The sequence below is a fragment of the Bos mutus genome, chromosome 12 (assembly GCF_027580195.1).
Source record: "Bos mutus isolate GX-2022 chromosome 12, NWIPB_WYAK_1.1, whole genome shotgun sequence".
NCBI classification, from domain to species: domain Eukaryota; kingdom Metazoa; phylum Chordata; class Mammalia; order Artiodactyla; family Bovidae; genus Bos; species Bos mutus.
Genome location: NC_091628.1, coordinates 52,939,061 through 53,011,149, shown reverse-complemented (window position 1 = coordinate 53,011,149; position 72,089 = coordinate 52,939,061). Strand labels below are relative to the sequence as shown.

At 40.6% G+C, this 72,089-nt stretch overlaps 1 protein-coding gene across 1 annotated transcript; it reads left to right on the top strand.

The window, feature by feature from the left end:
* The first annotated feature begins 18,230 nt into the window (after positions 1 to 18,230).
* Positions 18,231 to 49,948, top strand: EDNRB (endothelin receptor type B). Its single transcript, XM_005902818.3, has 8 exons — positions 18,231 to 18,387; positions 19,186 to 19,717; positions 38,495 to 38,607; positions 38,717 to 38,921; positions 40,538 to 40,687; positions 44,712 to 44,845; positions 45,412 to 45,520; positions 47,436 to 49,948. The coding sequence occupies exons 2-8, from the start codon at positions 19,238 to 19,240 to the stop codon at positions 47,568 to 47,570; spliced, it is 1,326 nt and encodes a 441-aa protein (XP_005902880.1). The 5' UTR covers positions 18,231 to 18,387; positions 19,186 to 19,237; the 3' UTR covers positions 47,571 to 49,948.
* The last annotated feature ends 22,141 nt before the right edge of the window (positions 49,949 to 72,089 follow it).

Genomic DNA, 72,089 nt, shown 5'->3' with positions numbered 1-72,089 from the left:
GCTGTCACAGTAACTAAATGTGGGCTAAGTAAAATATATTCTAAATAACACATACATCTAAAACCCAAAAATGAGAGTCCTTCGTAAGTTTTCTATACTCATTACAACTCCAACATAAATATTATAAATAAATTGTTATCTACAATTTTCTTTTTTTTACATATATGGATGTATGTGCATGCATAATTCATAAAAATATTCTGGAACTATACATTCTGTACTGAAGCAGACTCTTCCACACAGTAATCTATCGTGAACATCTTTCCACATAGGTCTGCTTTATTCAGTCATCAGTGACTAAATTCCTTGTAGCTCAGCTAGTAAAGAATCCGCCTGCAATGCAGGAGACCTGGGTTCAATCCCTGGGTTGGGAAGATCCCCAGGAGAAGGGAAAAGCTACCCACTCCAATATTCTGGCCTGGAGAATTCCATAGATTATATAGACCATGGGATCACCAAGGGTCGGACACAACTGAGTGACTTTCAATTCCACATAGGTCTACTTTATTCAATCATCAATGACTAAATAGTATTTCCTATTAAGGATGTAATAAAATTATGTTGTAACCAATTTTTTAATGGTTACATGTTGATCGTTTCTAATTTTTCTCCACTGCAGTTTGCTTCAAAAAATTTGGGTCACATTAATCATAGTAGAATTTACATACATTTGAAAAGGAAAATTAGAAAATTCAAGTAATATTTTTTCAAAAGAAAAAAAGCCTAGTATTTCATGAAGGCATTTTTTTAGTTAAGTTTTAGAGACATTAGCCATATATTTCTGTTCTAAACTGTGATATACACCTAAGCATATTTGTTCAAAAGCTACCCTGTTTGTATGTATGAACATGACCCCTGAGTTCAGGGGACCTACGATCTTTGGCAGTTGTAGTGATGGTGGTGATGCTGACTTGGTGATGATGGTGATGGTGGTGGTGACCACTTGGTGGTGTTGGTGATGGTGGTAGTGATGATGGTGGTGGTTATGACTTGGTGGTGTTAGTGATGGTGGTGTGATGAAGTGGTGGTGATGGTCATCATGGCAGTGGCAGTATTAGAAGTAGAGAATTGTTGGATGCACTGAGGCAGATAAGCAAACAAGAAAACTCAATACAGTGTAATAAGTGCTGTGATAAGAAAGCCCTTAGAAGAACTAATCTACTTCAGCTTTAGGAAATCTTCCTCATAAAATATTTCTTATTAGCAAAGACAGGAAGGATGTAGGTTAGCCAGGCCATCTGAGTCAGCTGTCATTAATTGAAAAACTAATATCTGTTTCCAGTCCTCCTACTTATTAATTTGTACACACAAATTCATTCTTCAGTCCCGTTGACAGAGATAAGCACCTCCTCCCCACCTCCAGAAAAGAGATATGCTGATGCCTACCATCTTTAAGTTGGTTAATTTATTCATTTATCAATATTCACTGAAAATCTACCATGCGTCTGAGCACTGATAGGGCAATAGGAGAGCTGGGGTCTAGTACCTCTCCCACCAGTCAGCTACGGCTAGCTAGGCTGTCATATGATACAAACGTGGTCTCTTAGTGGTGCATGTATGCTCAGCTGCTAAGTTATGTCCAGTTCTTTGCAACCCCATGGACTATATCCCACCAGGCTCCTCTGTCTATGGGATTTCCCAGGCAAGAATATTGAAATGGGTAGCCATTTCCTTCTCCAGGGGATCATCCCAATCCAGGGATGGAATCCATGTCTCCTGCACTGGTAGGGGTACAACCCTACATAATCAAGACAGAGGAAGAAACTTCTATGGATCAGGAAGCTTCTCCAAGATTACTATTTATAAGCAGTTTGATTATAAGTTGTTGTCATTGTTGTTTGATATGACTTCTTACACAAAATTTGGGAAATTCCTCAATAAAATGAGGAAAGGCAGGTTTGGGGGGGCATGACTTTAAACATAAACTCTAATAAAACTGAGCCACTTCATCAAAGTCCTTACAATATTTGAAGTTTCATTTTATTTTAGTTTCAACTATCCATGTAAGTATTTTATATATTATATTAAAAAACAGAAATTTGGTTTATACAATGGCTTTAGGAAAACAGGCTGAAATTATCTTAGTCAACAACCTCGTGACATAGAGCAGCAATGATTTAGATGCCGCTTTTCAAAAACAGCATCTGGAAACTGAATTTCTATTTCTCTTTGGCTTGCAAAAATTGGTATTTTGCTGCTAAATATAGGCCTGTGTATAATACACACTTAGAGTTTGGGGCTCTACCTTATAAGGTAAAAATAGGTGTAGAAATGTCATAAAATAGATAGTGCTCCAAATTCCACTGGCACCAGTAACAAGACCCAGCTGTGCATGGTAAACTCCTCAAAGACTACACTTCAGGCACTGCAAGGGTTTAGCCAAGTCTCATTATTTCTGCAAACATCTCAGAACTGCTGAAAGTTCTATTTCAGCACATAACAGATGTATCAAAACACGCTGGACTTTTCTCAGTAGCTTTCTGTATGTACGTTTGAAAAGTTAGTATGTTACGAACTATCAAACTTTCTGACATGATTTTGGTCTCAAATCTGCACTGATGGATGGTTCATGTCCACCAACATGGAAATTTCTCCCCAAAACCATCTCTCCATCACAGTGCTATTGTATCCCAGAGCGCAAGCATCCAAACAGTGAAGAAATCATTTATGCTAATTTGTGGTGCCACGCCACAGATGTTTAATAATATTAAATATAAAATATTAATGTAGTTTGAAGTAAAAATTAGAACTGACACCACCATGAACCAGTTATTTATAGAGTCCTCTCCAAAAGTAGCTTACTTCTCACATGAAAGTACATTTTAAGAACTTACTGAAATAAACAAGGCATTTAAATCTATGCAGCTCTAACTTTGTAAGTGATGAAAAATCTACTGTCCATATAACTAATTCTCATGCTTTTCAGTTTTCTTGACTGGCTTTCAAGTGGTCATAAAGGCAATGGCTATGTATTTGAAGACCAATGAAACTGTCACCGAGATGGTCAGTCTTGCTCGTTTCTGGTCATCATATAATTGACGATCAAAAGAAAGCAATCCAGTGCAACAAACAGTGATGGCATAAACTCAGCTATCTATCAATCAATCATAATATACATCAATTCTATTAGAAACAAGCCCTCATCCAAAAGACTCCATCATGCAGTGTCCCCACCCTAATATTTACCCTCAAACAGAAAATTTATTATTAATAAAAATGATCTCTGATATTTCTAGATAGTCACTCTATCTGAAGTACTATTTTTTTTTTAAGTGTTTTTGTTGGCTTTTTTTTTTTTTTTTTCCACACTGGCCAGCATGCAGGATCTTCCCCCAGCCAGGGATGGACCCTGGGCCCCTTGCATTGGGAGTGCAGAGTCTTAACTACTGGACTACCAAGGAAGACCAGGCACTATTCTAAATGCTTCACAAACTGTAGAACTTAAATTTTACAATGAAGTCACTATTCTTACTCCCTTTTAACTCAGGAGATTCATGGGGGTAAAATGATTCACTTAAGTGTTCTCAGCTAAATAAATGACCAGGTTTCAGAGTGACCAAGGCGCATGTTCTTTTCTGCTTTTCAGACCACCTCTTTTCTAAGAGGCATAAGCCTCTCCTTTTTCTAGTCCAGAGGTTTAAAAGGAAGATTGTTATCAAGGAAGTATTGGAGGGGCTTCCCTGGTAGTTCAGTAGCTAAGACTTCATACTGTCAGTGGGGGCAGGCCCAATTTGATCCCTGATCAGGGAACTAGATCCCACAGACTGCAATTAAGACTTGGCACAGCCAAATAAATAAAGTATTGGAAAGTTTACCTGCCATGTACAGATCTATTTTTAGGTCCTTAAGAATTATCTAGGGGCTTCCCTGGTGGCTCAGTGGTAAAGAATCCTGCCTGCAATGCAAGAGACCTGGGTTTGATTTCTGGTTCGAGAAGATCTTCTGGAAAAGGGAATGGCAACCCACTTCAGTATTCTGGCCTGGAGAATTCCATGGACAGGGGAGCCTGGTGGTTTACACTCCATGGGTTGCAGAGAGTCGGGCACGATTGAGCGACTAAGCACAGCACAGCATATTTAGTAAAAGAAATTCACATACTCGTACAACCACTATTAAAAACAGCATAGATGTTCCTCAGAAAGCTAAAAATAGAGCTACCATATGATCCAGCAATTTCAGTTCTGGGTATATATACTCCAGGTAAGTATTCTTGCCTGGAGAATCCCATGCACAGAGGAGCCTAGTAAGCTACAGTCTATGGGGTCACACAGAATTGGACACAACTGAAGCAACTAAGCAGACTCAGATAGAAACATCCAATTCATATAAGAAATAAGACAGTTGCTATTTCGTTGTTTCAAAATAATGATAGATCTTAGCCAAAAATAATAGCAAAAAGCCACAGAAGAGGAAGTCTTCTAATGTACTTTTTAAAAAATAAAGGCCATCTAAAGAGAGCAGATGAGCTGCCCCAATGGCTCAGTGGTAAAGAATCCGCTTGCAATGCAGAAGACATGGTTCAGTCCCTAGGTGGGAAGATTCCCCTGGAGAAGGAAATGGCAACCCACTCCAGTATTCCTGCCTGGAGAATCCCATGGACGGAGAAGCCTGGTAGGCTGCAGTCCATGGGGTCGCACAGAGTCGGACACAACTGAAGCAACTTAGCAGTAGCAGCAGTAAAGAGAGCAGATGGGCTGCCCCAATGGCTCAGCGGTAAAGAATCCGCTTGCAATGCAGACATGGTTCAATCCCTAGTTGGGAAGATTCTCCTGGAGAAGGAAATAGTAACCCATTCCAGTATTCTTGCCTGGGAAATCCCATGGACAGAAGACACTGGCAGGCTACAGTCCATGGGGTTGCAAGAGTCAGACACAACTGAGTAACTAAAAACACCAACCAAAGAAAACAGAGGCTGTGTTATAAGAGCAAGCTGAAGCCAATATACATCACTAAGTATCAAAGAAGAGTCACACATACATGTAGATGAGAGGTACAATTTGTATGACCAGATCTAAGATATTTATCTTACCCTTTTCCCTTATGTATTAGTAACTGTTTAGGAAGACATAATCCTGTATATTTTGGTCTTCTCACTCATATACTCTGAGAATTTCTAATAACCAAAACAATTCCTGGTATTAGGCCCACATTACACTTGCTCAGGCAAAACAAACAATCCCTTTGCATGATTATTTCCACTGTCAGTCACTTCCAGAAATCTGTTGTAACAAGCAGCATCCTGACAAGTACAGGAAATGAATCACTCACCTTTTGACCCTCGTCAATGTCTGCACCTAAAATTTCAACCTGATACACGACTGAATACAACTGAAAATGCTTCAGCCATATTGCTTTGGTTCCTCTGCTGACAGCCTGAGCTCTAAGTAAATTTGATACTTAGAGAAATTGTTTTAACAATTGGAGATTGGACAATGATTGTTGCTAAATTACACATTAGAAATATTTTAAGAAATACTTAGGAAATTCTTCCTAAATAATTTGGTGAAAGCGTTACCAAGACCATGACATTTTACCTTCATCCCTCAAGCAAATACCGCTTTTCCCTAAAGGTAAGGATCACATTGTTCCCTGACTTGATCTTCTCTTGATTTCCAAGAAGCTGTATTATGTCTGGAATTCCAAAGGGAAAAGGCCATTTGTTTATCTCAGGCAAAGACATTTTCATTTATATATTTCAGATGGAATAACTTAAACATGTGTTTTTAGAACTACTTTTCAGCTGAATACACTGTTGATGCCTCCAGTGGTACACTTTTTTCCGGAAAAAACATTCCTTTTGAAAACAAATCTTAAAATATCTTGTACTCTAGATAATTTTATACCAAAAAACACTGTCATGAAAAAAATATATAAAATATTTGGTAGCAATACCAGCACAGAACCACCCTGTGGTAAGCAAAAGGGATGAAACATTCCTCAGAATATTTCTTGGTGGTAAAAGAGGACCACCAAAGATCAGATCACTTGGTTCTTGATATAAGACAGTGGTTAACACTGCAGCTTTAAAAATATGATGATATACTATCGTCATGGAAATTAAAATGGAGAAAGTCTTATCCAGGCTTCAGAAGCAAGAGAGTAGGCCTCTGACTTGTTCCTGACTGACCTGGACTCTGCTTGGATTCCGAGCCTGCCTGCAAGCACAGCAAGTCAGGCAACACTTGAGATAAGAAAGGGAGTGGGTCTTGGAATCTCTTTTAAGCCCCTGAGGACCAGGCCAGCCTCCCAGGGTCTAAGAAGTCTTATGACTCACAAGGTGAAACAAACTGTAACAGCATTGTAAAAGCTTGTAAAAGTTAAAACAGAGCTGAAGTTTTGCACAAAAACTGATGATGATGGTATCAGTTTGCAGCCTGGAATTATAAGCAGGAGCCCCCCACACTGCCATCTGAAGGCTTACCTGTAGGGTAGATGCATCGCCTGGAACCCTTTCACAACTGAGACTCCGGATTGCTATTAACAAGGGACTCACCAGTGCTGTTCAAGTCTGGATATAGATTGTTGGCCCAATTTGGTGATGTATACACTGTTCTCTCTATTGTTTCTACATCTTTTCTTTTAAATGACTGTATATTGAAATTGTCAAATAATTTTCTATAAAAAATTTAAATTGTTTACTTGTGAGTAACAGGAGATTTCTTTTGTTAACAAATTTCCTTCCAACCTAAAATGAAAGTAAAACTTTTGGCAAAACAGTTATAGTCATATGTAATATTATAATAAATCTACACATATATGTATACATAATAAAAGTAGCATCTTATTTACTGCCCAAATGATTATAAAATAAAAGATTAATTTAATTGTTTGTCTTCTTGCTTGCATATTTAAGATCCAATATACTTTTTTCTACAAATACTTGACTCCCTCACAAGATATGGATTATTTACTCTGAATATCTAGATAGATGGATGGATGGATAAAAGTAGAAGAAAAGCAACTGTGAAAATCTAAAGATGTTATAGCTCTTACTTAGGATAAATTTTATTTACAGCACTGCAGTGATGATAATCATTCACCTACTTTTTCAACTACCTTGAAATGGGAACAATATCATGGAAACATTTCTATGAAGTTCCTGATTGTTGATTTCACCTAAACTCCACAGCTGGCCTTTTACCAAATTGTCAAAAAGGGGAAATTTGTCTTAAATTTGTCTTGAGTACACCCACCCTTGCTAACCCTTGACCTGGTTTCTAGACACAGACTTCCCCAATCCTCACATTTCCCCAGATGGGTCTGTTAATATCCTTCTTGTACAATTTCAGGCCTGTCCAATTCCTACATAAATCCAGAGCAAGTTCTGAATGCAACAATACAGTTCTAGAGTCCAACCCTCAACCTACCTCAACTAGAGAATCTCTGAACTTACTGAGGCTCCCAGATCAAGGATGTGGAGGCTCAGAGCTCACATAGTGATCTTTGAATCTCTGACTTCTATGACCATGAACAGAGAACTAGGCAATTAAGAACAATCTTTCTTATGAATGAAATGGATGGACATAGAGATTATCCTACTAAGCAAAGCTGGAAAGAGAAAAAAAATAACATATGATATCATTTATATGTAGAATCTAACATTCGACACAAATGCACATATCTATGAAACAAACACAGATTTACAGATACAGAGAACAGATCTGTGGTTGCCAAGGGGAAAGGGGTCAGGGAGGGAAGGGCTGGGAGTTGGCAATTAGCAGATACAAACTATTATATTAACATATAGGATCAATAAACAGCAAGGTCCTACTGTATTCAGCACAGGGAACTGTATTCAATATCCTGTGATAAACCATTGATAAACAATCAATGCAAAAAATAGAGGAAAACAACAGAATGGGAAAGACTAGAGATCTCTTCAAGAAAATTAGAGATACCAAGGGAACATTTCGTGGACAGATGGGCTCGATAAAGGACAGAAATGGTATGGACCTAACAGAAGCAGAAGATATTAAGAAGAGGTGGCAAGAATACAGAGAAGAACTGTACAAAAAAGATCTTCACAACCCAGATAATCACGAAGGTGTGATCACGGACCTAGAGCCAGACATCCTGGAATGTGAAGTCAAGTGGGCCTTAGAAGGCATCAGTACGAACAAAGGTAGTGGAGGTGATGAATTCCAGTTGAGCTTTTTCAAATCCTGAAAGATGATGCTGTGAAAGTGCTGCACTCAATATGCCAGCAAATTTGGAAAACTCAGCAGTGGCCACAGGAATGGAAAAGGTCAGTTTTCATTCCAATCCCAAAGAAAGGCAATGCCAAAGAATGCTCAAACTACTGCACAATTGCACTCATCTCACACACTAGTAAAGTAATGCTCAAAATTCTCCAAGTCAGGCTTCAGCAATACGTAAACCATGAACTTCCAGTTGTTCAAGCTGGTTTTAGAAAAAGCAGAGGAACCAGAGACCAAATTGCCAACATCCGCTGGATCATGGAAAAAGCAAGAGAGTTCCAGAAAAACATCTATTTCTGCTTTATTGACTATGCAAAAGCCTTTGACTGTGTGGATCACAAGAAACTGTGGAAAATTCTGAAAGAGATGGAAATACCAGACCACCTGACCTGCCTCTTGAGAAATCTGTATGCAGGTCAGGAAGCAACAGTTAGAACTGGACATGGAACAACAGACTGGTTCCAAATAGGAAAAGGAGCACGTCAAGGCTGTCTATTGTCACCCTGCTTATTTAACTTATATGCAGAGTACATCATGAGAAATGCTGGACTGGAAGAAACACAAGCTGGAATCAAGATATCCGGGAGAAATATCAATAACCTCAGAAATGCAGATGATACCACCCTTATGGCAGAAAGTGAAGAGGAACTAAAAAGCCTCTTGATGAAGGTGGAAGAAGAGAGTGAAAAAGTTGGCTTAAAACTCAACATTCAGAAAACTAAGATCATGGCATCTGGTCCCAACACTTCATGGGAAATAGATGGGAAAACAGTGAAAAGTGTCAGACTTTATTTTTAGGGGCTCCAAAATCACTGCAGATGGTGACTGGAGCCATGAAATTAAAAGACGCTTACTTCTTGGAAGAAAAGTTATGACCAACCTAGATAGCATATTCAAAAGCAGAGACATTACTTTGCCATCAAAGGTCCGTCTAGTCAAGGCTATGGTTTTTCCAGTGGTCATGTATGGATGTGAGAGTTGGACTGTGAAGAAAGCTGAGCGCCGAAGAATTGATGTTTTTGAACTGTGGTGTTGGAAAAGACTCTTGAGAGTCCCTTGGACTGCAAGCAGATCCAACCAGTCCATTCTGAAGGAGATCAGCCCTGGGATTTCTTTGGAAAGAATGATGCTGAAGCTGAAACTCTAGTACTTGGCCACCTCATGCAAAGAGTTGACTCATTGGAAAAGACTCTGATGCTGGGAGGGATTGGGGGCAGGAGGAGAAGGGGACGACAGAGGGTGAGATGGCTGGATGGCATCACTGACTCGATGGACGTGAGTCTGAGTGAACTCTGGGAGCTGGTGATGGACAGGGAGGCCTGGCGTGCTGCGATTCATGGGGTCGCAAAGAGTCGGACACGACTGAGTGACTGAACTGACTGAACTGATAAACCATAATGAGAAAAAGGACAGTCTTTTTCATGAAGATGAGAAAAAATATGTATTAATCTTATATATACTGTGCATGTATGTGTATTGCTCGAAGTCAAAGATTTAGCAAGGTAATGAATTAATAGGCCAAATTCTCAGAGAAACGGTAAAACCAGAGAAGTTAAGCCTGTGATTTTGATACTGCTTTTGCCACCCCCAGGCATTGTAACAGTTCAGTTGTGGCAAGTGGCAGTTTCTTCCCAGCCTTGCAGAGCTAGGAGGACAAAAGCTGGAGTCCAGGACACACCCTGAGTGGGGGCCCGCATCCCCCATCTGGGGTTGCACTCAGAGGTGTTGCCTCTTAAGAGTAAGGATGGGAAATAAACAAGCTTTCATATGGACTGAAACTCAGCTTCAGGTGTGTGCCTGCAGCCCACATACAGGACACCAGGGGCTCTGACCCTCAGGAAAATTATGTTGGAAGTCCAGCATGTGTTTCCTGCTCATCAGTTTTGGCCCAAGTTGTTCTGATCACCAGTACCAGCCGGTGATTTCCTGCTTGCCTTCACAGGATTAGGTTTCAACATATGAATTCTGGAGGCGTGTGTTCATATCACATCTTCACTGCAATATTATTCACAATAGCCAAAAGGCAGAAGTGACCCAATGTCCATGGACAGATGAATGGTTACACAAAATGTGGTTTATACATACAATGGATTATTAAGGAATATTAATGGGCCTTAAAAGGAGAGGAAGTCCTGTCACCTGCTACAACATAGATGAAGCTTGAGGATTATGCTAAGTGAAGTGAGCCCATCACAGAAAGACAATTACAAGGGTATCTAAAGTTCTCAAATTCATAGAAACATTAGAACGGTTGTTACCAGAGCCTGGGAGGTAAGGGAAAAGGTACAGAGGTTCAGTTTTGCAAGATGAAAACTGGAGACCTGTAACAATTCCCAACACAGGTGAATTGTACACTTACAAATGATTAAGATGGTAAATTTCATGTTATGTGTTTTTTATCACAATACAAAAATAAACAATGTAGATTTTCAAAGGAGAAACCACTTGCCAGATTCCCTATTGCTATATCCTGTCTGCCTCCCTATCTAATTGCTCGGTCTGTACCCACTGCCTCTGCAGCGGCCCCTCAAATGACCACCAGCCCCTGAAGTAACTATGTCTTCTGTGCATTTCCTATGAGAGCATGTGGGCAATGTCAATAATTAATAGCTGATAAATCACTTTAGAATCCCTGTTTCCAAAGGTAACAATAACTGGTCCTCCTGCTGCTGCTGCTGCTGCTAAGTCGCTTCAGTCGTGCCCGACTGTGCGACCCCATGGACTGCAGCCTACAAGGCTTCTCTGTCCATGGGATTCTCCAGGCAAGGACACTGGAGTGGGTTGCCATTTCCTTCTCCAATGCATGAAAGTGGAAAGTGAAAGTGAAGTCGCTCAGTCATGACTGACTCTTAGCGACCCCATGGACTGCAGCCTACCAGGCTCCTCCATCCATGGGATTTTCCAGGCAACAGTACTGGAGTGGGGTGCCATTGCCTTCTCCCAACTGTTCCTCCTAGAAGGCCTGAAATAGAAGAGGCAATTCTCTGCTCATCCATCTCTAAGTCTTTGTTATTGTGGTTTAGTCGCTAAGTCGTGTCTTTGCAACCCCATGGACTATAGCCCACCAGGCTCCTCTGTCCATGGGATTTCACAGCAAGAATACTGGAGTGGGTTGTTATTTCCTTCTCCAGAGGATCTTCCCAACCCAGGGACTGAACCCGTGTCTCCTACCCTGCAGACAGATTTTTTACCACTGAACCACTGACCAAAACAGCCTTGTGAAATCAGGCACAGTTTTGAAAACCCCTGATAATGCATCACCTTAACAAAGGTGTCATAATTCTGAGCTATTCTTTCACTTTGGACTGGAGATCAAATTTTTCATCTTATGTAAGGTAAATGAACTTTCAGGAAATTCAGTTTCCCTTTACACTTGTAGTTCAAACTTTTCTATTCCTCCACTAATAGATCTCAACAGATAGGAAACTTTTTAAAGATGTCAGCAGCATTTGATCGAAAATATTTTCATTAATTAGCAAAATTAGCTAATAATTTTCATTATTAGCAAAAGTGAAATTAAAATACCTCATTGATCAAACGCAATTTTTTAAAAAGCCTGCTGTGGAAATTCTTTTTCTCGTCTCCTAGCACATTCTATTTTGTACTGCAAAGAACTCCTTTCTTCAAGAAAATAGCAATTCTCCTTTATTCAACAGTGAATTGTTAAATCCCCATGTTTCACTCTCTCTTTTCTTTCTAACTTCCTTTGACTAATATCTTTTTGAACATTCTTTTTGGGATATTAAAAGAATGGAAACGAGGAAATGTGAAAATTAAAGAAAATAGAGTTAGAAGAAATGATCTATAAATTCATCATAAATTATATCCCAATGAAATAACAGCCACCCAAAGGAGTTCCTGACACATGACGGGATTATTCTAATATCAAGAAATGGGAGTATTTTGTCCATGATTGAATGGACTAAGAATAATTTCCGTAAATGCTAAGTGTGCTCTGGCAAACCAAGAGAGTCCAGGTCGGACTGCTTGCTTAGAAGGGATTTCTAATACATTTTTAAGTTGTGCCAAGTAGTTCTTGTGAATAGTTTTAAGGATTTTGTAGACCAGCTTATACTCATTTTTTTTTTCTTTTACTGACACTGGTGTCCAAAAAGTACATCAAAGAAAGAAATATAAAAATTGCTTAAGCCATAAGCAAGAGAGCAAATCCTTTAATTAAGTCCTTTAATTAAAGTAGACTTTAGCCTGAGGTATTTGAACTATGCTGTTTTTCTCAGGAAATAAAGGAAGTGTGGCCTTGCTATTTTTCATATTTCCTCTAAGCAGATAACTAGTTATGTCTTATTTCTAGTTACTAAAAACCTATCAAACTTTCATGACTTTAGGGGTATTGTCAAGCAATTATCAATATAGTTTCAAACTTTAGAGTCTGTAAATTATAAGCACACCTCTAATGAATCATGTTTCAATCACAGAAACTGATAACGTGTGTAAAATAAGTTACTAGAGTAGAAATGATGTCTAAATAAAAAATTCCATAAGAATAATATCCAGATCCAAAATATTCAAATGTTGCTACTTTAAAAGAAGAATAAATGCATTTTCAAAAATCCCTGGTAAGTATGGGTCACAGGGAGCATGCATTTGCCAAAAGTCTTCCAACAGTGAAAACTGTGCACTTACTCCCTGTTCACTTGTGGTTGTTTGGTCACTAAGTCACGTCTGACTCTTTGCTGACCCCATGGACGATAGTCCTCCGGCTCCTCTATCCGTGGGTTTTCTTGGCAAGAATACTGGAGTGGGTTGCCATTTCCTCCCCCAGGGGATCTTCCTCACCCAGGGATCAAATCCATGTCTCCTGCATTGGCAGGCGGATTCTTTTACCACTGAGCCACCAGGGAAGCCTGTCCATTTAGCTTTATGTAAATTATACTTTCACTTTGAAAGCCTTGAAAAGGCATCCTTAGCCATAAGGCCCAAATAGCTACAGTCACTTAATATATGAGAAAAATTCAAAAATAGAAAGGCTCAGGCTGTTTGCTATTGATTTGTACAGTCACTTTAAATCTTCTATTTGCCCTTACTACTGATCATCAGATGTTCCTAGGGGAGATGTATGGAGAGCAGCTGAACCAACTCTTTCTGTTTTGCATACACTGTGTTCCCCAGCATTGATGGTTTAGAGAATGGCAGGTAGATTTCGAAAGGTATATTCATAGCAAGGGGATCACACTAAAGCATTAGCTTTTTCTTGTGACTGTAAGGGATTTCTTTTTTCTTTGTTCTCTTAACAGGAGAAAAGGTTTGCTTTGGGTGAGCTCCCTATTTCTCAAACATCTTTGAGAAAAGAATTCTGGAGTGCATTCAACCATGTCTTCAAGACTTTCTAGTTAAAGCATTTGAAAGGGATTGTGGGACATTGTTCTTCACCACCCTTTCTGTCTTTGGTGACTTTAGCCAATCTAGGATTTTGAAGTACTTCCTAGGGCACTTCAAAAAGTGTCTTCATAAAAGCAACTTTGTAAAAGAGTCCGTATTTACGAAGTCAAAAAAAGAAATTCCCTTCCTAAATGCTAACTGTGGAATTAGTTCAAACCCAAAAGTTTTCAGGAAAGAATTATTAAAACTTGATCCAACTTTTTTCTCCTATTTACAACTAAAAAGTGTTTACACAACACTTTAGCTACTGATGAATTTATAAATAATGTTTATCAATAAAGGCTTTTAAGTCATTAGGTGAAAAAAAAACCTTGTATCTGTAGTAATAGTGCCCAAGGCATGAGTAGCAGAGAAAGTACAAAGAAGAAAAATAAGGTCTGGCATAAGATCTCTCCTCACTTTTCTGCTTTTCAGGTCACTGAGCACACCCGCACACCCGTGCACACACACACACACACACACTCACACACTTACAGGATCAGTTAGCTTATCTGTCAAAGTGATGGATTAAAGTGAGACAGCTTTAAAAATCATCTAGTCCTTTCCCTCTATTTTACAAAAGAGGAAACTGAGACTCAACTTCTTGTGACTTGATTAGGGTCATTCATGAGGAGCAAGTCAGAAAACTTTCACATCATTACCTTTACCATTTTCAGTCAATTGAAGGTTAAACTTCAATTGAATATTCTGATGTCTAAAACACTGCTTTCCCAAATTAATTTAAAAAAATATGTGTAGAATCTATGGAGTTAATCGAAAGTATGGTCTGTATAACCAGATAGACTCAGATTCGAATCCTAGATTGAAATCGTAATCCCAACAACTAACCAACTACATGATCTTACATGCATTTCTATAGCTCAATTTCACTACCTATAAAATCATGAAAAACAAGTCCTAACCCAAAGACTATGATGAGGGAGTAAATAAGATCCTGTGGATGAGGTGCCTAGTACAGCCTGTAGTTCAGTTTCAGTTCAATCCCTCAGTCATGTCCGACTCTTTGCAAACCCATGAATCGCAGCAAGCCAGGCCTCCCTGTCCATCACCAACTCCCAGAGTTCACTCAGACTCGTGTCCATTGAGTCGATGATGCCATCCAGCCATCTCATCCTCTGCCGTCCCCTTCTCCTCCTGCCCCCAATCCCTCCCAGCATCAGAGTCTTTTCCAATGAGTCAACTCTTCATGTGAGGTGGCCAAAGTATTGGAGTTTCAGCTTTAGCATCAGTCCTTCCAAAGAAATCCCAGGGCTGATCTCCTTTAGAATGGACTAGTTGGATCTCCTTGCAGTCCAAGGGACTCTCAAGAGTCTTCTCCAACACCACACTTCAAAAGCATCAATTCTTCGGCGCTCAGCTTTCTTCACAGTCCAACTCTCACATCCATACATGACCACTGGAAAAACCATAGCCTTGACTAAGATGGACCTTTGTTGGCAAAGTAATGTCTCTACTTTTTAATATGCTATCTAGGTTGGTCATAACTTTCCTTCCAAGGAGTAAGCGTCTTTTAATTTCATGGCTCCAGTCACCATCTGCAGTGATTTTGGGGCCCAAAAAAATAAAGCCTGAAACTGTTTCCACTGTTTCCCCATCTATTTCCCATGAAGTGATGGGACCAGATGCCATGATCTTCGTTTTCTGAATGTTGAGCTTTAAGCCAACTTTTTCACTCTCCTCTTTCACCTTCATCAAGAGACTTTTTAATTCCTCTTCCTGTAGTGTATGTGTATTAGTCACTCAGTCATTTCTGACTCTTTGTGACCCCATGGGGTGTAGCCCACCAGGCTCCTCAGTCTATGGGTTGCCATTTCCTTCTCAAAGGTGTCTTCCCAACCCAGGGGTCAAACCCAGGTCTCCTGCATTGCAGAAAGACTGTTTACCATCTGAGTCACCAGGAAATCCCAGGTTACCTGGTCCTGGAGTAGGTAGCCAATATTGTATTTTAAGTTTCAGGTGAGGAATGTGTATATTTACCTTAATTTTTGGCTTTGACCCTGAGACTTATGACTACAATTGTTAAAATATAATTCAATTAAATAACTTAAAATGTAATTATCACATCTATAAAAATTATTTCTGGAGCTCAGCTTGTGGCAGGTATATTGTGGTGGTCCAGAAAGAACCTATCATTCTGTCCCTGTTCTGAAAAAGAAGTGAATACACATGAAATCAACCTTGAGCCATGAAAGCCTCAATGTGATCAAGTGCTCAGTTGTATTTAACAGTCTTAAAGTGCTAAGAGAAAAAAGGAGAGCGAGATCTTGGTGAGGCTTAGAATAGACATCCAGGATAGGGTGGCAGAAACATGACTGGAGATGGCAGTGAAGATGGGGGAGTGACTAGGAGGAAAAAGAAAGTAACCCCATCTGTAGGGCTCTATGTGCCTGCCATAGGGGAGACGGACAGGTCCAAAACTGAGCACTGCTGCTGCTGCTGCTAATATGCTTCAGTCATGTCCGACTCTGTGTGACCCCATAGACAGCAGCCCACCAGGCTCCCCCATCCCTGGGATTCTCCAGGCAAGAACACCGGAGTGGGTTGCCATTTCTTTCTCCAAACTGAGCACAGTATACTCCAAGTTCATCCATTTAATTTCTCATTCACATAACACTCTGTATTGTCACTTGACTCAGTTTTGAAGCAACTGAATGTTGACTTTGTTTTTTACCAAGACAGGAAGGATGAGTACTGGGCTCAAAATAGCCAGATCTGGAATTAGTACTCACAATTCTAGACCATATTTCTCATTCCTTTAGCATTACTTCTTAATCATGTTCTTTAGACCATATTTCACACTTAAAGTTCACCTTTTAAAATAGAAATTGATTTCTTACTTAGATTTTCCCAGAAAACTTTGTATCGAAGCCCCAAAATCCAAGATTCTGGTCCTACCTCTGCCATTAACCAGCTGTGAAGTTAAGAATGACCCACCTAGACACCAGGTGAATTGCTGCAAGAAGTGGCTCCTCCTGAGTCTGAAATTTCACAGATCCAACGGGGACTTAGCTGACTGGAGGACAGCAGAGTAACATCCAGTATACACTGTACAGCCTGAATTTCTGACTTCCGTTCTATACAATCTAGCTAAAACTGGCCAAAATTCTCAGCCAGTATTATTTCTTTCTACCTCTTAAAAACTGAGTTCAAGAATGGATAGGAAGAATTCACTTCATGGCTCTGCTGATAAATATCCTAAATCTGAATGTTAGCTCTCTGATTATTTTCATGCCCCCGATAGGTATCAGGTTCTGACAGTAAAAAAATCTGGAGATAGACTGACAATAGCACTTTAAGACACAGCAGGAAGAGAGAAGAGCCACCGCTAGAGAAAATGAGGGAGGAATTTTAATTCTCTCTCAGGGCAGTGATGAGGCTTAAGAAGAAAGGATCAAGCTCTTCCATGCTGGTGGGGGCCAGTGCAGACTTGACACTTAACAGGAAAACATCTGGACTCAGTGGGAGAAGAGAGTGGGATGATCTGAGAAAATAGCATTGAAACATATACATTATCATATGTAAAATAGTCAGTGGGAGTTTGATGTTGGAGAAGGAAATGGCAACCCACTCCAATATTCTTGCCTGAAGAATTCCATGGACAGAGGAGCCTGGTGGGCTGCTGTCCATGGGGTCACATAGAGTTGGACACAACTGAAGCGACATAGCATGCATGCATGCATTGCAGAAGGAAATGGCAACCCACTCCAGTATTCTTGCCTAGAGAATCCCAGGGACAGAGGAGCCTGGTGGGCGGCCGTCTATGGGGTTGAACAGAGTCAGACACAGCTGAAGCGACTTAGCAGCAGGAGCAGCAGGGAGTTTGATGTATGAAGCAGGGCACCCAAAGCCGGAATAGGGTGAGAAGGGAGGTGGGGGTGGGGGTTCAGGATGGAAGTGACACATGTATGCTTATGGCTGATTCATATTGATATATGGCAAAAATCATCACAATATTGTAAAGTAATTGTCCTTCAATTAAAATACATATATAATTTTCTTTAAAAGCCAAGAGCACCCTCCACCCCCAACTAATTGAAGTTTAGGTGTCACCGTGGGATGTTTAACTTTTGGGGCGGGGAAGGGAAGTCTTAACAGACATCGTGTGTACCTGTGCTCAGTCACTTCAGACTCTGTGCAACCCTATGGACTGTAGCCCGACAGGCTCCTCTGTCCATGGGCCTTCTTCAGGCAAGAATACTGGGGTGGGTTGCCATATCCTCCTCCAGGGAATCTTCCCGACCCAGGGATGCAACCCTAGTCTCTTGTCTCCTGCATTGGCAGGTGGGTTCTTTACCACTAGCACCACCTAGGAAGCGGGCATTAAACACATTTAATTCAGAGCCAGGTTCTAGTCTCGAGCCTCGAGGGCCAGGAGTTGTGTAAAAACTTGCCCTTGGCCGAGACTCATCTGAAGCGCTTTGAGCTATGACATGTCCACAGCCTTTCAGGACGCATCTCTGGCCTAGGACTGCCCAGTATGGCAACGGCCAGGTCCGACTGACGCTGTCCAGGCGTCGCCCCAGGGGAAAGGTTGCTGCGCGGTCGCTAGGGACGGGAGGAGTCTGGTGGTGATTGATGGGGAAGGGGCGAATGAATAAAAGTACTTGTCTTGGGACAGCAAGGATCCCGAGCAAACTGCGGAGGCCACACTGTCAGGCATTCCCTCGGCGTTTCGTCAGAGCCAGACCCTCCCGCTGCTGAAGGGAGGCGCGCTCTGCTCACGGGCAGCCGGGAACCCAGCCGAGCGCCGGGGGAAGGAGGTCCCTGCCTGGTGCGTCCGGACCAAGAGGTAACCGTTCTGCTTGGTGTTTAATTCAAATCTGTGATTGAACCTTATCCTGGGGCTTCAGTTTGGATTACTTCTTAGGTTTGTTTTTGTTTGTTTGTTTGTTTTTTAACCTGTAGCTACAGCAGATTAAAATGGGATTGGAGTGAAGGAGAGGGCTTGAGTGTCTGAAGTCACTCGGAGGGGATAGAAACTTCCGAGTTAATCCAGATAGAGACTCTTCCAATTAGACCAGGTGGAGATGTCCGGGAGATTTTCCGAGTCAGCCGGCTCAGTCCTGGGGTGTGTGTATGGGGGGTGGGGGCGGTGCCGAAGGAGCCGGGAAGGAAGGGGTCTGAAAGTCCAGACATGCGGCATCCGGGGTTGCTGTGGAGTCGAATGCAGAGACTGGCGATGCCCTTGATCTCTAACCTGCCTTGATTTGCCCCGTCCCCGCGCGCCCTTGGCCAGAACGAATACTGCTCCCTCTGCGCACACCAGGAGCTCAAAGCTTTGCTTTGGACACCCGTCCTATCCTCCCCGTCACACCCCTTCCAGGATACCCCGCCCCACTGCGAGTCATTTACCCCTCAGGGGACGCAGGGGAGGAAAAACCAGCCAAAGCTGGCTCTGGAGGGACGGTCTAGGGGCGCAGGCGAGTCCCACGCGCCAGAGTTCCCCACTCCCGCGCCAGCTCGACTTATTAATACTTTTGCGCACTGAGAGTGTGGGCGCTGCTGCGCTTCAGGATAGCAGCTTGCAGGGGCGTGGCTGGGAACGCTGACCCGGGTGTCCTGTCTTCCTTCCCTTGCTGGTCTCTAGACTCGGAAAGCGGAGGAGCGGCCACCCGACTCCCTCTGGAGCAGGCAGCAGCATGCAGCCGCTGCCCAGCTTGTGCGGACGCGCCCTGGTGGCGCTGATCCTTGCCTGCGGCGTGGCGGGGATCCAAGCAGAAGAGAGGGAATTCCCGCCAGCCGGGGCCACTCAGCCACTTCTGGGGACCGGAGAGATGATGGAGACCCCGACTGAGACCTCCTGGCCCGGGAGGTCCAACGCCAGCGACCCGCGATCGTCCGCAACACCGCAGATTCCTAGAGGGGGAAGGATGGCGGGAATCCCACCGCGCACCCCACCCCCGTGCGATGGACCCATAGAGATCAAGGAGACTTTCAAGTACATCAACACGGTGGTGTCCTGCCTAGTGTTCGTGCTGGGCATCATCGGAAACTCCACGCTACTGAGAATCATTTACAAGAACAAGTGCATGCGAAACGGTCCAAATATCTTGATAGCCAGCCTGGCTCTCGGAGACCTGCTGCACATTATCATTGATATCCCCATCAATACCTACAAGGTAAGGGGTGCCTGCTAGGATCGCGATGGGAGGGCGCACCCTTAGGCCCGGGAAGATGGGAAAGTCTTTGCAGGGAGGTTCCTCAAGAAGAGCCATCCCCCTCATCCTCCACCTCCACTCTCAGGCCCCACAACCCCGCTTCCCCCCGTACTTTCAATAATCATTGGAACCGAACACCCTTCCGGTTTCAGTAGCCCCCTGCTAAGCCTAGAAAAAGCATAGCCCCTAGCTACTGCTGCTGCTAAGTCGCTTCAGTCGTGCCCGACTCTGTGCGACCCCACAGACGGGAGCCCACCAGGCTCCACCACCCCTGGGATTCTCCAGGCAAGAACACTGGAGTGGGTTGCCATTTCCTTCTCCAATGCATGAAAGTGAAAAGTGAAAGTGAAGTCGCTCAGTCGTGTCCGACTCTTAGTGATTCCATGGACTGCAGCCTACCAGGCTCCTCTGTCCATGGGATTTTCCAGGCAAGAGTAGTGGAGTGGGTTACCATTGCCTTAGACCAGCAGCCTAAATATAACTTGGGAACTTGTTAGAAATGTATTTTAACAAGCCCTCCAGGTAGTTTGAAAGGTACTGGTCTTGAAGGACCTTGTCCCTAAATTCAACTCACAAAGGTATATTCTCTCTGCTCAGAGTTTGATGGACCATGGACTGGCAGATTGTTATCACCTGAAAGCTTGTTAGAGCTCCAGGTCCACCCCAGATTTATTAAATCAGAACCTGCATCTTACAATACCTATGTGATTCATATGCATACTAACCTTGGGAAGCGAATAGGTTTTTAGAAAACAAATGGCCTAAGAGAAAGATTCCCAGACAGGTGAGTGGGAAAACATATTCATCTGCTGTGCATGACTGTGTCGTATCTGGTCTTTACTGAATGCCTATGATGGGCCAAGCACCGGGATAAATGTGTTACTTTTCCTTCCTCCTTCTAACAACCTATGAGTAGATATGACTCCATTTTATCAATGATAGGATGCTCAAGGCTCTCACAAGAAATAAGTGATGGAGCTGAGGAAAATCAGGCCCAATCTGTCAGGTTCCAAAGTGCGAACTGCACCGCATCAATTACTTTGCAGACAAGACCAAGAACACTTAACTGCAGTCTGTCACAGTTTCAGTAGCTAACATCATTGTGTGATTACCACTGGCATCAGAGGAAATGGGCATGAAGAGCTAGGGCAGGACACAAACCCCCATATGATTTGACTCCCACTTGCTTTGAAACTCTGAACACATCCCAACATCTCTGGACCTCAGTGTCCTCAACTCTATAATAAGCTGCTGAGTGAGTGAAGTCGCTAAGTCGTGTCCGACTCTTTGCGACCCCATGGACTGTAGCCTACAAGGTTCCTCAGTCCATGGAATTTTCCAGGCAAGAGTACTGGAGTGGGTTGCCATTTCCTTCTCCAGGGGATCTTCCCCACCCAGGGATCGAACCCAAGTCTCCCGCATTGCAGGCAGACGCTTTACCATCTGATCCACCAGGGAACCCACCAACTGGAATTTTGTGGCGTTGAGAAAACAGCCTAAGGGAAAGAGATGGAATATTAAAAATGACTATGCAAATATGTAAAACTCTACATCCCCATCATAATCAGCAATAGAAAGTCACCCATAAACACAGAACCCAAAAGTGTTAGGAACTCAGAATGTACTTTGGGGATTTGCCTAAAGCTAGCTTTGGGCTCAGTACAAGATTGGGGGAGAAGGGGGAAGGCAGGTAGGGTTAGGAAAAGGTTGTGGGGAATTCTTAGAGTTTTGTGACAGGAGAAGTTACCAGATAGGATGCTTTTAGGTTGTCTTTTATGAATTTCTGGAAATCCTAATCCAAAAAATCAGACATTAAGGAATTCTAGAGATTTGTAAGATTTACAGATAGTATTTAGATTAGGAGCCAGGTCCTAGAAAGAAACACTCCCAGAAATGAGGGAGAAATAGATGAAATCCTAATTTCCTGCATGACTACCAGTTCTGATGAACTCTGAGGATTTCCTGGGAGAAGCACGGGCTGAAATGTGTCCCTTATATGCAGTCCCATCTCCATTAGAACCAAAACTAACCCATTTTAGGAGTCCTACAGACCAAGTCTTACTGTTCTAATGTGGCAGAGGCATTCCTCAAACCTGACTTAAGAAACTTTAGAGTACAAGGTGTTGTGAAAACCTTTAAAATAAGTGATTTACTGTTGTTCATTCGCTAAATTGTGTCCAACTCTTTGCCACCCCATGGACTGCAGCACACCAGGCTCCCCTGTCCTTTACCGTCTCCTGGAGTTTGTTCAAACTCATGTCCATTGAGTCAGTGATGCTCTCCAACTATCTCATCCTCTGTCACCTCCTTCTCCTCCTGCCCTCAATCTTTCCCAGCATTATAAGATCCTTCTGAAAAGGGAGATTGCATCTAGTTTTGTGAAAGATCTGTTAAGGAAGGTGCCAGGAAATCCCATGTGGTGAGCCCACTTAGATATCCTCCTAACTCCTAGGTCAGCTGGCAGGTGAAATCCTGTAGGGAAGGTAGGTTTGAGGGCACCAGATGTAAATCAGCTCTTCCAGGACCATCTTACTTTCTCTGCCTGGCCAAATTATTACATTCAATAAGCCAGAGACAAGCCTGTTCCCAAAGGGGCACACAGGTTTTCCCTCCCTTTCAAACTCTTTTATGATTTCCCTAGGAAGTTACATTCTTTTCCCTGAAACCATTAAGTCTGTTCAACCTATGTTTCTGTTTCTGAGTCATTACAAATCTGGCCCTGTAGTTATCCTTATTAGCTATGAACTAATCCATCACCTAGAATTAGGTCCTCTTGCTAGGTTTGCCGTCACTGAATCCTACATAGTGGTCTTTGGTTTATGTTTATAATATGCATAAATATGTGTCACTTGAGACATGATATAATAACAATGGTTACCATTATTATGCATGGTATACTTGGTTTTGTTCATTTCAATCACTACAAGAAAGCCTATGGAAGGAGTATTGTTATCACCCCTGTTTGATGGGGAAATTGCATTTTCAAGAGATGAAGAAGTAACTTGATGATGTCACACCACTAGAAAGTGATGAAACTTGGGTTTGAACCCAGGCCTCTGGCCCTAGAACCCCCCACCCTGCACAGATTGAGCTGCTCACAGCATGACCTCCTCCAACCTGGAATATTGTTAGGACCTCACTGGAGTATAATGGTGCAATTATGTGATGCACTACCTCACAGTAGGCTTCTTGGGAAGCATTTTCAGTTTTAATTTTGTCATCTGAAGATTTCTATCTCCTGAAATTCCCCTCAGATGATCTATAATGTATAACATTGATAATATCACTGTTTGTTATTCTAAAGTCTTTATTTACAAAAACATCTAATCCAGGACTAGTTAAAAGCCACTTATTTCTTTAAATAAGTGTGTCACTATATTAAAAAGTTTAAAAAATGCATTTAGAATTTCACAGTAGTTAAGTATTATACTTCACACAAAGGAACTTAAGTGAATTATGAGTATCATTTAAATTTAGCCTAAAGTGGGGTACTCTGGTGATTTCTAATTTTGTTTTTGTGGGATGTTACTAGTCTCTTGAAAACCCACTTAATTATCTATGTTATATGCTATATAAATTAATATATAAATAGATAATTTATGTATGAAAGAAAAAGTATTAGTCACTTGTCCAACTCTTTTGACCTCATGCCGACCAGTATGGAATTCTCCAGACAAGAATACTGGAGTAGGTAGCCCCTTTCCTTCTCCAGGGGATCTTTCCAACCTAGGGATCCAACCTGAGTCTCTCATGTTGCAGGTGGATTCTATACCATCTGCTGATGCTGCTGCTAAGTCGCTTCAGTTGTGTCTGACTCTGTGTGACCCCCATTGATGGCACCCCATCAGGCTTCCCCATCCCTGGGATTCTCCAGGCAAGAACACTGGAGTGGGTTGCAATTTCCTTCTCCAATGCATGAAAGTGAAAAATGAAAGGGAAGTCGCTCAGTCGTGTCCGACTCTTCACGACCCCATGGACTGCAGCCCATCAGGCTCCTCTGTCCATGGGATTTTCCAGGCAAGAGTACTGGAGTGGGGTGCCATTATCTGAGCATTATAATTAATACATAATATAATATACATTCACAATTTCTGAAGGTTCATATAATACTGCAAGTCATCTATTGGTTTACCCAGGGTATCGAAACTTCAACATGAATCTGTAACTTAATCTGGAGTTCAGTAATTCTAGAGTTCAATAAAGTTGACAAACCACAAAATGTCACAGATTTGGCTGAAAGCCGTGCTCCTTGATGCAGCTGTAGAAACGGGATGGGACTTTTCAGGGAGGGGCTGCTATGAGCGCTGACAAACCTCAGGGCATGTGTCTCTTCTGCCTCAACTCCTTCAAGGAACTGTTCTCTGGAAACTTCTAGACAGAGTCAGTCCTCTCACCAGGGCTCCTATGTCAGGGAGGAAATTCTGATTGACAGATGTTGTGGGAGACTCAGCATACTGAAGCTTAAAAGGGGCTTCAGATAGGCATGTAAGCATGCTGGAAATAAAAGCTGTGTCTCCTTCTCAGCAGCACACACTAGGGCTGTCATTGTATTACATAAGAGCATCTAGATGAAAATGAAATGCAAGCATCCAAAGAGGACCTTTAAAAATATATAAGTGTATGTGTATATGGGCTTCCCCAGTGGCTCAGCAGTAAAGAATCCTCCTGCCAATGCAGGAGACACAGGAGACGTGGGTTTGATCCCTGAATCAGTTGGAAGAAGGCATGGCAACCCACTCCAGTAATCTTGCTGGGAAAATCCCATGGACAGAGGAGCCTGCCAGGTTACCATCCCTGGGGTTGCAAAGAGTAGGACAGGGCTGAAGCGACTGAGCACACACACATGCACATATATGGTTATACATATTCATATGTAAATACATTAAATGTTATAAGAATGTGTAGATAAGTAGATAGGTGAATATCATTGGTCACAGTTCCTGGTAAAACTAACCAAGTAATAAATGTTACTAGAATGTGTGAGAGAGTGCGTGTGAATAAGAATGGAAATTGTCTTGTTTTTCAGCTTTTGCCATTATAAACTTGACTACAAATAACTTTTTTGTATGGCTTTGTACGCATGTGTGACTATAGTTGAAGGATAAATTTCTAGAATTAGAATTATTGAATCAAAGGATATGTGCCTTTGTAATTTTGATAGACATTGCTATACTGACCCCCAAAGTTATTGTTGTACTCTTAGTTTGAATCATGAGTTTGTGTAAGATGTTACAAAGCTATACAAAGATGTTATTTGTAGTCATGCTTATAATGGCAAAAGCTAAAATAAAAAAAAACAGTTTCCATTCTTATTCACACATACACTCATACACATTCTAATAACATTTATTACTTGGTTACATTGTACCAGGTACTGTAACCAGTGATATTCACCTCTCTACTTATCTACATATTTTTATAACATTTAATATATTCACATATTAATATATATACATATATACTTACATATTTTTAAACATCCTTTCTGGATGCTTGCATTTCATTTTTCATCTGGATGTTCTTATGCAATACAGTGACAACCCCAGTGTGTGTTGCTGAGAAGGAGAAATAAGCTTTTATTTCCAGCATTTCACATGATTATCTGAAACCTTTTTAGAGCTTCAGTTTGCTGAGTCTCCCACAACATCTGTTTATCAGTATTTCCTCCCTGACTCAGGAGCTCTGGTGAGAGCCCTGGTCAGAAGCCACCTTTATATGGGCTTCCCTGGTGGCTCAGATCCCCTGGAGAAGGGAAAGGCTACTCACTCCAGTATTCTGGCCTGGAGAATTCCCATGGACTGTATAGTCCATGGGGTCACAAAGAGTCGGACGTGACTGAGCAACTTTCACTTTCATATATATATGAAAAGTTAAAAGTGAAACTGCTAGCTGCTTAGACAAGTACAATTCTTTGCAACCCTATGGACTGCAGCCGGCCAGTCTCCTCTGTCCATGGGATTTTCCAGGCAAGAATACTGGAGTGAGTTGCCATTCCCTTCTCCAGGGGATCTTCCCAACCCAGGGATCGAACCCAGGTCTCCCACATTGCAGGCAGATTCTTTACCAGCTGAGCCACAAGGGAACCCTCATATATATATATATATATATATATATATATATATATTCACACATATACATACATATATACACACATATATATGTATCAATATCTATCTCTAAAATAGAACGTGAATCACTATGCCAGTATTTATATGGGCTATGTATGCACTGACCCACAGACTAGTGTTTTAAGTATCTCATGGGAGGGTGAATCTCTCCTTATTCACAAACTACTTATTGTGTCCTTCTTGTAAGACTAAAATGAATGAAATAATCTAGATGTTCTATAGAATCCTGGAGTAGCACCAATGTCAAAGTTGCATAGGAAGAGCTGAGTGTACTTATAGATGCTGTGAAGTTTTATGTGTTGTTAGTGATTGATTGATTAGTTGGTTTGCTTGGTTTGGATTAGCAGTGATATTTTTTAAAGCCTTGAATTGAAAATTTCTTCAACTTCTCTTAACATCTCAAGAAGTTAAAAATGCTTGAGCAAATATTGAACTTTTAAATTGTAACAAATTCATTCTCTTTGTGCTGTATTTACATGGATAACTGAGTTGATGTATATAGTTAACATAAATATAGTAAATAATAGAAATATAGTTTCCTCTATATATAAGCAAATAGCATTTAGTATCGTCCCAGTGGCCCTACTGGTAAAAAGCCTAAAGGTATGAGACGCAGTTTCAGTCCCCAGGTCGGGAAGATCCCTGGAGAAGGAAATGGCAAACTGCTCCAGTAGTCTTACCTGGGAAATTCCATGGACTTTTTTTTCCTAGTGGGCTACAGTCCATGGAGTTGCAAAGAGTCAGGCACAACAGAGCTCACACACACACACACAAATTGCATTTGAAAACAAATTTCCTTAAAAACTGATGACAGATATCTACATGGACATTATTTTGATAAGGATCCAAGTATAATCTTGTGGCGGTGGAGAGCTTTCTAAAAATTAAGCTGGTGGCCTGTTTCGAGTGCCTCTAGATGGTTTTATTGTTAAGACTTTGGAGGCCACTGTTGGAGGCAAAGAAGCTGCCTTCCTAGGTCTGAGAGGCAAAAACTACTGATCTTTAACATTTAACCACTTCAGGTGGAATACATGTAACATTAAAATGCTGGTATGTCAAAATGGGAATTGCTTCACTGAACCCTCAAATGAGTTTTGAGTGAAATGACCTTGTAGTGACTGTCAGATAGTCAGGCTTTCCTGCTTGGGACACAATCAAAGCTATATTTCAATCAAAAGCACCTTTCTCACTTTTCAATCTTAGACTACTTCTAGCACTTAACAAGTCTGTGTATGATTAACTAGTTTCGTAGTTAGAAGTAGAAGTGAACAGAACACCATCAAATTTTAACTTTTGAAGTTATACTTCTCTGATTAATAAATGGAAGTTTATGTGTATAGAGCAACACAAGAAGTAAAGGTATCATGGAGGTGGTGGTTGTCATTGTTTAGTTGCTGAGTCCTGTCTGACTCTTTTGCAACCCCCAGGACTGTAGGCCGCCAGGCTTCTCATTCCAGGAGATTTCCCAAGCAAGAATACTGGAGTGGGGTGCCATTTCCTTCTCCAGGGGATCTTCCCAACTCAGGGATTGAACCAGTGTGTCTTGCATTGGCAGGTGGATTCTTTACTGCTGATCCACCGGGGAAGCCCCTGCCATTGAGTAGGCGAGTCTAATTTTGCCCAAGATATCAATACTGTTGATATGTCCAGTTAAGTAACTGTGATATTTTAGTGACATTTTAGTAATATCTGGAGATATGTTAGGGTTCACCGGCAGCTTAGCCGTAAAGAATCTGCCTGCTAATGCAGGAGATACAAGTTTGATCCCTGGATCAGGAAGATCTTCTGGAGGTAGAAATGGCAACCCATGCTAGTATTCTTGCCTGGAAAATTCCATGTACAGAGGAGCCTGGCAGGCTATAGTCCATGAGATTGCAAAGAGTCAGACACAACTGAGCACAGAGATATGTTAGTAGAAGAAGCATTTTGTACCCAGAACAGAACCTAGATACTTCTGAGATTCCTTTATTTAAATTAAAAAAAAAAAATTTAAGGACCACCAATTAATCATATTTGAAGTAGTAACATTTTAAAAGTATTAATAAAGAGTAAGACTATTTGTTTTGAATAACCTTGAGTCAATTAATAAATATAACTAACACTCCAACACCCTGTAACAGTCAACCGCAGACAAATGCTTGTTGACAGACGTTCTACTCATATTTTTGTAACTGTCCAAATGAAAAAGAAGAGATTTTTGTTCTTTTTTCTATATATATGAGGCTATTGGCCATTGCAGAATAAGAGGTCAATGCTGCCGCTGCTAAGTCTCTTCAGTCATGTCTGACTCTGTGTGACCCCATAGACAGCAACCCATCAGGCTCCACCATCCCTGGGATTCTCCAGGCAAGAACACTGGAGCGGGTTGCCATTTCCTTCTCCAATGTATGAAAGTGAAAAGTGAATAGCAGATGTCAAATAACCCAGAAACGCAACACTTCCTAGTTCTGATTCATTGCTTCACATTTTGCCCATGGATGCCTGTGACAAAGTGATTGGCAAACCCTTGGCCATGGACAATGGAAGGTTTCCCAGGGTTAACTCTATGATTCTTCTTGTGTTTGCCTTTGATCTGTCACTCGGTCACTCCATAAATCTAAGGCTCTTAAAATGTCAGGGCAATGTCTCTTTCAACATGGTAAGGTTTATCTATCAAAGACTTTACATTTTTTTCTTTGCTTATTTTAAATGAATCGTTCAAGACTGAAGGTATTTCCATAGTTGTACAAGAGGATGATACAGCCAAGACCATGTTGTTTCGAAGCCAGGGAGCCAGGGTCTTCATTCTCTAAAGAAAACCAAATAAGGTTTTCACTGTGTAGCTAATATGCAATGATTGATGATCTTTAGAGAAACATGCCTAATGCTAATAAGTGACTAAGTGCTTTCAAGGATGTTGACAGATAGAGCCTGAGCTGAAATGCGATTCTAGATATAATTTATGATGTGAAGCATTTTCTTTGAGGACTTTGCAAAGTTAAGAAGAGGTTGGTTATGTCTAGGAGATAGCTGAGCATGGTATATGGATGTACCTTAGCCAGCAAATTCTCTAATTTTAGACTTTTTTTTTTCTTTCCAATGCTTTTATTTTAGAGATTTACTATTTGTCTTTCCTAAAAGATCCTCTGGTGAAATTGGTAAAGAAATAAGAAAATGGCCAAAATGGGGTGGTAGAAGAAAGAGAGAATGAGGATTGTTCTTGAGTCAGAAATTATTAGCAGGGACTTACTTCCCTGGGGGTCCAGTGGTTAAGACTTTGTCTTCTAGTGCAGAGGGTATGGGTTTGAGCCCTGGTCAGAGAGCTAAGATTTCACATTCCTCACAGCCAAAAAACCAAAGCATAAAACAGAAGCAATGTTGTAACAAATTCAATAAAGACCTTAAAAATGGTCCACATCAAAAAAAAAGAAAAAGAAATATGTCAGCAAAGTTGACTGAGGCATTTTGTCCCCAAGATTCCTTTCCAGACATACTCGTGCCTTCTCACCCTTGTGTTTCTACTTCTCTCCTCCTTAGCTTCATTTTACTTTTCAGAAAGGAGTAACCCAATTCTCTGGGTGTTAGGTTCTATATGTCGCCTTCCCCCTCATGCAATGTTTTAATTTATATTAAAGAGCTTTTGACTTCCATAGTAATCAAATGTTTTCTAAGCACAGATTATTCTGTAAACCATTCTCTGGATAGAATTAGGTTTAAGTAAGACATGAAATGACTTAAGATTTGTTGAATTTATTAAGTTTGAGAGTCACTTTCTGAGCCATGAGATCATCAGGTTATAATTCTTTTGTTTCTTCAGGTGTCACAGTTATCTTAGAAGATTCAGCTCAGAGAAGTGAATCTGACCATAAAGCTAGACTTGTGAATAGCATTTCTTAATGCTCTTAGTTGAATCTTTTCAACATATGTGACATGTCAATGAAAGCTTTTAAGCACAAATTGAGGATAAGTTTTCAGGTTCAGATCATAGAAGAGTAGCCATCCAGTTATTTACTGGCCTGTTACAGATGTGGAAATAAATTTCATTGTAACCTGAGAAGGGATATATATTTAAAGTGAAGTTAATTTACTCCTAAGACATATTTATTTTTTATCTTTTTATTCTGTCTCTTTGCTGCTCTTAGAGCTTTTGTTTCAGGAAACTTAACTCATTTTAATGGAGTCATTCATCTATTTCAGCCAGTCCTAGGAATCTTTTCAGAGCAGTGGAAAGCCCTTTCTTTGCTGGAGTGCACACAACAGATTCCTGGGACAGGGTCTCTGTCTAACACAACTCCAGGGGGTGCTGTTCATACTGTAGTCTATTTAAATGGCACCTTTGGCCTATTCTTTAAGTGATTAACTGCATTTTAATGGATGTAAGATGGAACTTGTAATTGATATTTGTCCCCAGGGCACAAGTACCATGTAAGTCAAGTAAATATTTTCTGTGCACTTTACCAGCAGCTTTAATTCTCACTGTATTTTTTAATTAAATTTATTTATTTTTAATTGAAGGATAGTTGCTTTACAATATTGTGTTGGTACCCACCAAACATTAACATGAATCAGCCATAGGTATACCTATGTCCCCTCCCTCTTGAACCTTCCTCCCACCTCCCTCCCCACCCCACCCTTCTAGGTTGTCACAGAGCTCCAGTTTGAATTAAAGAAAAAAAAAGAAAGGGAGATCAATCGGACATGGGAAATCCTTGAATGAGGATGTCTTATCTTATGAAAACGCCAGTTCAAATGCAGAAAAACTCTTATCTGCCACAGGAAACAGATAAAAGCAGAAGAATACACCCTTCCCCAAACTTGTGAAACACAGCCACTCCATTATTTCCTTCTTTTGACTCTGACTGTAAAAATATTTCTATAATATCAGTCATTTGAAAGAAATGTTCACAGCTCATCACCAGATGGAACAGACAGCAGTCTGGCAAAGTAACCCTGGTTGTCACTTGTAATGCGTTGCTCACCCACCTTCCTAAAAGCATCTCTGTGCTTTCCACATTCATCTCCACCATGCTTACAAATAACACACCGCATAGAATCCCAGCAGATAGTGAGAAATAGTGGGTTCTGTTTTATACCAGTCATTTCCGTGACACATTTGAGGAGGAGAGAGAGAGGGAAGGGAAGGAATTTTGCTTTCCACTTTTTCCTGTCTGCTTGGCAAGCGGAACTCCCAGAGAAGAGCCAACGCCTCATTTCTGGAGGCCCTGGCTTTATGTGTCAAGAAGACTTGATCTATCTGGTAGGGAGGAGGACCTGGACTAGACACTACAAAATCAGTCAATCAGTAGTAAGCACAGTTATCTCAATTCTCAGAAGAATTGTTTCAAATATGGGAACTGAAAAGCTCATGACAAGTCTTAATACAAGATGTCTGTCTTATGATCAAGTTCATTCACTCATCCATGAACTCATTCATTCATCATTAAGAGCCAACTCACTGGAAATGACCCTGATGCTGGGAAAGACTGAAGGCAGGAGGGTCTAGATTCCATTGGGTATTAAGAATGGTATGTATTAATAGGATTTTCTCCATTTAATTTGTCAAGAATGTAATTTTTAATTAAAAAAGAGAATTGGAAAATATAAATTTCCCCAGTTGGAAAGATTTTGTAGGACTCATTTAGCAATACCTTTAAAGAAAAGACATTGATTTTCTATTCACACTATTTATCCTTTTAGAAATTTTTTAAACTATGTAATATAAAAATATGTATATACTATAGTAGTATACAGTACATAGTATAAACTATGTACTATAAAAACAATTATACAATATGATATGAACTTTTGTAGTATTCTGTTGCCTTTTTTCTTTCTCAAACAGCTGTTTCAACATAAAGTTATGAAATCATGTGCATCTTTGAGTAGAAATCTTATAGTCAGTATGACCATGACTGTTTTCAATCCAGTGTTTATTTGTTTGTTTATTTGTATTTATTTATACAAAAGAAATGTGCTAGCAGAGCAGTAGAAGCTTTAGGGGAAAGAGGCAAGCCTGAGGACAGGCTATCATTTGTCAGATGGACACTGCATTGCTCCTAGGACCAATACTAACAAAGGCTCTTTCTCAAATGAGCCATCACCATTGCAAACCAGTGTCAGTAACGGGAATATTTTCTGACTGGCTCGCATTTGATAAATAGTAAGTAATATGTATTCAAACTTAATTTTAAACAGGACCCAAACATTTAAGTTAGGTGGCAGGGACCTAGAAACAATATTGATCCCTGACCTTTTTTTTTTTTTTTTGCAATCAGAGAGATTTGATTACATGCATAATTTGTCTTCAATACTCAGATTTTGCCCTTAAGTTATCTAACTGAATGACAAAAACTGCAAATAAGAAATATGAATGTATTATTGCTAGGTTTAAAGTTAGACTTGCTTCTTCTTGCAATAAAAGAGAATCAGTTTCCTCTACCAAAAGGAAAACTGAATCATTGAACTTCAGATTATAGGCACTGGGTGTCATTATTTTTGTCAAGAAATAGTGAAATAATTTCCAAGAATTATGAAAACCTCTAAGAACATTCTTTCACCAAATTTTAAAGTGGCATCTTGGTTGAGATTGATTTTTCTTTTAAGTTCACAGCTTTTCCTCCACTCAGGGCAAGAGATTAATGTCTTTGCATTCTTAATAAGCTCCAAGCCCTAAATTGCCAAGACATTCTGGATGGAGGCCATTTAGACAGAGATGAGCATCAACAGTACGCATGGTCTATGTCACAGGAGATCAGGCTTCTCAGTGTCTCCACAAAGCCTTCTGATGAGAGAAGCAGAGGTTGCCAAAGTCATCCTTCTGACTACAAAATAATAGAAATGGGCGATCAATCCCTCACCTTCTGTGGCCTCTCAGGACTGGCAGCATTCATGTCTGAATTGAAATCATGAAGGGTTTTTTGGCAGTCTCTTTTCCTTTGGAAGGGTAGATTAGAAAATTGTAATCTGTCGGTTGTGATTAAGTTTCTGACTATCTCTGTGTTGAACTTGAAGAGAATTGCTACAATTTTCAGTTTGTGTTTCCCTGTCCCCTGTGATAACTTGGGTCAGAGGTTGGACTGCAGGCCTCCCAGTGGTATGAAAAGCAATCATCCAATGTCCAGTCTGAGCCAAAAGCAATAATAACCTCAAAACAGAGCCTGGATTCAACGCAGAACTCATTTTCATTGGCCAGACATCTCTCTCTTCAGTGACCAGACACTCATTCATTTTGACTCATCTAATGACTGTACCCTGTGACACTCACATTTGCATATTTAGAGATTGTTCAAGACAATAAGATACTTGAAACGATCTGAATTTTTGGACATTAGATGAATAAAATAGCCAGGGAGTTATCTATTACTTACCTAAGTGAGCATGTGTGTGCGTGCTAAGTCACTTCAGTTGTGTCCAGCTCTTTGCCACCCTATGGACTATAGCCCTCCAGGCTCCTCTGTCCATGGGATTCTCCAGGCAAGAATACTGGAGTGGGTTGCCATGCCCTCTTCCAAGGGAACTTCCTGACCCAGGGATCGAACCCACAATATCATGTCTCCTGCAATGGCAAGTGGGTCCTTTACCACAAACGCCACACAGGAAGCCTCACATAAGTGAGTGACCAAGGACAGATATATTCCCTGGTAGCTCAATTGGTAAAGAATCCACCTGAAATTCAGGAGACCCCAGTTCAACTCCTGGGTCAGGAAGATCCGCTGGAGAAGGGATAGGCTACCCACTCCAGTATTCTTGGGCTACCCTGGTGGCTCAGCTGATAAAGAATCCACCTGCAGTGTGGGAGACCTGGGTTGTCCTGACTCAGGGTCTCTCAGGAGGGTCAAGTTATTGGTGGGGCTGCAGTCATGAGTAGGCTTGTCCAAGGCTGGACACTTGGAAAATCGGTGCCAGCTGTTTTCAGGTGGCCTCAGTTCCTTGCCATGTTGCCTCTTCACAGGGACCCTTGAGTCTCCTCCTTGACATGGCAACTCCCTCAAAGCAATGATCCAAGAGCGAGCAAGGAGGAACCCATAATGCCATCTATGAACTAGTCTCAGATGTCAGGCATCATCAGTCCCACCACATTCTATTCACTAAATGTGAATCATTAAGTACCCTCCCCCCTTCAAAGGGAGGGAAATGAGCTTCACCTTTTGAAGGGAGGACTGTCGAAGAATTTGTGGGCATGTTTAATACTGGAGTGGGTTTCCATGCCCTTCTCCAGGGGATCTTCCTGATCCAGGAATTGAACCCAAGTCTCCTGCATTACAGGTGGATTCTTTTACTGTCTGAGCCATCAGGGGAGCCCTAAAAAACCAACACAGCAAGTTAATAAACTTCTAAGTACCTCTAAGTCTTTTAACCTATTAAAATGCAGTTTATAGTAATTTACCTTATAGGATTGCTTTGGGCATTCAATGATATACCATAGGTAAATGGCTTAGAATAGTCCTTAACCCACTGTAAATGTCAGTTTTCCTTTTTCTTCCCCCTCTGATACATATAAAGACAGAATGATTAGAAAGAGTATCACCTAGATGCAGTAGTTTATACCAAATTGTGTCTGGAAGGATTCTTTCAACTGGTTGGAATCTTTTTATTATGTTTGCAAGGGTAATTGACAAGTCTTCTAAACCACCTCGAGCTTGTAGCTGGTTCAGATTTGTGGGATCCTGGGTCTTCTACATTTCTGTCAATGTCTTCACCATTCATACGATCAACTTCTTTGAGTTTTCTGGTTCCTCACATCTTATATCCAACCCATCAACAAGTCCTGCTAGCTCTGTTATCAAAATATATCCTGTCTGTAATCAATTCCTTTCAGTTGCAAGGCACCACAAGTTTCAGCCCATGATCTCTCATCAAATCCTCTTTTCTTGACTATTCTAGTCGTCTGTCATTGTCTATCTAGTCCATTCATAGTCTGCCATACCACTTTCTAGTCTATTTTGAGCACCCAGAGTGATCTTTTTATGTTTTTAGAATGAGAAGGGTTGTTTTTTTTTTTTTTTTTTAATTTGGACCACTTTGTTTCAAGACTTCGTAGAATTTGTTACAGTATTGCTTCTGTTATTTATGTTCTGGTTTTATTAGCCATAGACGTATGGAATCTTAGTTCCCTGACCAGGAATCAAACCTGCAACTCCTGCACTGAAAGGTGAAATCTTAACCACTGGATCACCAGGGAAATCCCTGGAGTGATTTTTTTTTTAACATAAATAAGATGATGCCATCTCCCTGTTCAAAATATTGCAATGGATTTCCTTAAAAAAAAAAAAAATCACACTCCTCCCTCTAACTACATCTAGACTGGTCTGGAACACTCCAGTCAGCTTTAAGAAACTTCTTTTCATCTCCTCTCACTAGGCTTATTTTGATCTCAGGACCTTTGTATTTGCTCTTTCCTCTGCCTAGAGTACAGTCTGCATGGCTTACTCTTTTATTTTAGTCAAATCCCTACTGAAGGTTGCCTCTTGTGAGAGAGACCTGACTGGTGGTACAGGGGTTAAGACTTTGCTTCCAATGCAGTGGGTGCAGGTTGGATCCCTGGTTGGGAAGCTAAGATCCCACATGCCTCATGGCCAAAAAAATCAAAGCATAAAGAAGAAACAATATTGTAACAAATGCAATAAAAACTTTAAAAATGGTCCACATCAAAACTATCTTTAAAACAAGAAAGCACCCCAAATTTCATTACAGTTTCTTGGTTCAGTTCTGTCGCTCAGTCGTGTCCGACTCTTTGTGACCCCATTAACTGCAGCATGCCAGGCCTCCCTGTCCATCACCAACTCCTGGAGTTCACTCAGACTCACGTCCATCGAGTCAGTGATGCCATCCAGCCATCTCATCCCCTTCTCTTCCTGCCCTCAATCTTTCCCAGCATCAGGGTCTTTGCTAATGAGTCAGCTCTTCGCATCAGCTGCCACAAATCCTGTGAACACCATATTAAGTATTTGTGTGTTCTTTCTCTGCCTCCCTCACTAGACTGTAAGCTTCATGAGAGCAGGGAGTTTGCCTTGTTCTCTAATGGGCCCCCATACTCCAAATGGTGTTGGCACATGGTGAGTATTGAATACATGTTTGTTGAATGAATAAATGAATAAGCAGAGTTATGAGCCAGCCCATTTTAATCCAGAGGTCACAAGTTAGAGGCTGGTCCGACACATAAAATTATTTTGTTAACATGATGTTATTATCTGTTAGTGTTTTTGTTTTCTCAAAAATTTGAATTAGTTGACAATTTTTATAAATTATGAGATTTTATATAAACATTTGGGGATAAAAATCAAGATATTTTGGTATTGGGGATTTCTTATCAACAATCACATCATGTTTATTAGCACAGGTTCCTTTTAGACAGGATTTAGCCCAGACCCCTCTGCCCTCTATTATTTCCTGACACCAGTAACTCTCTTGCACCTGGCTGCCTTCACTCTTGTGTGATCTGCCTGGCCATGCAGGCTTTCCGACCCTAGAAAAAGCATATTTGCTGTAAGTTTGCCAACATTTGTCTACATGTCGGTGTAATTTTTCACGTCTGCCTTAGAAGTGAAATTGGTCTCATGCTGGAGCTCCAAGTCATATTCATACTGAGACACACGTTTCAGGTTTGGGTGCCATTCTAGTTGCCAAACAGTTACCCAGCATGACTAACTCTACAAAGAAACATTACAAGTAGGAGAATGGAAAGACTTAATTATGTTTCAAACTAGTTTTCAACTTTGGAAGTTTATTCTTTAAAACATTAAAACACACATCAGTTCAGTTCAGTCGCTCAGTCGTGTTCAACTCTTTGCGACCCCATGAATCGCAGCACACCAGGCCTCCCTGTCCATCACCAACTCCCGGAGTTCACTCAGACTCACATCCATTGAGTCAGTGATGCCATCCAGCCATCTCATCCTTTGTCGTCCCCTTCTCCTCCTGCCCCCAATCCCTCCCAGCATCAGAGTCTTTTCCAATGAGTCAACTCTAAACACTCATAGGTAGATTTAAAACAGTTTCTTTTCAAACTGCGTAAACGTTTGACCCAGATGTTTACCTAATGTGATTCATTTACATTGTGTGTGGGGCATACCCAGTTGTCCTACAAAAGAAAATCATGAGTTTAACAGAAGATAGCTGCATAGTTAGTTTGAAATAGAAATGTATGTACAGTAGCAAGAACTAAGTCATTTTGCTCACTGAATAACCAGTGCCTATGTATTTTAGGGACTTGAATACTTAAGCATCTGCTGTGTGTCAGAAACTGTGCTAGGCAATTGCAGAAGTTGTATTCTGTCTGATAGGCTAGGGGCTGCAGACAGCAAAAACTTAACAAAACAAACAAGTATATTATACTATACACAGTAGGAGTTAATAAGTGCTGTAGGTGTAAAGGAAAGTGGAGTAGAAAGACGGAGATGGGGAGACCTGACCATTTCCTATCCTTAGCAGTGTGGTCATATTGAAAAGATGAGACTTGAATAAGAGCTAAGAGAAGTAAAGGTTTTAGCCAAGTGGATCTGTTGGGGGAAAGCCTTCTTGGAGAAGGACGGACTCAGGTGAAGTCTTAAGGAAAAGGGTGCCTTGTGTTGAACACATGCTGAACAGTGTGCTGACTGACAGTGCAGTTGGCCAGAGTGAAGAGTAAGTACACGAACACACACTCTGCTCTCCATAGGAGTCATCTGTGCTTAGTCGCTTAGTCGTGTCCAACTCTTTGCGACCCCATCGACTGTAGCCCACCAGGCTCCTCTGTCCATGGGGATTCTCCAGGCAAGAATACTGGAGTGGGTTGCCACTCTCTTCTCCAGGGGATCTTTCCAACCCAGGGACAGAACCCAGGTCTCCTGCATTGCAGGCAGATTCTTTCCCGTCTGCGCCACCAGGGAAGCCTAAGAATACCGGAGTGGGTAGCCTATCCCTCCGCCAGGGAACCTTCCCAACCCAGGAATTGAACCAGGATCTCCTGCATTGCGGGCAGATTCTTTACCAGCTGAGCTACCAGGGAAGCCCAGGGAGTCATGTAGTCTAAAGGAATACTTTTCACCTATTTTTGATTAATCTTTATTTTGATTTGGCCATCAACTGAGCATTGGAGACTTCATAAGAGTATGAGAGGCATTTTCAGCACTACAGGCTCAATTTAAAAAAAATTTTTTTTAACTGGAATATAATTGTTTTACAATGTTGTGTTAGTGTCTGCTGTGCAATGAAGCAAATCAGCAGTATGTGTACATATATCCTCTCTCTCTTGAGCCTCCCTCCCACTGCTCCCCATACCACCCCTCTAGATCATCACAGAGCACTAATCTGAGCTCCTGGTGCTATACAGCAGCTTCCCATTTTTGTAAGGAGAACTTAAGCAATTGGCCCCTGTTGGCCCTGCAGTAGAAGATACCTTGACCCTAAGCTCCTGTTCATGTGTAGCTAATTCTCCTGAATTGTCTGCCCTTTCATGATTGCCAGCCCACTCTCTTGTTCCAAATATCTAACAAATGCAGATGATTTTCAGAGGAGTCCATGAGAAAAAGAATAAGAACTGAAATTTGTTATTTCACTCCACAAGTTCATTTACCTCCACTAAGTAATACATACAGTTCAAGAGCACCCTGTGAACATCTCCCTAACAGAGCTCTGTGTCTCCTCAATGCAGCTGCTTGCCAAGGACTGGCCCTTTGGGGTTGAGATGTGTAAGCTGGTGCCTTTCATTCAGAAGGCCTCCGTGGGCATCACTGTGCTGAGTCTATGTGCTCTAAGTATTGACAGGTAAGAGCATGTATCTAAGCGACATATATCCTGACCACGATCCTCGTGGTTGCTACGTTACTTAGAAAGTAAACTGTAATTTGGCAATTGATTCTGTTTTGTTCTTCAGATATCGAGCTGTTGCTTCTTGGAGTCGGATTAAAGGAATCGGGGTTCCAAAATGGACAGCAGTAGAAATTGTTTTAATTTGGGTGGTCTCTGTGGTTCTGGCTGTCCCTGAGGCTGTGGGTTTTGATATAATTACCAGTGATCACATAGGAAATAAACTGAGAATCTGCTTGCTCCATCCCACTCAGAAAACAGCATTTATGCAGGTAAATTTTACTTTTTTTTTTTCCCTTTTCTGCTCTTGCCTTATAAATGTTTAGCTATTTTCCCCCAATCTCTTCTTCTTGGGAAATTATTGATTTATGACTATCCTTGGCATAAATTAAAAGTGTAGGTCCCAGGACCTCAGGGTTAACAGTGGGACTAATGACCCATGCTGCAAGAAGCTAGGTCATTACTTCTCCAAGAATTCCCTGATTCTCAGGAATACAGATAAGCCAAGTTGACATAAGAGAATCGATTGGAATTTATAGCTTTCCGACTCAAATTCACATAAGAACTGGCAGCTACAACGTATTTTGCATTAAGCAACACAGCAGTCATTGGAGGCAGTGTGTGGTTAAAGGAATGATCAAGGAGAAGTCCCTCGTATGGACAGACTGGTAGAAATCTATGTGACTCCATGAATCTTGGTATGAATGACAAGCTTGTCCTCTCTCTAAAGGGAAAGCTGCTATTGCAAAGAACTTCATCTTGTCTATTTATTTAAGAGTGTTTAATTAGGGAATGGGGAAAAATAGCAATGCTGGTCATCGGAAAATAGACCCTAAGTAAAAAAGGCTCTTCCCAACAGAAAGGGTGAGGAGAAGTTAATGCAAAGGGAGTGGGTCCAAATGTCACAAATAATTATTTTCTATTTTACACATAAGTTTATATAAGATTTTATGTATATGTGTATAGATCATGATAAACAAAAGACTAAAGAGGGGCTTTAATGGGAAACTGAAAATGAAAATGCCGTTTCCTTGTTTCTTATTAGTTGCAATAGAAAAAGTACTGCATGGGTGTGCGCTAAGTCGCAGTCGTGTCCCAATCTTTGCGACCCCATGGATCACCTCCACCAGGCACCTCTGTCCATGGGATCATCCAGGCAAGAATACTAGAGTGGGTTGCTGTGCTCTCCTCCAGGGGATTGTTGCACCCAGGGATCGAACCTGCATCTCTTATGTCTCTTGCATTGGCAAGCGGGTTCCTTACCATAAGACTACCTGGGAAGCCCAAAGTACTGCATAGATTCCATAACTTCTGTTCCAACAGAGACGTATCTGGAACAACAGTCTTTAAAAGGAAAAGGAAAAAAGAACGAGTAAGAGAGAAGTGATTTTATAAGCAATTTTGATTTTTAGTTGATAGCTTAGATGTATACATTCCTGAGCTAAATGATTACCATAGACCTCTTCCTACCTGCTTTCCCCAGAAACAAACTTGTTAAAAAGTGAGAAGTTCCCCAAAACACTAGAATATCTTTACACATCAAGATGTGGTATTTCACACAAGAAGTTCCTTTCACTTGTGTGAAGACAAAAATATTTGAGTTATCAATTTTGCCCAATTGCTTACATTTTTATATATAATTATAGCACACTGCCTTAGAGAATTGAAACACCTTTTAGGAAAAGTTTGTTTCATTTAATTTAATTTTTTGTTCAGCAGACAAAAAATTCTACATAGTAGAATAAAGATTCTACTGAAAGATTCTACATAGTATTTATAAAATGGATCTACTTTAGAAGATTATTCCTTGATGAGCATTTTTTAATATCTGATATGTAAGATTTTCTTACAGAGGAATATTAACTATAACATCCTTTCTTCCCCATAGTTTTACAAGACAGCTAAAGACTGGTGGCTATTTAGTTTCTATTTCTGCCTGCCACTGGCCATCACTGCATTGTTTTATACCCTGATGACTTGTGAAATGTTGAGAAAGAAGAGTGGTATGCAAATTGCCTTAAATGATCACTTAAAACAGGTAAGGAAATAGAAATATTTGCTGACTCATGATTATAATTCCAATTATGAATATGAAAATAATTGTAGTGATAATAAACTAAAAGTATCATATACTAGAGCATAATTCCTTTTTCTTAGTCTGATATTTTTAATATGGTTTATACTATCTACCTGGAGATACCCTACATAATCTAAAGGAATGTAAAAAGAGCCATCAATTTTTTAGATAAACCATTTTTTATTGGTGTATAATTGCTTGGCAGTGCTGTGTTTCTGCTGTGCAGTGAAGTGAATCAGCTGTATGTATACATAGATCCCCCCCTTCTTGGACCTCCCTCTCACCACCGCCCATCCCACTCAGCTAGCTCATCACAGAGCACTGAGCTGAGCTCTCTGTGTAATACTGCAGGTTCCCACTATCCATTTACACATGGTGGTACATTGATGTCAAGCCTAATCTCCCAGTTCATCCTACCCTCCTCTCCCCTGCTTGGTGTCCACACATCCTTTCTCTGTGTCTGTGTCTCTATTCCTGCCCTGCAAATAGGTTCATCTGTACCGTTTTTCTAGATTCCACATATCAGATCAGATCAGTCGCTCAGTCGTGTCTGACTCTTTGCCACCCCATGAATCGCAGCATGCCAGGCCTCCCTGTCCATCACCAACTCCCGGAGTTCACTCAGACTCACGTCCATCGAGTCAGTGATGCCATCCAGCCATCTCATCCTCTGTCGTCCCCTTCTCCTCCTGCCCCCAATCCCTCCCAGCATCAGAGTCTTTTCCAATGAGTCAACTCTTCGCATGAGGTGGCCAAAGTACTGGAGTTTCAGCTTTAGCATCATTCCTTCCAAAGAAATCCAAGGGCTGATCTCCTTCAGAATGGACTGGTTGGATCTCCTTGCAGTCCAAGGGACTCTAAAGAGTCTTCTCCAACACCACAGTTCAAAAGCATCAATTCTTCGGTGCTCAGCCTTCTTCACAGTCCAACTCTCACATCCATACATGACCACAGGAAAAACCACAGCCTTGACTAGATGGACCTTTGTTGGCCAAGTAATGTCTCTGCTTTTGAATATGCTATCTAGGTTGGTCATAACTTTCCTTCCAAGGAGTAAGCGTCTTTTAATTTCATGGCTGCAGTCACCATCTGCAGTGATTTTGGAGCCCAGAAAAATAAATTCTGACACTATTTCCACTGTTTCCCCATCTACTTCCCATGAGGTGATGGGACCGGATGCCATGATCTTTGTTTTCTGAGTGTAGAGCTTTAAGCCAACTTTTTCACTCTCCTCTTTCACTTTCATCAAGAGGCTTTTTAGTTCCTCTTCACTTTCTGCCATAAGGGTGCTGTCATCTGCATATCTGAGGTGATTGATATTTCTCCCGGATATCTTGATTCCAGCTTGTGTTTCTTCCAGTCCAGCGTTTTTCATGATGTACTCTGCATATAAGTTAAATAAGCAGGGTGACAATACACAGCCTTGACGAACTCCTTTTCCTATTTGGAACCAGTCTGTTGTTCCATGTCCAGTTCTAACTGTTGCTTCCTGATCTGCATACAAATTTCTCAAGAGGCAGATCAGGTGGTCTGGTATTCCCATGTCTTTCAGAATTTTCCACAGTTTATTGTGATCCACACAGTCAAAGGCTTTGGCACAGTCAATAAAGCAGAAATAGATGTTTTTCTGGAACTCTCTTGCTTTTTCCATGATCCAGCGGATGTTGGCAACTTGGTCTCTGGTTCCTCTGCCTTTTCTAAAACCAGCTTGAACATCAGAAGTTCATGGTTCACATATTGCTGAAGCCTGTCTTGGAGAATTTTGAGCATTACTTTACTAGCGTGTGAGATGAGTGCAATTGTGTGGTAGTTTGAGCATCCTTTGGCATTGCCTTTCTTGGGATTGGAATGAAAACTGACCTTTTCCAGTCCTGTGGCCACTGCTGAGTTTTCCAAATTTGCTGGCATATTGAGTGCAACACTTTCACAGCATCATCTTTCAGGATTTGAAATAGCTCAACTGGAATTCCATCACCTCCACTAGCTTTGTTCGTAGTGATGCTTTCTAAGGCCCACTTGACTTCACATTCTAGGATGTCTGGCTCTAGGTCAGTGGTCACACCATCGTGATTATCTGGGTCGTGAAGATCTTTTTTGTACAGTTCTTCTGTGTATTCTTGCCATCTCTTCTTAATATCTTCTGCTTCTGTTAGGTCCATACCATTTCTGTCCTTTATTGAGCCCAACTTTGCATGAAATGTTCCTTTGGTATCTCTGATTTTCTTGAAGAGATCCCTAGTCTTTCCCATTCTGTTGTTTTCCTCTATTTCTTTGCATTGATCACTGAAGAAGGCTTTCTTATCTCTTCTTGCTATTCTTTGGAACTCTGCATTCAGATATTTATATCTTTCCTTTTCTCCTTTGCTTTTTGCTTCTCTTCTTTTCACAGCTGTTTGTAAGGCCTCCCCAGATAGCCATTTTGCTTTTTTGCATTTCTTTTCCATGTGGATGGTTTTGATCCCTGTCTCCTGTAAATGTCACGAACCTTATTCCATAGCTCATCAGGCACTCTATCTATCAGATCTAGGCTCTTAAATCTATTTCTCACTTCCTCTGTATAATCACAAGGGATTTGATTTAGGTCATACTTGAATGGTCTAGTGGTTTTCCCTACTTGCTTCAATTTAAGTCTGAATTTGGCAATAAGGAGTTCATAGTCTGAGCCACAGTCAGCTCCTGGTCTTGTTTTTGCTGACTGTATAGAGCTTCTCCATCTTTGGCTGCAAAGAATATAATCAATGTGATTTCGGTGTTGACCATCTGGTGATGTCCATGTGTAGAGTCTTCTCTTGTGCTGTTGGAAGAGGGTGTTTGTTATGACCAGTGCATTTTCTTGGCAAAACTCTATTAGTCTTTGCCTTGCTTCATTCCGTATTCCAAGGCCAAATTTGCCTGTTACTTCAGGTGGTTTTTGACTTCCTACTTTTGCATTCCAGTCCCCTATAATGAAAAAGACATCTTTTTTGTGTGTTAGTTCTAAAATGTCTTGTAGGTCTTCATAGAACCGTTCAACTTTAGCTTCTTCAGCATTACTGGTTGGGGCATAGACTTGGATTACTGTGATATTGAATGGTTTGCCTTGGAAACGAACAGAGATCATTCTGTCGTTTTTGAGATTGCATCCAAGTACTGCATTTCAGACTCTTTTGTTGACCATGAGGGCTACTCCATTTCTTCTGAGGGATTCCTGCCCGCAGTAGTAGATATAATGGTCATCTGAGTTAAATTCACCCATTCCAGTCCATCTCTAGGATGAGAGGAAGGGCCGGCTAGTTAGGGGGGTTTAAATGGACATGTACACACAGCTATATTTAAAATGAATAACCAACAAGGACCTACTATATTAGCACATAGACTTCTCCTAAATGTTGTGTGGCAGCCTGGATGGGAGGGGAGTTTGAGGGAAAAGGGATTCATGTATATGTATGGCTGAGTCCCTTTGCTGTTCACCTGAAACTATCACAGCATTGTTTATTGGCTATGCTACTGCTGCTGCTAAGTTGCTTCAGTCGTGTCCGGCTCTGTGCGACCCCAGAGACGGAAGCCCACCAGGCTCCCCTGTCCCTGGGATTCTCCAGGCAAGAACACTGGAGTGGGTTGCCATTTCCTTCCCCAATGCATGAAAGTGAAAACGGAAAGTGAAGTTGCTCACTTGTGTCTGACTCCCAGCGACCCCATGGACTGCAGCTCACCAGGCTCCTCTGTCTATGGGATTTTCCAGGCAAGAGTACTGGAGTGGGGTGCCATTGCCTTCTCCTTATTGGCTATACCCCAATACAAAATGAAAAGTTTAAAGAAAAAGATGAGTCTCTATTCATTTAGGTTCTAATTCACAGTAACTATTTAGTTTAAAACTCTGTATCCTGAATTTTTACAAATGCCACTGACTTTTTGTAAACAGTATTAAACATTTTTTTTGGAAAGAGAGAATGCTATGATTATAATGAGCCATCCATTACAGAGTCTGATTGTGGTTTTATTTCAGAGACGGGAAGTGGCCAAAACAGTATTTTGCCTGGTCCTTGTCTTTGCTCTGTGTTGGCTTCCTCTTCATCTTAGCAGGATTTTGAAGCTCACTCTTTATGATCAGCATGATCCCCGTAGATGTGAGTTTTTAAGGTAAGTAAGGTAAAATAGAAATAGTTGTGTAAATAAATGCCATTCAGAAGTTTTTCCATTGATTCCTTTCATTGGCAGGAAGAGAGAGTACCATTTTTCTAATCCTAAAGCAATTTAAGATGCCCCCCAACTTTTTTTTTTTACTTTTACTTCTATTTCCAATGGAGAAGTAAGGGGAGCTTTGGAGAACGCTGAGAATGGAGAGCCAGGGCTGTCCAAGTGAGTGAGTGCATGATTGAAAATACCAGATCTGGTTCTCCATTGCACTTTGTAAATCCTTTCTTTTTTAGACAGCCTGGGCACTTACGAAATATATTTCATTTTAAGGCAGAGAATTGAGCATGGGAGTGGGAATAGCGGTTAATGATATGACAGGGACAGAGAATAAGAGAAAGAGAGAGACAGAAGCAAAGAGAAAGAGAGAGAGAGAGAGATCAAAATCAGCAAAGACTAGTGATAAAGTTAAAATAACTACAAATGGGTAATTTTTAAATTTATAAAGCACAAAAGTCTTTAAAGGATTTGTGCTCATAGCACATAAATAAATTTTCATATTATTTTTGCAGCTTTTTGTTGGTATTGGACTACATTGGCATCAACATGGCCTCCCTGAATTCCTGTATTAACCCAATAGCTCTGTATTTGGTGAGCAAAAGATTCAAAAACTGCTTTAAGGTAAGACAGTATTCGAAAATCAAAAACCCTTGTAATCTGGTATCAAATATAACCCTTACAAACTATTAACATTTCTATTCAGAGAGATCTAGTCAATTGTTTTATAATTTTCCCTTGTATTACATGATAGATGATTGTTTAAATATAAATTTTGCTCATAAATCACTATAATTGATTTCTCCCTACAAATCCCAGTCAACCGTTCACTACTGCCTCAACCAATCAGTTTTACTCATAGAATTACTCAGAAAATGAATAAAAAATTACATGCATTGATATATGAATGCTCTCACATGATAAAATAAGAGCTACACATGAATTAAATGCACTATTTCCCTTTTTGCAAGATTTTGGACTAGGTAGCCCACTCCTAATTATAACTATGTTAGGCTCCTTTTTCATACACAGGTGAGAATTACAAGTCAAACAAAGCAGCTTAATTCAAGCTCTGCCTTCACTTTTCTGTCTTCATTGAATAGCAGTGCTCCTGGATACAGAACACGTGAAATTATTCCTCGTTTGCCTGCTTCCATTTGCGTGTAACATCCATCCATCCATTCACTCCTTCAGTTACCTAGTATGGAATAAAACATTCCTTCCCTTATATCCACTTATTCTTAGTGTAACCAAACCTAGGTTGGCTGCTTGTGCTCATACACCAATAATTCTAGAGGCAAGTGTTAATAAAGAAGAAAAATACTTTCATCAGAAAAGCCAGCAATCTAGGGAGATGGTGGATTCGGGTGCAGAGACCGACTCTAAAGATTCTATTCGGTCATGACAATTTTTAAAGGGAAAAATGGAGGGAGAAGAATCTCAGTAAATCATCCAGGCAGAAGGTTGGGTTCTGCCTCTCCATGGAAGGCAGACAATCTGGCTCTCTCTTCAGATGTTATCTTGCCAAGTGATCTGCTTGCAGGATCCCTTGGGGGGATTGCTGTGGGTTCAGACCTAGTCCCGCTTCTTTTTATCTAGGAAAAGCATCAACAGGTTAGACAAGGCATCTTGTGTACCCAGTTGAGCATTAAGTCAGGAGTCAGTTTCAATTGCTTAGTGATCAAATCTCTAGGGGTGTGTTAGTTGCTCAGTCACGTCCAACTCTTTGTGACCCCATGGTCTGTAGCCCACCAGGCTCCTCTACCCATGGAATTCTCCAAGCAAGAATACTGGACTGGGCCATTCCCTTCTCCAGGGGATTTTCCCAACCCAGGGATTGAACCTCGGTCTTCTGCATTGCAGGCAGATTCTTTATCCTCTGAGCCACCAGAGAAGCCTATAATTAGGTTCTTTTAAGGTTAGAAGTGAACAGAAATAGGTAAACAGGAAAGGGACAAAGGAGCTGTTTTCAGTTCCCCACTGTCAACCACCATTCCATTTCTATGGAATTAGGGGTGAAGTTCTAGGGCACCATATTCTCAGAGTGGAAGACGTCAACATGGGTCTGTAGCATCTCTTTGCTGACAATTTTAGTTCTGTACTTAAATATATGGGGGGAACAAGCTACAATTATTTGGATGCCCACAAAGTTACAGATTATTATGGATGTATGGGTATGGTAATATTGCCACTTGCATAGGAAAAAAGCTTTGAGTTATATATTTATCAAATATTAAGAATATTCCTCAAGTAATCAAGAGTAAGTATCCAAGAATTGAGTGTCTTTCTATTTCATTTTAATTAAAAGATGAAGAAGTTTAATTATATACATTTTTCTTCAATGTAGCTTCTAGTTTAAACACTTATCGTATACTACTTCTGTAGTTATATGTTTTTAAGGGAAAATAAGAGGGCATGGCAAGAAAGTGGCCCAAGAATTGCTGTTCATGCAGAGAGAGCCAGAATTCTGGTGAGCGAGGAGGGTTGTGATAGTGTAACTTGATGTAAACTTATAACGAGGTTACTTTGCTTTCTGTAGTCATGTTTATGCTGCTGGTGCCAATCATTTGAAGAAAAACAGTCCTTGGAGGAAAAGCAGTCGTGCTTAAAGTTCAAAGCTAACGATCACGGATATGACAACTTCCGTTCCAGTAATAAATACAGCTCATCTTGAAAGAAGGATTATTCATTTTCTTTATTTTGGACAGAAATCATTCAAACAAAGAGGTATCTGCCAAAGTAAAACAAAACAACGTGTGTGTTTGCACAAAACAATGTACAAATGTAAGAGTGATTATTTTCTTCACACTCAAGAGTTCCACATGACGTTTGATGAGCTGTTTCCAGCATGAGAAGACAAGCAGTGAGAATTAAGAAAGCCTTATTGTGAAAGCACTTAATTCTTTACAGTTAGCACTTCACTATATTATAGCTCTTCAGAACTTCTGGTCTATTCACACACCACTTACATTTAACTTGAGTTCACTCAGAATTCCTGTGAAAGATGTTTATTTTTGTAAATTAAGGTGAATCTGATGTAAAGGAAAAATGTGTCACTGCAAAACAGAATTTGTAGATGAAATTTTTAAAAAATCTTTTAAAGTTTCACACCATTGGTAGGGATTATATTTGGAAACAACATGTGAAAATAGTTCAGCTGGTGTATTTTTGACATTAGAGATGTATTTAAATGATCAGGAGGGAGAATCAGACAGACTGAGGTTTTTGAAAATCATGCAACTTTACATTCAGATGAGATCAAATGTCACAAAGGGACAGAGAGAGAAGTTTTGGAATGCCATCCCAAAACAATGCTTTGAAATCGCCTATTCGTGTACTTGGCAAAGAAAGGACTACCTACAAATTTTTTTGAGGATTATTAAAGCATCTTCTTTTACCACTGTAGTTTAAAAGCTGTACATCTAGTTTTGTCATCTGTAAATACTTCGCTACAATACACAACGTGTAGATGATTAAACAGAGGCAGGCCCCGGTGTTCATACCTTTACAACGGAGAGATGCCAGTAACCCCATCATGGACAGAATGTGAGTTGCCTGGAGCGTTGACCATATGGCAAAGGAGACAGCAGCATCTTCTCTGCAATTAAGGTGATATCTGGCATATGTACCATGTGATAGTTAAAATACTGTCTCTAAGAGCATAGCTATTACAGTCAGTGCAACAGTCACCTTTAAAACTTATTACTAACTTTTACATTATTTTTGTAAATAACTAATAGAAACGAGTTCTGGATGCGGTGCCTTCCTGTCACAGGCAAAGCTGCTATATGAGACTGTTAAGAACCTTTTAACTTTGTGCATTCTTGCCGAATTCTTTCATCTCCCCAGCAAAGTGCCTTAGGTTAACTCAGATGAGATGTGTGTGAAAGTATGTACGAGAGGAAAACGGAAGACAGAGGAAATGAGATGGGGCGGGAGGAGACCCATGGGGACAGATTCCCATTCTTAGCCTGATGTTCGTCATTGCCCTTTACATCAATGCAAAAGGTCCTGATTCTGTTCCAGCAAAACACAGTGCAATGTTCTCAGAGTGGCTTCAGGAACAAATTGGGCCCAAGAGCTTTAACTCTGTCTTAAAATATAACACAGTTTCTGATTTTTTTTTTTGGTAACCCAGAGCCACATGTTGGGAATAAATGAGCAATGCTGCTTTCCAGCACCTAAGGTGATGATACCAAAAACCCAACAATGCCAGAAAGGAAAGACAAGTCATGGATTCATATGCCACATGGAATTTATATACACATCACAGTCTTGTTTATTAATGTCTTCCTAATCACATTTTCAGATCCTTGTCATCACAAAAGACATTTTAAACTCCAGATCTTATTTTAACTTTGGGTCACTACTGTTTTCAGTTTGTTGATGGATTTTTTTATTCCTATTTAAATTTGAGCTCATTTTGTGACAATTTCATTTCGTTTCTTCCTCATTTACATTACTGTGCCCTTTCTCTGTGTCAGAATCATGGGCTGTAAACATCTTGTCAAATTTTAAACTGCACTCAGAAAGTATATACATGATTATTTATAATGAACTCATGCACAGAGTCGGACACAACTGAAGCAACTTAGCAGCAGCAGCAGCATGTTCAGTAGCTTTTCTAAAAATGGTTGATTCAAAATTTTAACAGACTGACAAAGGTTGGTAAGAAACAAACATGATTTCTCAGCATAAATAAAATCAATATGGGGAAAGGAGCTACCGTTTAATTTTCAAACATATTTTCTAGTATTAAGGACTGCATAATATAACAATGGACAAAAGTAGTGTTAACATGGTTGTAAAGCTTAAAAGACTTACAACACTTTTAGATTTTCTTTTATATTTGCTAATATGGATGTGCATTAGTATTGATAGCTTACAACATATGGCCAAAGGAATACAGTTTATAACAAAGCATGAGTAAGCTGTAACTAACTTTATAAAATTGTAATATAACCATGTAAAATAATTATATATTTTGTTTTTTCTGAGGTCACTTAAAGTGGCAACTACTATAGTTGCTAATTCTTTATGATGTAAACAAAATCAATAAAAATTTAAATTGTTTTTGAAAAAGACCAGCTTATTTTTTCAATGCTCAAGCAATAATTTATTAAACACTAATTTAGTATTAAAGTTTAAAGGAAATATAAATGTCACAAATGGACATTACTTATGTTAAACACACAACCGTCAAGAAAATATGAAAGTTCTTAAATTAAAATGCCAAGTTTCTGTTAATGGTTTATTGTTGCGAGTAACCAGATACATATACACATTCAATTTTCCGAGGTTATCTGATTGATAGTTGCCAATGGCACCTTATGTCTTTCTACCTCTGGTTTCTTGCCTGGGGAGCATTTCATTGTCTAATTATTACTGTACCATAGATGAAAGGTGAAAGGCTGAAATGAGATTTTGGAATCACTCATTTCATTTCACAAGCTCCTTTTGAGTATTTACTAAGTGCAAGATAGGATGAAATTAAGAAAACAAGAAGTCAGCTCTTACTTGATAGGAGATAGAAATAACAGCAAAAATTAGTACAAGACAAAATGAAGTGACCACTAAATAACTGTGTTTTGCAGCTCTCAAGGTTCACATGCTTTTATCTCTTAGTACACAACCTCTTTCTTCCCCTGATAAAAATAATCAAGAATTTGCATTTACTCTTTTACCAAATAATTATCTTAAACTCAACTTAGTGTTCTAGAGGTTTGTATGAGTTATTCCTCACCTTTTCTGAATGTCAAGTTGCCTAATCTGAGCTGGGCATTTTGAGATATGCTTGTGTGCTAAGTCACTTCAGTCACATTCGACTCTTTGTAACCCCATGGACTGCAGCCTGCTAGACTCCTCTGTCCGTGAGATTCTCCAGGCAAAGATACTGGAGTGAGTTGCCATTCCCTCCTCCAGGGGATCTTCCAACCCAGGGATAGAACCCACATCCATCTTTTATGTCTCCTGCATTGGCAGGTCAGAGAAGGCAATGGCACCCCACTCGAGTACTTTTGCCTGGAAAACCACATGGACAGAGGAGCCTGGTAGGCTACAGTCCATGGGGTTGCTAGAGCCGGACATGACTGAGCGACTTCCCTTTCACTTTTCACTTTCATGCATTGGAGAAGGAAATGGCAACCCACTCCAGTGTTCTTGCCTGGAGAATCCCAGGGACGGGGGAGCCTGGTGAGCTGCCGTCTATGGGGTCACACAGAGTCGGACACGACTGAAGTGACTTAGCAGCAGCAGCAGCATTGGCAGGTGGGTTCTTTGCCACTGGTGCCATATGGGAAGCCCCCATCTATTTTGAGATATAGATGTTCTGAATTCAGGAGCTATGTGAGAAGTACAAGAAAGCAAAACCCAGGCAGAATCCTCTCTAAGGATTCAACAAAAAGCCTTCCTTCTCTTGAACTATATGAGTTATGGAGTCACAATAATAATAATAATGCCCAAATGATTCATGATAGTAAATGTAGGCAAAACAAATACAATTTAGGTTCTTGGAAGAAAACCAAAAGATGTGGCAACACTAAGATGGAAATGTCCAGAAATCCAAATAGTGCAGAGGCCAAACTCATGAAGAATAATGTATCTGGCTGGACTGACTCGCTTTCAGTCATTAGTTAACCACAGAAGTGACAACATTAAATAAGCAACAGACCGAATGTGTATACCCAAATCAGAAAATCCCACTGAACACTTCCAGAATGTAAGGCTCACCAGCCCAGGGAATAACTCCATCATGGTAGGAAGGCAGCATGTGTAATGGAAAAAACTCCAAATGTTTAAAAAAAAAAAGTGATACCCTTGATTGTTTTGACACTTTGGTTGATCTCAAACAAGTCAGTTAACATCTCAGAGTTCCAGTTGAATTACCTATAAAATATAGATATGAACACTCCTAGTCTAACTCTTATATCAAATCAACACATTTATTCCATTGTTGTTACTCTGTTGCTAAGTGGTATCAAACTCTTTGCGACCTCATGAACTGCAGCATGCCAGGCTTCCCTGTTCTTCACTATCTCTCGGAGTTTGCTCAAACTCATGTCCACTGAGTCAATGATGCCATCCAACCATCTCATCTTCTGTCGTCCATTCTCCTCTTGCCCTCAATCTTTCCCAGCATCAGGGTCTTTTCCAATGAGTCGGCTCTTTGCATCATGTAGCCATAGTATGAACCTGAGCTTCAGGTTCAGCATCAGTCCTTCTAATGAATATTCAGAGTTGATTTCCTTAAGGATTGACTGATTTAATCACCTTACCATCTCCAGCATGACAGTTTGAAAGCATCAATCTTAATACATAATTTTATTGTACCCTCTAAAACATAGGTATATTCAAATGCAGAAGACATAGTCCCTGTCCTTCAGAAATTCACACTCTACTGGGAGAAGTAGACAAATAAATTCAAGCAGCTAATGTGTTACAGGTTCTAGAATATGGATACATACACAGTAAGAATAGACAGTTCAGAGAAACTCATCAGAGCGGTTGGAACTTGAATTGAACCTTAAAGGAAGTTTACCCAACAGACCAGGAGATAATGGCATTACTGGCAAAGTGACCATCTAATGGGGAAAAAGAGGATGAACCAGTATGGCCAGTTCAAGAAAAGGGCTGACCCACAGCATGTTGAAGGAGGAGTTACGAGAGGTGGGGCTGGAGAGATTATAGGTCATGCAGGACCTGTGCTCCATGCAGAGGGGTTTGCCCTTCCCAAGGCTGAAAGTGAAAGTGATAGTCACTCAATCATGTCTGACTCTTTGCGACCCTGTGGACTGTAGCCCGCCAGGCTCCTCTGTCCATAGGATTCTCCAGGCAAGAGTACTGGAGTGGGTTGCCATGCCCTTCTCCAGGGGATCTTCCTGACCCAGGGATGGAACCCAGGTCTCCTGCATTGCAGGCAGATTCTTTACTATCTGAACCACCAGGGAAGCCCTTTATCTAAGGCTACTGTTTTTCAAATGTTTGAGGACCACATGTGCCAATCGTCTGGAGGTTTGTTGAAAATGCAGATTCCTAGCCTTCAACTCATATCTTTAGAATCTCTGGGGTGGGGCCCAGAAGTCTTTAATTTAATGAAGATTTCAAGTAACTCTTATGCATCAAACACTGAGGAAGCCCTGCAATGTAGATGTTTGCAGAACACCGAGTATTTAAATAAGAAGCAACAGGGTAAATTCTGTTCCCATAAGACACTGGTTTGGAAGCAGCGTGGAGCCTGACTACGAGACAGAAAGCAAGGAGACAGAATAGAGACATGAGGGTCTGAGGGGGGAATGTGCGTGGAGAGGATGGAGGACAGACCTGGAAAGACAGGGTCATCATAACCTACTCGAGCAGAAAGATGTGGCAGGTAAAGTTTTTAAGAGGTTTTTGGATGGCGGGCCATTAACCTCAATTAGCAAACTGTGGCCCAAGGGCCAAGCCAGCCTACTAACCTGTTTTCTTTCTTTTTTTTTTTTTTTGTAAATAAGGTCTGGGAAGACAGCCACATCCATTGGTTTACATATTGACTATAATTGCCTTAATAGCACAATTGTGACAGAAACTTCATGGACTGCAAAGCCTGAAGTATTTACTATTTTGCCTTTACCGGAAAACATTTGCCAGTCCCTGACTTAGATAATTGATCCTCAGCGATCAATGCAAAGAAATAGAGGAAAACAACAGAATGGGAAAGACTAGAGATCTCTTCAAGAAAATCAGAGATACCAAGGGAACATTTCATGCAAAGATGAGCTCGATAAAGGACAGAAATTGAATGGACCTAACAGAAGCAGAAGATATTAAGAAGAGGTGGCAAGAATACACAGAAGAACTGGACAAAAAAAGATCTTCATGACCAAGATAATCACGATGGTATGATCACTCACCTAGAGCCAGACATCCTGGAATGTGGAGTCAAGTGGGCCTTAGAAAGCATCACTACGAACAAAGCTAGTGGAGGTGATGGAATTCCAGTTGAGCTCTTTCAAATCCTGAAAGATGATGCTGTGAAAGTGCTACACTCAATATGCCAGCAAATTTGGAAAACTCAGCAGTGGCCACAGGACTGGAAAAGGTCAGTTTTCATTCCAATCCCAAAGAAAGACAATGCCAAAGAATGCTCAAACTACCGCACAATTGCACTCATCTCACACACTAGTAAAGTAATGCTCAAAATTCTCCAAGCCAGGCTTCAGCAATATGTGAACTATGAACTTCCTGATGTTCAAGCTGGTTTTAGAAAAGGCAGAGGAACCAGAGATCAAATTGCCAACATCCACTGGATCATGGAAAAAGCAAGAGAATTCCAGAAAAACATCTATTTCTACTTTATTGACTATGCCAAAGCCTTTGACTGTGTGGATCACAAGAAACTGTGGAAAATTCTGAAAAAGATGGGAACACCAGACCACCTGACCTGCCTCTTGAGAAATTTGTATGCTGGTCAGGAAGCAACAGTTCAAACTGGATATGGAACAACAGACTGGTTCCAAATAGGAAAAGGAGTACGTCAAGGCTGTATATTGTCACCCTGCTTATTTAACTTATATGCAGAGTATGTCATGAGAAACGCTGGGCTTGAAGAAGCACAAGCTGGAATCAAGATTGCCGGGAGAAATATTAATCACGAAATATTAATCACCTCAGATATGCAGATGACACCACCCTTATGGCAGAAAGTGAAGAGGAACTCAAAAGCCTCTTGATGAAAGTGAAAGTGGAGAGTAAAAAAGTTGGCTTAAAGCTCAACATTCAGAAAACGAAGATCATGGCATCTTGTCCCATCACTTCATGGGAAATAGATGGGGAAACAGTGGAAACACTGTCAGACTTTATTTTTCTGGGCTCCAAAATCACTGCAGATGGTGACTGCAGCCATGAACTTAAAAGACGCTTACTCCTTGGAAGGAAAGTTATGACCAACCTAGGTAGCATATTGAAAAGCAGAGACATTACTTTGCCAACAAAGGTCCGTCTAGTCAAGGCTATGGTTTTTCCACTGGTTATGTATGGATGTGAGAGTTGGACTGTGAAGAAAGCTGAGTGCCAAAGAATTGATGCTTTTGAACTGTGGTGTTGGAGAAGACTCTTGAGAGTCCCTTGGACTGCAAGGAGGTCCAACCAGTCCATTCTGAAGGAGATCAGCCCTGGGTGTTCTTTGGAAGGAATGATGCTAAAGCTGAAACTCCAGTACTTTGGCCACCTCATGCGAAGAGTTGACTCATTGGAAAAGACTCTGATGCTGAGAGGGATTGGGGGCAGGAGGAGAAGGGGATGACAGAGGATGAGATGGCTGGATGGCATCACCAACTTGATGGATGGTGATGGACAGAGAGGCCTGGCATGCTGCGATTCATGGGGTCACAAATAGTCGGACACGACTGAGCGACTGAACTGAACTGACTTAGATAAGAGCTTCCCACACGATGCTAGTGGTAAAGAACCTGCCTACTAATGCTGAAGACATAAGAGAATAAGGTTCAATTCCTGGGTTGGGAAGATTCCTTAGAGGAGAGCATGGCAACTCACTCCAGTTTTCTTGCCTGAAGAAGCCCCATGGACAGAGGAGCCTGGCAAGCTACAGTCCATGGGGTTGCAAAGAATCAGACATGGCTGAAGCAACTTAGCACACCGGCACAACTTAGGTAAACCACATTAAAGGAAAAGAGAGGCAGCAATTAAATTGGAGGACAAAAATGAATTATGGGAACTAAATGAAGTCTGTCTGGGATGGAATGAGTTTAAGGTACCATGAAACATCCACAGAGAGATTTAGAAGTTATGTCAAGGTTCAAGACAAAGATGTTTTTATCATGGTTTGTATTAATCACTTCAGTCATGTCTGACTTCCTATGGCCCCATGGACTGTAGCCCACCAGGCTCCTCTGTCCATGGGGATTTTTCAGGCAAGAATACTGGAGTGTATTACCATGCCCTCCTCCAGGGGATCTTCCCAACCTAGGGATCAAACCCAAGTCTCCTGTATTGCAGGCAGACTCTTTACCATCTTAGCTACCACAGTTTAGAGATGTTCATTAAAGGGGAAAAGGTTCAAGGAGAATCAGAAAAAGTAGTAAAAAGAAAAAAAAATCAGGGGTCACAAATGCAAGAGGGGTGAACAGAGAAAAAAAATTCAGAAGAGACTTCAAGGAACAATGAAAACTGGTGTCACTAAAGTCATGGGAAGGTGGTGCAGAAACAAAGGATAAGCTGTCAATCAGAGTAAAATGAGAATGTTCAAAGTGATCTTTGAAATTGGAAATTTGAAAAACATCAGAGGCGTCATCAGGAGCAGTTTGTGTGTGTGTGTGTGTGAGAGAGAGAGAGAGAGAGAGGTGGTGATGATGATGATGATGACGATGATAATATATCTCCATTTTCTCATCTCCTATTCACTCATTAATATGTATTTTATACATATGTCATATATCATGCCACCTTAGCAATAGAGGAGGATTAGGCTCTTGGTTAACATTAATGTATTAAAAATACATGCTTTTTTCCTCATACTCCTTCCAAAACTCCACTAAAATGACAGAATAAGAATTTTTTAAGGTATAAACCCACAAAGACAGAGATAAAAGAGAAGATAGCATCTGATTAGAAATATTAACAGAAGTAAGATGAAAACCAGAAAGATGAGAAACAGCTCAAATTTGGGCTTTCTCTATGCAGTGACTGCCACAGAGGCAGGTCGACATGTTTCACAGCCCAGAAGAGACTCGGGTGTTGGAGGGCAGGTGTCTTCTTTCCCTTTGAAGACAAGAGACTGAAGTGAAGCAAGAAACAAAATGACTGATTAAAAGTCTAAGAGATCAGACTGGAGCATCCATCTGTAGCCTGTACAAACCAGTGAGTGCCCCGAGTCCGCTGAAGACATGTGGCTTAACTTCTGGAGAGGTTGCTCCAGGTTATCTGTGGAGATCATGGTCCGTGGAGGTCAGCTCTTTGGTCACATGGAGGACAGGAGAAGGTGGGAGGGGAAAGAGACCCCTTACTGGAATCAAAAGGATGAAGCAAAGACTGCCCTATAGACAGTGGGAGCTTCAGCCCTCATCCCCTACCAGACACACCAGAAGAATGACTGGCAGTCTTGTATGTCCCAGCAGGAGACTGAAGATTCTGTTCTGAGGAAATAACCAGCTCAGCTCAAGAAAAATAATGTCTACAGATATCTCTATTGAGGGTGGGGAAAATTCTCATTGCAGTGGGTTTTCTTCCCCACCACATACCTAGAATTACCTTAGTGCCACATTTTGAAATATGAATAATCAGGCAAAGATCAGTAGGCATTTTAGAAAAACGTCTGAAGTGAAAGAACCCAAAACAACCAGGGAAAAAAAAAAAAAACAAAGGGACTGGGGAAACAAACGTAAAAAAATGCAGCAAAATCATAACTGATTTTCCCAGAGCAATAAATAATGAGCAGCAAATACTGGACGTTGTATACACAAAAGGAATGTTCAAAGATGGAAAACATGCTCCTGGAAAATGAACATTGGTAGGAGAAATAAAATAAAATACAATGAAAGGATTTCAGAGATGAACTTGAGGGAAAGTAGAATGTAATGCTCTTCTACCAAAGTGTGCTTAAGCTAAACTGAGGAAGGAAATTAAGGGATCCAGGAAACAGGTGAATCCCACACAGGAAAGGCTCAGAAACTATTCCCAAGATAACTGAGGGGGAGGAAATACTGTTTAACCTGTCTACAGTGCAATCAGTCTAGTTTAGAGCTGAAGATCAGGGGGAGGAGCTCACCAAAAAAAATCAGAAGAGATTGTCATATTTGACCGTATTTATAGGAGTTTGCAAGTCTATTAAAGCTCCTGAGGATAAATGGATAGCAGTTGCATAGAATGTAAGCAAACAAAAAGTAATTAGGTAATCATTCATCTCCAAAATTTTTTCTGGTAGAGAAAAAATAAATTATCATACCTACATGACTTGGATATGTTGTTGTCAATGTGAACACTGAAGATTGTTTTAAATAATCTTGTGACACAAATGAAATTGTTATATAAATAAATTGGAAGAAAAAAAAAAGGGGAAGAAACATGTGTGTAATGGTTGTGGTGCAACAGAAGTAAATCTTAATTTTGTATAATAAAAACCTAACACCAACTTGGGAAAACAATAGCTGTTGTTGTTGTTCAGCCGCTAAATCATGTCTAACTCTTTGCAACCCCATGGCCTACAGCACGTCAGAGAAAACAATTGCTAACTACCTAAAAAAGTTGAAGATACGCTTATCCTATGACCAAAATTACTACTTGTAGAGAGACTGCTTATGTAATCAGGATACAGATACCAGAATGTTCACTGAAGTATTGTTTGTTTCAGTCAAAAATAGAAAAACTCTAACTCTATCCATGATACTTTCTATGGCTAGATTTTGTGGTCCATAGCCATACAGCGATATACTCTACTATGGTTTTCTCAACCTCAGCACTATTTACATTTTTGACCCAATAATTCTTTTTTAAAGCGTCTTTCTTGTGCATTTTAAGATGTTTAGCAGCATTCCTAGCCTCAGCTTTAAATAATAAGCCTGTAGCATCCACCCACTCAGTTGTTACAAACGAAATGTCTCCAGGCATTGTCCAGTGCCTCGTGGGGGCCAAACTGCCTCCTGTTGAGAACCACTGAGTTCCATCAGTCTGATTTCATTAACATGAAGTTCAAAACCTTGCAAAACCAAGCTATATTTCACAGTATTGCAACCATAGATGACAATAAATAAATAAAGGTAAGCAAGAAAATAATTATACAGGAAGGATGATGGTTATTCACATGAGGCTCTACTGGCTTTGGAAAGATGCTTATTATTTGTTATGTTATTAATTTATAGTATTCTGTATGCTAACATGCATATTAATACAAAATATATGATGTATATAATATGGCTATCTATGGTAATAACTATTTATATAGGGGCTAACTATTTATATAGGGGCTTCCTTGGTAGCTGGCAGTAAAGAACCTGTCTGCCAATTCAGGAGAAGTGCGTTTGATCCCTAGGTTGGGAAGATCCCCTGGAGAAGGAAATGTCAACTCACTCCAGTATTCGCGCCTGGGAAATCCAAATGGACAGAGGAGCCTGGCAGGCTGCAGTCCATGGGGTTGCAAAGGGTCAGACAAGACTTAATGACTAAACAAAAACAGTAACAACTATATTATATATAAATATATACTTCATGTCTGTACTAAGTCACTTCAATCATGTCTGACTCCATGACCCTATAGACTGTAGCCCGCCAAGCTCCTCTGTCCATGGGATTTGTCAGGCAAGAAGACTGGAGTGGGTTTCATTTCCTTTCCCAGGGAATCTTCCTGACCCAGGGATCTAACCCGAGTCTCCTGCATTGCAGCCAGATTCTTTACCATCTGAGCCACCAGGGAAGCCCAACATGTACTTTAAATATAACTATATTATATATGGGGCTGCCTAGGTAGCACTAGTGATGAAGAACCAGCCTGCAAATGCAGGAGACGTAAGAGATTTGGGTTCCATCCCTGGCTAGGGAAGATTCCCTGGAGGAGGGCATGGCAACCCACTCCAGGATTCTTGCCTGGAGAATCCTATGGACAGAGGAGCCTGGCAGCTACAGTCCATAGGCTTGGGAAGAGTCAGACACAACTGAAGCAGCTTAGCAGGCACACACATCTATTATACATACATGTATTATATATGTCACACGCTAGTAAAGTAATGCTCAAAATTCTCCAAGAAGGCTTCACCAATACGTGAACCGTGAACTTCCAGATGTTCAAGCTGGTTTTAGAAAAGGCAGAGGAAGCAGAGATCAAATTGCCAACATCCGCTGGATCATCGAAAAAACAAGAGAGTTCCAGAAAAACATCTATTTCTACTTTATTTACTATGCCAAAGCCTTTGACTGTGTGGATCACAAGAAACTATGGAAAATTCTGAAAGACATGGGAATACCAGACCACCTGACCTGCCTCTTGAGAAACCTATATGCAGGTCAGGAAGCAACAGTTAGAACTGGACATGGAACAACAGACTGGTTCCAAATAGGAAAAGGAGTACATCAAGGCTGTATATTGTCACCCTGCTTATTTAACTTATATGCAGAGTACATCATGAGAAACGCTGGGCTGGAAGAAGCACAAGCTGGAATCAAGATTGCTGGGAGAAATATCAATCACCTCAGATATGCAGATGACACCACCCTTATGGCAGAAAGTGAAGAGGAACTCAAAAGCCTCTTGATGAAAGTGAAAGTGGAGAGTAAAAAAGTTGGCTTAAAGCTCAACATTCAGAAAACGAAGATCATGGCATCTGGTCCCATCACTTCATGGGAAATAGATGGGGAAACAGTGGAAACACTGTCAGACTTTATTTTTCTGGGCTCCAAAATCACTGCAGATGGTGACTGCAGCCATGAACTTAAAAGACGCTTACTCCTTGGAAGAAAAGTTATGACCAACCTGGATAGCATATTGAAAAGCAGAGACATTACTTTGTCAGCAAAGGTCCGTCTAGTCAAGGCTATGGTGTTTCCAGTGGTCATGTATGGATGTGAGAGTTGGACTGTGAAGAAAGCTGAGCACCGAAGAATTGATGCTTTTGAACTGTGGTGTTAGAGAAGACTCTTGAGAGTCCCTTGGACTGCAAGGAGATCCAAAAAGTCCATTCTGAAGGAGATCAGCCCTGGGATTTCTTTGGAAGGAACGATGCTAAGGCTGAGGCTCCAGTACTTTGGCCACCTCATGCGAAGAGTTGACTCATTGGAAAAGACTCTGATGCTGGGAGGGATTGGGGGCAGGAGGAGAAGGGGACGACAGAAGATGAGATGGCTGGATGGCATCACTGACTCGATGGACATGAGTCTGAGTGAACTCCGGGAGTTGGTGATGGACAGGGAGGCCTGGCGTGCTGCGATTCATGGGGTCGCAAAGAGTCAGACACGACTGAGCAACTGAGCTGAACTGAATGTAAGTTGGCATACATTATACATGCATTATGTTGATACTATTATATATACATATTACATAAAATATGATGTACTTTATATACTACTAAATTTGTATATTATTTAAGTATAAATGTCTTATGACCACTTCTGTAGTTATGTTGTAGTTCACAATTTAAGAAGTGGAAAAAAAAAAAAGGAAAAATGTAGATAACACCTAATTGAAAAATTGAGAAATGGCAGTAAATTATGTTTTCAGAAACATGAAAGAAAAAGGCTTGAAAGGCTAGGAAAAAAGAAAGATATTACTTAATGATGCAGAATTCACAGGAACAAAGGATGGGGGAGGGGCAGGAAGAAGCTAGTATTCATTATAAACCTTCTTACAATAAACTAGGGCACATATGTTAGTTTATTAAATGTAAAAATTAATCTTTAAAAGTGGAATAGTGGTAGAGGCATATGAATACATTTCCTGGTTTGTAAGCTCTGTAAGCACTCTGGCTAGATTTTTTAATACCACATATTAATCAGAGTGTTTATTATTTGCAGAGTGTCTGAATGCTTTGGGGTTGGCAGAAGTATAACAAGGGTATTTTACTAAATAGGCAATATAGAAGCATTTTGTAATGTTTACTAAAGATTAAGCAAATAAATTCCAAAGGGGATTTTAAAACTGTAATACATTTAACATAATAAACAGGCAAATTTGAATGACTTACTAAATTAATTCTTGAAAGTTTAAACTTTTTAGCAAATCAAAGGAAATAGGGGAAAAAGAAAACAATGGCTGAACATGAAGTCCACTTTATTACATTGTAGGTGGTGCTAGAAAAATTGTTTTTTTCCAAGAGGTTGAAACATAGCTTAATCAATTATCCTAATTAACAATTAGTATTATCAATTAGCATTATCCTAGTGTGCTTTAAGACTAGGAAAGTTTTTATTATTTCAAGTACTTAAATTGACACTGTAGTCAACTTTGGCCTCACTGTTCAGTACATATTAAACAGACTGTGGAGAAAGCCAAGTTATAAATCTGAGATAAGCAACACCGTTCATTTATTCTTCTCAAAAGTCAACAACACACGTGGAACTCAATAAGAACTCTTACAGGAAAAACAAAGCGCAGAGGAGCCTGGATTCTGTGGCATTTAGGGAAGGCTTCCTAGGGCAGGTGACTTTTAGCCTGAAGGCTAAGAGTGAGTGGGAGTTAGCCAGACCAAAGTCCAAAACAAGGAGATTTCTCCTGAGAGAGGACAGCACACGTACAGCCTAGAGATGAGAGAGGACATGATCTCTGACAATGTCTGTGTGTGTGTGTGTGTGTGTTTGTATGTATATGTATGTACATGGGTGTGGGTCTGTGTGTGCATATGCATGTGCGTATATCTGAACTCTGTGTGTATGTGGCATCAGAGCAAGAGAATAGTGACAGACAAGTAAACAAAATCCAGTTCAGAAGGCCCTTCAAAGGTAAGAGTTTCAAATCAGTGATGGGGAGACATTAAGCACTTTCAATCCAGGATGTGCACTTAGAAAGATGATCATGGACCTTCTACAGACAGTAAATGAGGGCAAAACTGGAATTCTAGAAACAGATTAAAAGGCCCTAGGTTATGAGGTAACAGATATTGCACCCTAGACTAGGGTAATAGTTCTGGAAAGATGTAGCTGGACTAAACAGATATTTAGAAAATAAATCAACAGGATCCCACCTAGTGATCAATGAAAAGTGGGAGTCAGATAGGTAAAGAGTCAATGACACATCCCAGGTGTCTGACTTGGGTGATGCTGTTCACTGAGAGGGGGAGCCACAAGAGAAAGGCAGCCTGTAATGCTTTTGAAGGGTGTGTGTGTGTGTGTGTGTGTGTGTGTGTGTGTGTATGCACACATGCACTCACCTGACATGCCGAAAGTAAAGGAAGAACATATAAATATTTGACTTGGCGTCACTTACACTTGAAGAACTTCTACAACATTTGTCTTTTTAAAATAATACACAAGAATCTTGACAGAGTTTATATAATAATGGGGTTAAATTGCTGGAGAGGGAGAGGTTTGAAGATACAGAAGAGGATTTGGGAAATGGTGTAAAGAAGAGAGTCCTGAGAAAGCAGGAGGAGATGAGATTGGATTTCAAGGAGAGACTGGGTATAAACTGGAGAAGAGAGAGAGAAAAAAAAAACTTTTAAAAAAATAGTGATGTAATTGTCACTTCAGTTCAGTTGCTCAGTCATGTCTGACTCTTTGTGATCCCATGGACTGCAGCACACCAGACTTCCCTGTCCAACACCAACTACCAGAGCTTCCTCAAACTCATGTCCATTGAGTCCATTGAGTCCATCCAACCACCTCATCCTCTGTCGTCCCCTTCTCCTCCCGCCTTCAATCTTTTCCAGCATCAGAGTTGTTTTTTTCCAACAGGTGGCCAAAGTGTTAGGGGAAGCACACTGACTGAAACCGCCCACCCTGGTCAGGCCCTTTAGTAACCATTTGCATGAGCTGTTTTATGACAGGACATCCTGGTAAGGAATACGAAACTAATAAGCAACCACCAACCGGAAGAGTTCGGGAAAGGTCAAAAGGAGACACCGCGTGTGGATCCACTTCCCAGAATCCCTCTCACTAGCATCCATCTTGGCTGAGCGATGCGTGTGCCACCAGGAAAGACTCTGAATTAGAATGATTGGCCAAAAACAACCCAGAAACAAATCCCATCACCATAAAACCCGAGACTGCGAGCTGCGTGGCAGAGCAATTCTCCTGGGTTCCCTTACCCTACTGCTCTCCACCCGGGTGCCCTTTCCCAATAAAATCTCTTGCTTTGTCAGCACATATGTCTCCTCGGACAATTCATTTCTGAATGTTAGACAAGAGCCCAGTTTCGGGCCCCAGAAGGGGTCCCTCTTCCTGCAACAAAGTATTGGAGTTTCCACTTCAGCATCAATCCTTCCAATGAATATTCAGGACTGATTTCCCTTAGGATGGACTGGTCGGATCTCCTTGCAGTCCAAGGGACTCTCAAGAGTCTTCTCCAACACCACTGTTTGAAAGCATCAGTTCTTCAGCACGCAGCTTCCTTTATAGTCCAACTCTAACATCCACACATGACTACTGGAAAAACCATAGCTTTGACTAGACAGATCTTTGTTGGTAAAGTCATGTCTCTGCTTTTTAATATGCTGTCTAGGTTGGTCATAGCTTTTCTTCCAAGGAGCAAGTGGTCTTTTAATTTCATGGGTGCAGTAACCATCTGCAGTGATTTTCGAGTCCAAGAAAATGAAATCTCTCACTGTTTCCATTGTTTCCCCATCTATTCGCCACGAAGTAATGGGATCAGATGCCATGATCTCAGTTTTCTTTTTTTTTAATATAAATTTATTTATTTTAATTGGAGGCTAATTACTTTACAATATTGTATTGGTTTTGCCATACATTGACATGAATCTGCCACAGGTATACATGTGTTCCCCATCCTGAACCCCCTTCCCACCTCCCTCCCCATACCATCCCTCTGGGTCATCCCAATGCACCAGCCCTGAGCACCCTGTATCATGCATTGAACGTGGACTAGTGATTCGTTTCACATACGATAATATATATGTTTCAATGCCATTCTCTCAAATCATCCCACCCTCGCCCTCTCCCACAGAGTCCAAAAGACTGTTCTATACATCAGTGTCTCTTTTGCTGTCCCGCATACAGGATGATCATTACCATCTTTCTAAATTCCATATATATGCGTTATTATACTGTATTGGTGTTTTTCTTTCTGGCTTACTTCACTCTGTATAATAGACTCCAGTTTCATTCACCTCATTAGACCTGATTCAAATGTATTCTTTTTAATGGCTGAGTAATACTCCATTGTGTATATGTACCACAGCCTTCTTATCCATTCATCTGCCAATGGACATCTAGGTTGCTTCCATGTCCTGGCTATTACAAACAGTGCTGAGATGAACATTGGGGTACACGTGTCTTTCAGTTCTGGTTTCCTCGGTGTGTATGCCCAGCAGTGGGATTGCTGGGTCGTATGGCAGTTCTATTTCCAGTTTTTTAAGGAATCTCCACACTGTTCTCCATAGTGGCTGTACTAGTCTGCATTCCCACCAACAGTGTAAGAGGGTTCCCTTTTCTCCACACCCTCTCCAGCATTTATTGCTTGTAGACTTTTGGATCGCAGCCATTCTGACTGGCGTGAAATGGTACCTCATTGTGGTTTGGATTTGCATTTCTCTAATAATGAGTGATGTTGAGCATCTTTTCATGTGTTTGTTAGCCATCTGTATGTCTTCTTTGGAGAAATGTCTGTTTAGTTCTTTGGCCCATTTTTTGATTGGGTCATTTATTTTTCTGGAATTAAGCTGCAGGAGTTGCCTGTATATTTTTGAGATTAATTATTTGTCAGTTGCTTTTTTGCTATTATTTTCTCCCATTCTGAAGGCTGTCTTTTCACCTTGCTTATAGTTTCCTTTGTTGTGCAGAAGCTTTTAAGTTTAATTAGGTCCCATTTGTTTATTTTTGCTTTTATTTCCAATATTCTGGGTGGTGGGTCATAGAGGATCCTGCTGTGATGTATGTCAGAGAGTGTTTTGCCTATGTTCTCCTCTAGGAGTTTTATAGTTTCTGGCCTTACATTTAGATCTTTAATTCATTTTGACTTTATTTTTGTGTATGGTGTTAGAAAGTGTTCTAGTTTCATTCTTTTACAAGTGGTTGACCAGTTTTCCCAGCACCACTTGTTAAAGAGATTGTCTTTGCTCCATTTTATATTCTTGCCTCCTTTGTCAAAGATAAGGTGTACATAGGTGCATGGATTTATCTCTGGGCTTTCTATTTTGTTCCATTGATCTATATTTCTGTCTTGTTCCAGTACCATACTGTCTTGATGACTGTGGCTTTGTAGTAGAGCCTGAAGTCAGGTTGATTCCTCCAGTTCCATTCTTCTTTCTCAAGATTGTTTTGGCTATTTGAAGTTTTTTGTATTTCCATATAAATTGTGAAATTATTTGTTCTAGCTCTGTGAAAAATATCATTGGTAGCTTGATAGGGATTGCATTGAATCTACAGATTGCTTTGGGTAGTATACTCATTTTCACTATATTGATTCTTCCAATCCATGAACATGGTATATTTCTCCATCTATTTGTGTCCTCTTTGATTTCTTTCACCAGTGTTCTATAGTTTTCTATATATAGGTCTTTTGTTTCTTTAGGTAGATATATTCCTAAGTATTTTATTATTTTCATTGCAATGGTGAATGGAATTGTTTCCTTAATTTCTCTTTCTATTTTCTCATTATTATTGTATAGAAATGCAAGTGATTTCTGTGTGTTGATTTTATATCCTGCAACTTTGCTATATTCATTGATTAGCTCTAGTAATTTCCTGGTGGAGTCTTTAGGGTTTTCTATGTAGAGGATCATGTCATCTGCAAACAGTGAGAGTTTTACTTCTTATTTTCCATTTTGGATTCCTTTTATTTCTTTTTTTGCTCTGATTGCTATGGCCAAAACTTCCAAAACTATGATGAAAAGTAGTGGTGAAAGTGGGCACCCTAGTCTTGTTCCTGATTTTAGGGGAAATGCTTTGAATTTTTCACCATTGAAGATAATGTTTGCTGTGGGTTTGTCATATATAGCTTTTATTATGTTGAGGTATGTTTCTTCTATTCCTGCTTTCTGGAGGATTTTTATCATAAATGGATGTTGAATTTTGTCAAAGGCTTTCTCTGCATCTATTGAGATAATCATATGGTTTTTATTTTTTAATTTGTTAATGTGGTGTATTACATTGATTGATTTGAGAATATTGAAGAATCCTTGCATCCCTGGGATAAAGCCCACTTGATCATGATGTATGATCTTTTAAATATGTTGTTGGATTCTGTTTGCTAGAATTTAGTTAAGGATTTTTGGATGTATGTTCATCAGTGATATTGGCCTGTAGTTTTCTTTTTTTGTGGCATCTTTATCAGGTTTTGGTATTAGGGTGATGGTGGCCTCATAGAATGAGTTTGAAAGTTTATCTTCCTCTGCTAATGGGAAGGTTCATAGCAATACAGGCATACCTCAAGAAACAAGAAAAAAGTCAAATAAATAACCTAACTCTATATCTAAACCAACTAGAAAAGGAAGAAATGAAGAACCCCAGGGTTAGTAGAAGGAAAGAAATCTTAAAAATTAGGGCAGAAATAAATGCAAAAGAAACAAAAGAGACCATAGCAAAAACCAACAAAGCCAAAAGCTGGTTCTTTGAAAGGATAAATAAAATTGACAAACCATTAGCCAGACTCATCAAGAAACAAAGGGAGAAAAATCAAATCAATAAAATTAGTTTTCTGAATGTTGAGCTTTAAGCCAACTTTTTCACTCTCCTCTTTCATTTTCATCAAGAAGCTCTTTAGTTCTTCTTTGCTTTCTGCCATAAGGGTGGTGTCATCTGCATATCTGAGGTTATTGATATTTCTCCCAGCAATCTTGATTCCAGCTTGTGCTTCATCCCTCCCAGCATTTCTCATGATATACTCTGCATATGAGTTAAATAAATAGGGTGACAATATACAGCCTTGACATACGCCTTTCCTGATTTGGAACCACTCTGTTGTTCCATGTCCAATGCTAACTGTTGCTTCTTTACCTGCACACAGATTTCTCAGGAGGCAGGTTAGGTGGTCTGGTATTCCCATCTCTTTTATATTAGAAACAACTCTTTTGATTAATCTTGGTTCAAGTCACTATTTTCTCCTTGACTTCTAAAAAGCTGTTATTTAGACATACATAATTGTATATCTACAAAATACAATTTGGAATGCTGAAACAGATGATATTCAATACATAAATTCTACAAAAAATCTTCCTTATACATAATAAACCATGATGGGGACAACAGGACTTTGTTGAGATTATTACATGAGAAAATTACTTAATTGCTTTCTATAAATATTGGACAGCAGCTTGAATTGAAATTATAGTTTTCTTGGAAGTTTATTATTACTTCTCCTTCCTTTGCCTCTTTATAAATCCCACTTACCCAGCCAGACATCTTAACAAACATGTACTCTTTCCAAAAAGACATTTTAAGTTTGCCTTTACCAAGAAAATATAAACCAAAAAGTCACCTTGTTTCCAGGCCTATTGCTTGAAAAGTCATTTTTGAAATTCAGCTTTAAGTTTTCAATCTGTTGTGAATCAGTGTCAATAGATCAAGGCATAACAAATAGAATAATAAATATATGTACACTAATACATGCTAAAAAAAAAAAAAACATTGTATGTTATTCAACTCACAGGAGTAATTGAGAACAAATCAATGAGGCTAGTGTCAATCCAAAAAACCCACCACTGTGTGTCATGATGTGCATGTGTGCTGTTGCTTCAGTCGTGTTCAACTCTTTGCAACCCTGTGGACCATAGCACACCAGGCTTCTCTGTGCATGGGATTCTCCAGGCAAGAGTACAGGAGTGGGTTGCCATGCCCTCCTCCATATGTCATGGTGAGTTCCGTGTGATACAGTCCACCATTTAGGGACAGTAAGAGGAATAGCCTGATTTTCTTGTCTTGAATGTTCATCCCAAATGGTAAAATCTCTTAAAAAGCACTTATGTGCAATTATCTAGCATCTACCTTCAGCTCTATTACTTGGAAAAAGAGTCATGAATCAGTCAAAAGGATTTGTTTTTCCAAATCGTGTGGTTCCTAAGAAATCAACTGTGCCAAAAGTAGGGGTAGGAAGTAAGACCACCCATAGCATGAAACCACAAGGGGAAATACAATGCTGCCTGTTCTTCCTGTTCAGGGACTGGTGATAAATATGTGGTACACACAGGGAGCTGACAGATAGTAGATGTGAAGAGACATGCCCCTTCTATCCCATGCGCATGTGACAGAGGCCTCATGCAGCTATTAACTGCCACTCACAGCCAGGATCTGCACATAGTCATGCCTTTTAAACTGTGGTACTTGCAAGTGGAGACAGAGGGCAATTTTCCTAACCACTTACCTCACCCTGCTTTTACCCCATCACATATGCAGGTGCGTGTGCACGTGCACACACACACATATGTGTGAGCATTCACAGAGAGACTTTCCACCTCCAACTCCACAGAACATTTTTAAAACCCAGCCCTGTATGAGAAAACAAAGTCCTTTCCTTTCCCTCAGTAGCAACCTCCTCTATCAGTTCTGGAACTGGGAAGTCCCAGATCAAAGCCAGCAGATTTGATATTTGGTGAGAGCCCTCTTCCTGGTTCACAGATGCCTGTCTTCTCTCTGTCCTCACATGACAGAAGGGGCAAGGGAGCTCTCTGGGGCCTCTATTAGAAGGGCATTAACCCCACTCATGAAAGCTCCATTCTCATGACCTAATCACCTCCCGAAGTTCTCACTTCCACATACCATCACACTGATGATTAAGTTTCATCATATGAATTTTGACGGGACCCAAACATTCAATCTATAGCTTCTTATTTCTCTGCTTTATTTTTCCCCATGACAGTGCTTATCAGATCTGCCACCCTATAAATTTATTTGTTTTGTTGTCTCCTTTTCTCAATTGGAATCACAGCTCCACAGGGGCAGGGTTTCTTTGGTTCACTGCTCTAACCCTAGGACATAGAGCAGTGCCTGGAACATGGTGGACATGCAACAAATATTGGCTGAGTCAATCCATTTGTTCACCAAGTATTTGTTGACTGCTGTTGCCCAGGATTACATAGATGGCTGGACATAGAGCGAGACTGAGTACTCAGGTCCCCTGACTCCCTGTCCTGTGTCTTTCCGGTAGATCATACCATCTTCTACTTATGAACTGCTGTTTCCAATAATTGCTTAGATGAATGGACAGATTTTTTAAAACATGTGTATGTAGAAAGACATGAGGCGATGCCCACATAGTATGTCATATTCTTCTAAATTTTTTAAATTAAAAATCAAGACGGTAATAACTATATAGTAAAATTTTTAAAAATTGAATTTAAAAGTTCATCAAAGTGAGTGAAGTAACTCAGTCATGTCTGACTCTTTGGGACCCCTTGGACTGTAGCCTACCAGGTTCTTCTCTCCATGGGGTTTTCCAAGCAAGAATACTGGAGTGGGTTGCCATTTTCTTCTCCAGGAGATCTTCCCAACCCAGAGATTGAACCCAGGTCTCCCACATGGTAGGCAGACGCTTTACCATCTGAGCCACCAGGGAAGTCTAAGAAGGGCAAAATTATGAAAGTGAACCTTCCTATTTCTTTTGCATTTTAATCATTAGATTATGGATAATTGACCTGGTCCCTGAGAAGGGGACAACAGAGGATGAGATGGTTGGATGGCATCACCGACTCAAAGGACATGAGTTTGAGTAGGCTCTGGGAGTTGGTGATGGATAGGGAAGCCTGGCATGCTGCAGTCCATGGGGTCGAAAAGAGTCGAACACAACTGACTGAACTGAACTGATATTCTTCAAATTTTATGTAAAATAGCCTGAATGCATTGTTTTGAGCTTATGAGTTTCATGTAAAATGTTATAAATAAGTTGTTTTGAGCATCTTTAATGCCAATTGCTTATTCACAGAGGTAAAATCTATACCACTGAGGATCTATGGGCTCCACTGGTGGCTAAGTGGTAAAGAATCCCCCTACCAATGCAAGAGATGCAGATTTGATCTCTAATCCAGGAAGATCCCCTGGAGAAGGAAATGGTAGCCAGTATTTTTGCCTGTAGAACCCAATGGAGCCTGGCATGCTGCAGTCCATGGGGTTGCAAAGAGCTGGACATGACTTAGCAACTGAACAGCAGCAAAATCTATACAATGCATCAGAAGAAATTTTCCTAGAATTGAAAAGCTATATACTGATCGATTCCTAGTTACTGAGCAGGAATTTCACAGATGATATTGTCAGTGATTTCCTTACTGCACATTCCTAGAGATCTGTTAATATTGCTACCCAAAGAGAGAGAGAGAGAGAGATAAGGAACCACCAAAGAAAGCAAAAAATTAGGAGCTTAGCATCTCATCCCATTCCAAATTGAAGTGAACCCTCTTATTTCTGGTTAATACCTTAGGTTGCTAGATAAAAGAGAACTTCATTTTTTTTTTTTTAAGTTTTAAATCCTCTGATTATTTTACCATTTCCATTCTATGGATAATGTAATTATGTCTCAGTACCCTGCTCAAGGCCCAGTAATCAGTGATTCCCTGATAGCTCTGTTGGTAAAGAATCTACCTGCAATGTGTGGGAGACCTGGCTTCGATCCCTGGGTTGGGAATATCCCTTGGAGAAAGGGAAGGCCACCCATTCCAGTATTCTGGCCTGGAGAATTCCAAGGACTGTATAGTCCATGGGGTCACAAAGAGTCGGACACGACTGACTTCCACTTTCACTTTCACTTTGAGGACTAATAATAATCTGTCTTCTGAGTCCTCATCCAAACTTCATATCATTGTACCAACTTCCTCCCCCATAAACAAATCTATTTTGAAACACAGATAATCTGGGTTAGGTCTGCCATCTCTCACTCCAAAGTATTTCAGCTATGTGCTTGCAATTAACCAAGGATGATAGGACCACAGCAATTAATTCTGAGGTATTTATCACCATAGAATCATTTACCGCAGATGAAGCTTGAAATAAGCACTCACTTTTCATTTATCATACCTTTTCATGACTTTCTGGTTAGGGAATCAGTACAGAAATATCCTTCATGCATTCTGGGACTAACAAGAAAAGAACACAGGTACAAACCCATTTCCTGGATCCCTGAGTCCTAATAAAAGGGAATTGAATGCCTCCCCTTAAGCTTGGGAAGTAAGCTCCAAGACAGAGGTAATATCTTCACCACATAGAATAGAAGAGTCTTTTGGGGTAAAGATGCATTTCAAACACACTATCAAACCAGTTGTAGGATTGTTAGTATAACCAATGCCATGTTGGGCCCATTCAACTCTTCCTGTCCTTTCACTGACCCTACTACCTAGGACTGTGCTGTGTAGTAAATCTCTTCCCTGTCATCAAGGGCTTTGTAGTTAAAATTGTCTAATAATTGTTAGGTCCAGGTGGCCTCTATGCTCTGTTAGTCTCCAAACAATGATGAAGACCTTTCTTGGTGTTTTCTTGGCAACTATGAGACTAGTCACTATTCACAAATCTTGACTCAGGAATGCACATCCTACATCCAAGCACAAACCCCCCTTCCCTGAGTTAATGATAAAATGGTCCCAAATGGCTCCTTAGAGGTCTGAGTACAGCTGCAAATGCTTTC

Excerpts from the sequence above, each read along its gene's own strand:
- EDNRB (XM_005902818.3), top strand. The coding sequence starts at position 19,238 with ATGCAGCCGCTGCCCAGCTTGTGCGGACGCGCCCTGGTGGCGCTGATC. Across the intron at positions 40,688-44,711 it reads TAAATGATCACTTAAAACAG|AGACGGGAAGTGGCCAAAAC; the intron begins GTAAGGAAATAG and ends GTTTTATTTCAG. Across the intron at positions 44,846-45,411 it reads CGTAGATGTGAGTTTTTAAG|CTTTTTGTTGGTATTGGACT; the intron begins GTAAGTAAGGTA and ends TTATTTTTGCAG.